General features: G+C 45.3%; 2 protein-coding genes and 2 long non-coding RNA genes across 4 annotated transcripts; 3 read left to right on the forward strand and 1 right to left on the reverse strand.

Annotated features, from left to right (window-relative positions):
• Positions 1-216: 216 nt before the first annotated feature.
• LOC127542484 (uncharacterized) lies at positions 217-2368 on the reverse strand. Its single transcript, XR_007948684.1, has 2 exons — positions 2305-2368; positions 217-1200 (listed from the first exon to the last, which is right to left on the reverse strand). It is a non-coding gene; the product is annotated as an uncharacterized LOC127542484 (long non-coding RNA).
• Positions 2369-8617: 6249 nt separating this feature from the next.
• LOC127542479 (zinc finger protein OZF-like) lies at positions 8618-18811 on the forward strand. Its single transcript, XM_051968120.1, has 3 exons — positions 8618-8918; positions 11599-11715; positions 13573-18811. Exons 2-3 carry the CDS (start codon positions 11634-11636, stop codon positions 14904-14906), a joined length of 1416 nt encoding a protein of 471 aa, XP_051824080.1. The 5' UTR covers positions 8618-8918; positions 11599-11633; the 3' UTR covers positions 14907-18811.
• Positions 18812-18888: 77 nt separating this feature from the next.
• Positions 18889-34789, forward strand: LOC127542478 (zinc finger protein 501-like). Its single transcript, XM_051968119.1, has 3 exons — positions 18889-19126; positions 29958-30171; positions 32310-34789. Exon 3 carries the CDS (start codon positions 32357-32359, stop codon positions 33926-33928), a length of 1572 nt encoding a protein of 523 aa, XP_051824079.1. The 5' UTR covers positions 18889-19126; positions 29958-30171; positions 32310-32356; the 3' UTR covers positions 33929-34789.
• Positions 34790-36974: 2185 nt separating this feature from the next.
• LOC127542485 (uncharacterized) lies at positions 36975-39791 on the forward strand. The gene is made up of 2 exons (XR_007948685.1): positions 36975-38562; positions 38615-39791. It is a non-coding gene; the product is annotated as an uncharacterized LOC127542485 (long non-coding RNA).
• Positions 39792-70894: the final 31103 nt, after the last annotated feature.

Here is a 70894-nt window from a genome sequence, read left to right on the forward strand (position 1 = left end):
AGGATACTGAGGTAATCAGATCAAAGGGAGATAGACACATAGGGTGAGATAGGGAGATAGACACAGATCGCTTGGGTGGATGTAGCAAAGGCATCCTCTCAGCCTGGAGGTCTCCTACCTCCCCCCAAGGTAGAGATCGTTTCCCTGCCTATCAGTTCTACTTTCACTTGGAGCCTCAGAAATAAGAGAGATCACAGAGTTATAAAGTTAACAGTATTTTTTTTTGGAATGCAGGTTTAATTTAGAATTTTTTAGCCAAATTTGCCCAATGCAAATTTCCGTAGAGCGAGAAGTGTCCATCAAGTTTCAGTCAGTCATCACCTCTTATTCATGTGGCAGTTCACACTCCTCAAAAAAAGCAAAGAAGGCATTACAACCGGACTTGTAGCATGATTATGTGGATGAGGGATTGGATTAATAATTAAGAAATAGGGGTGATGGTAGCAGGAAATCAGATTTCCATTGGATATAAGGAAAACCCTTTGAACACTTCCCAGAACAAGCTGGCTCAGGAAGCTAAATGTCCTCTTTTCAGAATTGCCTGGGGATTCTTTACCTGGCATATTTTGATAACTGTATTCCAGTAAAATTGTTTTCTTTTGTACACCTATGTATTTTATTGTATTCTTTTAAAAGTAGTCTTCTGTGAAGGGTCCCAGTGGCTTCCCCAGATACCAAAAGGACCCAAGACACAAAGGCAAAGTGCCCTATTGCAGAGGGAATTTTTCCTTTGCTGCAGACTCCACCTAGGTCTATTCCAACTTGGGGGTTCTATGACCTCCTCTAAAGGGACATCCAATGCCTCAGAGGGGTGTAGAGCTGGCTAGACCCAAGAAGTAAGAGACCCAGCAGATCTAACTTAGCGAGGGTTATGTGTATTGTCCCAGAGGTGGAGTAGCTAAGCCTGTCTCCAGAGGGTTAACCACCCATCCAGTATGCTGTGTGAAGGTACTGGGAAATGCTCTGATTGAAGAAGGGCCCCCAATAATGACATCTACAGACTCCGGTAAGGGATGCAAAGTGCTTTACAAACATTATTTCATTTGTTCCTCACAACAACCCTGTGAGGTAGGTCCTGAAAATAGCATTCTCGGTTCATACATTGAGGTTATGTCATAAAGGGAATAAGTGCCAGTGCCAGTGCCAGGATTTGAACTCAGTAACGCCAACTTCTCCTAGAGACCATGCTCCTTTACAATGCTGAAAGTGCAAATCATAATTACTTCAGGATTTTAAAGGAAGATATATTTCACCACAGAAATCTGCTAGGGACTTGCACTTGAAAGGCACTAAGCTAGTTGGTTAGACTCTATCCTCATCAAGACCATCTCTTCACATCCCACAATGCTTTGCCTTTTCACAAAAATCACTGAACAAGGCCATTTCTTTGCACAATTCACTTAGAAGAACGGCCATGGTCTCAACTCTTAGAAATCACCAATCTCAACCCTTCATTTTGGAAAGTAGGTGAGGTTCCGAGGGGAGATGAGGATTATAAAACCATGAGGAGCTAGCATTACTCCCCAAGATAGACTATTTGGGGCCCTTAAGGGCCGCTGGGGCTCACCAATTGCCACAGAGCTAGTAACTCTCACCTTCAGCTTCACAACTGTCCGTAATAAAAGTGAAAGGGTGGTCTAAACCCCTTCTGGGGAGTGGCGGGGAGACTGAAGGAGGCAGGAGAGTCAAGCACTATTTGCAGCATCCAATCCTGTCGCTCAAAAGCCACGGGCTACCCTAAATGTGGCAGTCCCCAGCCCCCCTCCCCAAGATGTCCAAAAGCAACATGAAATGAAGATCCGGGCCCGAGCTCCCATTTTTACAGATGGGGAAAGAGAACCCCGGGGAGAACCACTTGCCCAGGATCGGCCCCCAAGAGTGTGCCGGCTTCGAGCGGGTGGGGGAGTGGGAGAGCTCCGTTACCCTTGCGAGTTGGCTCTCGAGTCTCGGTTCTCCCCAGAGGCTGCCTTACACACAGTAGGCGCTTAATAATGACTCGCGGACTGGCTGCGTGCCCCGTGTCTCGGCTTCCACTGTTGGGCAGGGGAGGGGCAGGTCCGGGCCAGCTCGCACCCCAGCCCGGGAGGGCCGGGGCCACTACTGCGCATGTGCGGGCCGTAAGTGGGTGGGGAGGGAAGGAAGGCGAGGAGAAGACTGCCATGGGGAGGGCGCCGACCTCCCCCCGCCACGCGGTTGGCCGGCCGGCCCTCCCCGACGCGGGCGGACGGAGACGGGGGCTGAACAGAAGGGAGAGCCCTAGCACCCAGGGCCCACCGCCCGCCCCTAGGCCCCTAGTACACTTACCCGAGCACCGGGTAGCGCAAAATGGCACCGCCGGAAGTCCGTCCTCCTCCCCCTGGCAGCTTCCATCTCACCTCCCAGGACCATTTCCGGTGCCGCTCTAGGACGCCGCGGAGGCCTTCTCCTTGGTTCCTGGTTCAAGCCTGTCCCCTAGAGGCCCTTGGCCTTCACTGCAGATTCAACCTCTCTGGCACCCAGAGGAAACTGAGGCCCGAGTCCGGCCCAGGGGCACCCGCCTTAGTTCATAGATCATTCCTAGAGGAGAAGTGTGAGTGTGACTATCCATAGTCTCGTCCTAGCACAGTGCTGGCACACAGTAGGCACTATATCAATGCGTATTCCTTTCCCTTCCCCTGCTAAAGAAAGAATTCAGAGATAGCTCCCTTAAAGCTCCTTGCACAGGTGGAGGAGCTTGGTTTGGGTCTTTGCAAAATAGAAAGTGGATTGGAGGGTTTGTGTGAGCTGTTTTTGAGCTTCCAGTGAGAACTAATTCATCAGCTAAAGCATGTGGTTATGTTGCTTTAAAAAATAACAGGGAATTGTCTTTTGTATCTTGATCAGAGAGTTCCTCCCTGACCTCTACCCTTGGCATTTCTTTCAATGGGGATGCCTCTCCCTCCTGCCAGAGAGCAGAGTGCTAGTTTTGCATTTTTCTTTTTATGAATCGGTCCTTCCCCCTTTGTCTCTACTCTGCCCCCCATGGAGCCAATCAAAGGGGAAAAAACCCTTCATCATAAAACCCTTAGTACAAAGCTGCACAGTCCAGTCAAGAGCTGCTCTCTTTGGCCCTGTCTGAAAATGGCTAGCTCATTCTGCACTGTCAGTTCATCACCTTTCTGGCAGGAGTGGGGGGGGGGTGACATGATTCACCTTCAAACTTCTGGAATCATTTATCACTGCATTAATCAGAGTTCTAAGAATTTCAAAATTGTTTTTTTTTATAATATTATTATTGTTCTAATTCTGGTCATTTTGCATTCGTTCTTAAAGGCCTTCCATTTACCTCCTAAACTATTAATTTCATTCATTAATTAACATATTAGCATAGCATGGACTCTCACTCTCACTCTCTGGAGGTCAGGCCTTGATCTTATGGCCATATAATAATTTCTAATTCATTATCAGATGTGTTTAATTTTTTTTTGGCTGAAGCAATTGGGGTTAAGTGACTTGGCCAGGCTCTCACAGCTTGGAAGTGTCAAGTGTCTGAGATCACATTTGAATTCAGGTCCTCCTGACTTCAGGGCTAGTGCTCTATCTACTGCACGCCCTAGCTGCCCCTTAATTTTATTTTTAATTAATCCGGCTCTTCTTCTACTTCCCTTATAGAGAAAATTTTAAAAATCTCAATTCATGTCTACATAGTCGAGCAAAACAAATCTGCACATTAGCCATGTCTGAAAATGTATGGTTTTGAATTGTAAGTTCAGCACTTCTGTTGGGAAATGAAGTGAACATTTGAACTTCATTCTTTTGGACTTGTGCTTTATTTCATTGATCAGAGTTCTAAAATCTTTCAAAGTTGCTTTTCTTTACAAAGATATTATTATGTAAAGTATCTAGTGCAAACTTCATTGAATACAAATATAAAGGTCTTTGTGGTTTCCTTGGAGTACTAGCTAAGATAATAGTGACTGAGGCTGAGAACTTTGCTTCACTCTGCCTCACTTCAATTCAATTCATGAGCAAGTCAAGACATCATCTGTGATGCAATTAGTCGCCTTCTAAAATGAAGGACAAACAACAAGAGTAATAATAGCTAGAATTTATATAGTACTTAAAGGTTTGCAAAATGCTTTACACATATTCATTGTCTTATTTGATCCTTACAACTACCCCCCCCAGGTAGATACATTTTACCCCTTTTTTGGCAGATGAGGAAACTGAGGTAAAATGAGGTCAAATAACATAACATGTTCAAGGTCATCGAGCTAGTATTTGAGGCAGCACTGGAACTCATCTTTATGACTCCAATCCAGTCCTCTAACCATTGTCACTCATCATCCTCTGAATTTCTCCATTTCATCATTTATTATAACACGATAATATTCCATTACATTCATATAGCATAGATTGTTTCGCCATTCCCCAACAGGAGCACACTTCCTTTTTCTTTTTTTTAAATAACTTTTTATTGCTAGAACCCACGCCACGGTAATTTTTTACAGCATTATCCCTTGCACTCACTTCTGTTCCAGTTTTTTCCCTCCCTCCCTCCACCCCCTCCCCCAGATAGCAAGCAGTCCTATACATGTTAAATAGGTTACAGTATATCCTAAATACAATCTATGTGTGCAGAACCGAACAGTTCTCTTGTTGCATAGGGAGAATTGGATTCAGAAGGTAGAAATAACCCGGGAAGAAAAACAAAAATGCAAGCAGTTTATATTCATTCCCCAGTGTTCTTTCTTTGGGTATAGCTGCTTCTGTCCATCCTTGATCAATTGAAACTGAATTAGCTCTCTTTATTGAAGAGATCCACTTCCATCAATATATCCTCAAACAGTATCGTTGTTGAGGTATATAATGATCTCCTGGTTCTGCTCATTTCACTCAGCATCAGTTCCTGTAAGTCTCGCCAGTCCTCTCTGTATTCATCCCGCTGGTCATTCCTTACAGAACAATAATATTCCATAACGTTCATATACCACAATTTATTCAACCATTCTCCAATTGATGGGGCACACTTCCTTAATTTCCAATTTGTCGCCTCTACAAAATGAGCTGCTACAGATATTTTTGTATATATAAATCCTTGTCTTCTTTCTTTGATTTCACAGCTCCACCAACAATGTACCTGTATCCTGTTTCAATCAAAAACATTTATTAAGCACCCACTATATGTCAGGTACAATGCCTCCATCATCTGTCGTTTTCCTCTTTTGTTTAGTTTTTGCCAGCCTGATGAGAGGGTAGAGGCATCTCAAAGTTCCCTTCATTTGCACTAATGATTAGAACTTTTTTCCAATGGCATTCTTCATGCTTTGGATTCTTTCCTTAGAAAATTGCCTGTTCATATTATTTAACCACTTATCTATTGAACTGTGGCTCATACTCATACTTATATCCTTATCAGAGAAACTTGCTGCCAAGATTTTCCCCAGTTACTTACTTCCCACATAAGTTTAACTGCACTAGAGATTTGTGTAAAATTGTGCTAAATTTTACAGAATCAGAATTGTCCCTTTTATTCTGTATGATCCTCTCCATCGCTGGTTCCACTGCAAACTCTTCCCTGTCTGTAGATTGGAACAGTCCTCTCTTCCTTGCTCCGCGAATTTGTTATGAGTGATTTTTAATATCTAAGTAATGGATCCTTTTGAAACTTACATTAGTATTAGGTGTGAGGTGCTAGTCTATCCCTGATTTCTATCAGACTGCCTGCTAGTCTTCCAGGTGGATTCTGACAAATAGAGAGTCCTTTCTCTACTATCCAAGTTCTTTAGGTTTATCAAATATAGTTTTCTGTACTACTGTGTGTGTTTGCTTCCACATATGTTTGCCTTTAATCTTCTGACTATATTTTGGAGAGCTCCCACAAGGCAAGTACTCACACAGAGATCAGAAGGTATAAGGATGCTCTTAAGATGTCTCTTGTAAAGTCCTGGCTAGCTCCCTGGAGTCAGGATAAATTAAAATCCTCGGTCTTTAGGGGGAGAAATGAAGGAGACAGACAAAACTGCCCCGAGGCTCCTGGATTCTCAAATCCAAAGTCACCAACCTCTCTCCTCCTCTTCCTTGGGCCAAGTAAAGCCACAAATGAGTTATGTCAAATCAATGTAAAGTTTGTCTTGTTTCACCCCACCCTCTAATCTTTGCCTACGATTATCTGTATACAACAAACATTGAGTAAGCACCAATGGTGAGAAGAGTCATTTTCCCCAAACATTTGCTAATAGAGTCATTGTGGAATAGGTAATTAGCCTTAAGTGCTCAGTTGTCTGATTCAAACACACCTTTTAAGAATTTCAGCCCTTTACAATCTCTGAAGAATTTTGGAATGGATTATGAGACAGGGGAGACCCTGGTACAGCATGGCATGTTCACATCAGAGAAGGTGCTGTGCTCTATGAGCAAAGCAGACTTGCAGTAGCACAAAAGAAACAGGAGATGCACAAATTTAGAGACATTTTCCTTCTCGTGGTAGTCATACTATTTATGCCCAATCCCTGGCAGATCCTTCCAGGCTCAGAGTAGTCCGATCAGCCACTGTCAGACAGATACACTGTACCTGGAAGACAGTGATGGCATTTTGGTTCTCTTCCAGCACACAAAGGACAAGCAACAGCTCGCTACTCTGCTTTACTGATTGACTTACCTTTTTTTTTAAACAATGCCAAATCATTTGTAGTACACATTGAGATCTGATACTTATAAGCCCTGGGCTAAATTTTGAGCCTATATGCACACCCAGACATTGAGATGGTATATGAGGAAATTATACCCTAGATACAGTAGCAGGAAATGTTTGCATGTTTGTTCTGGCTGTCTTTGAGATAAATAAAGCTGATCGATGTTAAGTGGTTATATGAAACTGGGTTCCTTATAACAATGAGGAACAGTTCATGGATGCTGAAGTCACTACTGGTAATAGAAGAAAAAGTAGTGTGTCACACCCCTCGGAAACCTTAAGTGGATATTTAGCTTTCCTGTCCTTGAGAGAGTGAGATATGTTCTCAGCCTGGCTCTCTTCAACACTGAGATGATTCAGACCAGTTCCAGTGGTCTTGTGATCAAAAGAGCCATCTACACCCAGAGAGAGGATTGTGGGAACTAAGTGGGGATCGTAACATAGCATTTCCACTCTTTTTGTCGTTGTCTGCTTGCATTTTATTTTCTCCATCATTTTCTTTTCTGGTTTGATTTGATTTTTCTTGTACAGCAAGATAATTGTATAACTATGTATGCATATATTGAATTTAACATATATTTCTACCATGTTTAACATACATTGGATTACTTGCCTTCTAGGGGAGAGAGGTGGGAGAAGGCAAGGGGGGGGCTGAAAACTGGAACACAAGGTTTTGCAAGGGCTAATGTAGAATTATCCATGTATGTTTTGAAAAGTAAAAAGCTTTAATAAAAAAAAGAAACTTGTTCTCAGCAATACTATGATCCAAGACAATTCCAAAAGATTCATGATGAAAAATGCTATCTATGTTCAGAAAAAGAAAGATGTAGTCTGAATGCAGATCAGAGCTTATTATTTCTACTTTTTCTTGGTATTTCTTTCTCAGTTTTCCCCTTTTGTTCTGATTCTTGTTGCACAACATGACTGATGAGGAAATATATTTAATGATCGTACTTGCATAACCTATATCAGATTGCTTGCCATCTTGGGAGCAGGGAGGAGGGAGGGAGAAAAAAAAATTTGGAACTCAAAATCTTATAAAAGTGAATGTTGAAAAACTATCTTTATATGTAGTTGGAAAAAATAAAGTCCTACAAAAAGGGCGGGGGGGAGGGAGGGAACGAGAAAGAGAGTGAGACAGGAGAAGGTCTCCCACTTTGTTTACGTAGTTTATTAAGTTATTAAAGCTGAAAATACACTAAAACTTTTGGGATACTCTGTAAAATCTTAGAAATAACACCCTCATCGGAGAAACTTGCTGCAAATATATATATTTTTGTTTCCCTTCTACTTAACTACATCGGTTTTGTTTGTGCAAAAACTTTTGATTTTTAAGAAATTCAATTTCTAAATTTTATCTGTGTTCTTATTCTGTCCAATTTGTTCAGTTATTCTGTTGTTTTAATAATTAAATTCTATTCATTCAGTTATTACATATTTATTTACTCTCACTGGAAAAAAGAACCTTGAAAAAAAAAAGCCCTAATCTCCCGCAAAAAAATATGCAGAGCCAAGCAAAACAATTTCTCCTATTCCCAAGTGTGCGTTGCTATAGCACATCTGGAGCTCCTCCTTAGCTAGCCCCGGAGCTGGCCCCTTTCCTCTCCAGGCCAATGGGAAGCTTCCAGCGGAGCACCGAGATGCCGGACCTCCGAAGCGTCCTAGAGGGGCACCGGAAGTGCCTCCTACCGGCAGGAGGAGCCGGCGGTGCCGGCACGTCTCGGTGGTTCTCACGGCGAGAAGGGGACTTGCGGGACGCCCAGAGTCAGGACTCCGGTGAGTCTGGGGTTCCGGGAATCTGGGAGAGAGGGCGGCTTCGGCCCGGTCGCAGCGGAACCGTTAGGACCCCAGAGTTCGGGGGGCCGGGGGCGGCGGGCCCACCTCTTCCGCTTTTGAGATCCCGCCCCTTCCGCTTCCTCGACCCCGCCTCTCCAAACTTGGGGCCGCCCCTGCCCCACGTCTCCTCTCCCCTCACTCCTTGGACACGTAGGCTGGAGTGTGGGCTGGGCCTTGGGCCCCGCGGCTCTGCCCATGGCCAGACCTAAATGAGGCCGCCCCGGGCCTCACGGGGCTCATCTTGTGGCGCGGGGGGCCGGGGCGGAGCGGCGCCTTGCGGGGGCCGGGATAGGGAAGGCAGCCGTCCTCATGGAGCTGAACCTTTGGGGAGCACACCCCAAAGCTGAAGAGTTCCAGACCTGGGCAAAGGCGCCGAGGTTGGAAGGGGGATGTGTGCGAGGAACAGCTGGTAGGCCAGTGTGGCTGGAATGTAAGTAGCGTGGGTGGGGGCAGTCGTGGGAGTTCAGGCTGGGAAGGTGGACTGGGGCCCTAGGGGGAAGCAGCCTGGGGGAGCTGTCCCCCCGGGGCTGGACCGGGGACGTGGCAACTGTGTGTAGGGGGGAGGGGAGAGGGAAGACTCCGGGAACCGGCGGACCAGGTGGAGGCTGTTGCACGACGCAGTTGGGTACCCGTTGTACTAATAACATAACAATATACTAATAACACTCCTAAGCAGTGTACGTAGTGGTAGAGCGCTGACCTGATTGTCAATGCCCCTAGTAACTTTTTGGGCCCGTAAAGGTGCAGGGGGGTGGGGCGCGGTAGGCGTGATTCCTCAGCAAGAGCTCCTTACAGGAGTTTGGAAAAAAGAAAACTTGTGGTTATTGGAACGTGCCCGAGGCTGTACTATGCCAGGCTAATGATCAGACCGATTTCGGATTAGAGGTGGGGGAGAGGAAGAGGAATAAGGGTCTTGGGGATAGATTTGTTCACAAATTAAGACTATATCCAGAGCCTCCCTGTGCTTGGTAATCAAGGATCTGTCAATTTGTTGGGGCCTGCCTTCTCGCAGCTCCCTAAATGGTAGCTTCTTTCTGCCTCAATGTACGCCAGAATCTGAGACTTGTAAGGACCTTAATTGACCATCGAATCCAAGACCTCCCTAAAAGTTTTCCCTCTTATAACTAACGTTGTTGATCAGACGTTTTTGACTTGGGTGAGTTGCTGAAGCCAAAAATTGAATTCCCTTCTGACCACCATGGTGGTGAGCCTCTCCAAATTGAGTTCAGCTGGAGTTCTGACAGGAGTCAGGAAATCATCAATCTGGGCATACTTGAAACTTCTCCATTTTGAGAAGTTCTGCTGGAGCTCGTTCTCTCCTAGCAGAGCCTTGAAGAACTCAGGCTCACCTCTATTCCCCAATGAGTCATCAAGAGAACTTTCCTCATTTTCTCCTTAATAAATCTGCTTTCCAGTTGTCTTCTGTGACTTTTCTGAAACCTTTCTTTTGTTATTTATTAAGTAAACATTTACTAAAAGTGATGGGAATTGAGAAACAATGTGGCAGAGGAGTATATAGTCAGTAAACATTTACTAAAGTTGATAATTGAGACACAATGTGGCAGAGGAGTATTTAGTCAGTAAACATTTACTAAAGTTGATAATAATTGAGACACAAGGTGACAGAGGAGTATTTAGTCAGTAAACATTTACTATAGTTTATAATAATTGAGACACAATGTGGCAGAGGAGTGTTTAGTCAGTAAACATTTACTAAAGTTGATAATAATTGAGATGTATTGTGACATTGTGATGTGGCAGAGGAATAAAAGAATAACCTTAAAGTTAGCAAGATCTGACTTCAAGTCCTACTGTTGGCACATATTAGCTCTTTGTCCTTTTCCGGGCCTGTTAATCACTGTTCTCTCCATGTTTAAGACTAAGTCACAGTGCTCGATCCACAGCAGTGAAAGGAGTTTCCAGACCAACTCATAAGTTTGGGTCCCCTCCCCCAAAACAACAGCTGGTCACCTTTCTCTAACGGTTCTTGAAAGTTTACAGAGTACTTCTTCATTACAACCTTATGAGGTGGATACTACAAATACTGTAGTTGGCATCAGGGCTACATGCAGCTGAAAGGGAGGAGGAGATATAGGTACCGGTGTGGGGGAGCCACCTCAGGCCAGGTGGCTAGTGAGAGGAGTGTGCAAGAATTAAATTATTCTGCTCCAGCAGCCAGACCAGGAAACAGGATGGAGGAATTGTAAAGAAATGGTGTTTCTCTTCTTCCCCAGAAGGCCAGGAGACAGGTGGAGGAGGGATTAGATGTTTATGATGGAAGGCCATCTCTCTCTTTCCAATGCAGGGAACACAATAGAACTATTGAAACAAAAACAATCTCCATTTTCAATGTGTTCTCTCTAATTGTAGTATTTTGGGCTATGGGGGTGTCTATGAGGGGGAAAAAAGAGGACTCTCTCTCTACTGCAGCTGGGCTTTGGCCTCAGACCAGCTGATGGTCAACGCTGGGATGAACACATGGGTCATATTACAGAGACATATATAACTTGTGATTGAAACTTTGCCACCCAGGATAGGACTGATACTTTATCCAGGTCTGGATACTGCCCATCTATAGACAGCCACCTGTTGGCTAGAAGTTGACGCAGGGAATTGAAAATCTGTCATATTCCCTGAAAAACCCTCAGACATCTTTTGCTTACTAAAATTTTCCCTAGAAGGAGAGTGCATAACAACTACAAATGAAAGGAGGAGTCATTTCAGGCCCATGAAGAGTATAGATATGTAGAGATCAGAAAGAAGGCATTGATTAATAGGTGAAATCTGCATGTTCCTTTTTGTAGATCTTTTCTGGCTCTGAAACCAGGACTAGAATAGAAATGGTTTCTGTGAGAAATCAGAAATTGAGTTGGCTTCTGAAGGGGAGGGGGCACTCAGGAAGATCAGAATTAACAAAGGATTTAGTCTGACTTCTTGAGTATCCACTGCTTCTCCCTTCGTGTCACCTAAATGTCGCATCTCTGGACAGTTGCTCCTTGCCATATTTGTCCCTAGCCTTCCCTGAAAAATGTCCCTGTGTTCTGGAACTACTCTGCCCAAAAGAGTGCTCAGTCTGAATTTCTTTCTACTGTTTATTTTCTCCTGAACAGGATTTCCAGTTCCTGAGCCACACACCATTTTTCAAATGGAGGAAGAAGAAAAACTGCAGATTGTGGAGCCAGAGGAGGTTGATGATGGAGACTTCCAGAAGGGAAGAGCCTGCCCAGGTAAGGGGTTGGGGGAAACTGTGGACAGTGGGCAGTGGTGAGCCTAGATGAGGGTAGGTAGAGATGTTGTGATGGCTGCTTGGGCAGTTTTGATATGGATGCAGCTCCTCAGTGACTCTCTACTCTGCCTTACTAGGAGGAGCCATAAAAGAAAAAAACATCCTTTCCTTTTTTCCTTGCTGTCTCTTCTGTAATTCTGAACTTTATAAAGCCAGCCCTTGTGTTCTCTGCTTCTTTTCATCATCCTTCCCTAGTAGCTCACTGCCTGCCAGTATTCACCTTCTCCATTCTTGTCCCTTAACTCTATTTCTTCTGCTCCTGTACCTTTGTCCTGGTGATTTCATTCACCTCTCTTGGTGGGTTCTTTCATGTTCTATGCTTTCCTTGCTCTTTGTACCAGCCACTGGTGATTACTCCCCTCCTTCGTCCATCTCTGGCGAAAAAAAAAAGGTTCAGACCCCCCGTTTTCATTTTAAATTACGTGGCTGCCACCACCGAGCTTGGAGTTCGAGAAGGGCTTCTTAAAAGCAGTACTCTTTAAAAAAAAAAAAAAAAAAAAAAGCAGTACTCTTGGCAATATTTGTTTAGGTACCTCTTGCATGCAAGCACCGTCCTAGGGGTTGGGGCACAAAGATAAAAAAAAAAATCATTGAGATTCTATTTCAGTCAGCAGTCTGATGGGGGATTATGACACATCCATAATTTAGCATGATATACAAAGTTGAGTGTAACAAAGTCAAAGGAGAGATCCTTTTTAGCAGAATAGAGGAAGTGGCTCCCAAATACAGCCTACATGAAAGGTTTCAGTGCAAGATCAGCTTGGAGAGGTAGATCAGAGCCACATTGAAAGGTTGAAAATGCTGGGCTGAAGATTTTGTGCTTTAGGGGCATTGCTGGAAACTGATATGGTCAGACCTCTTCATTGGGAAGATTTATGTTGTTGACCACATGTAGGATAATTGGAGAGGGGAAAGAGACTGGAGTTGCGAAAACCACCTAGGAGTCTATTAAAATGGTCTAAGTGATGATCACTGGGTTTAAGCTAGGGTGATGATAGTGAGGGAAAACTAGAAAAATTTGAATTTTTGTCTATCCCCCTACTCCAACCCCTTCATCAGAAGAAATCAGTAGCTTTCTTGACATATAGAGAAAGTTATTTTAATACAGGTCTGAAAATTTGTTAGGAGGGCTGAGGGCTAGTATGGAATCCAGCTAAGAACAGCTTCAGAAAGAAATCTGTCTTTAGATACTCTTTCAGTTCTCAAGGCCAGCCCTGCTACTCCATTATTCCTGGAATACTTCTTCCACATGCCGGGCCTTTGTAGGGGGTTAGTCAAGCCCAATTTCTTCAGTCGTCCCTCGTATGGAATGATTTGTTGGGACCCATCATCAGGGTTGCCCTTCCATAAACACATTCTCCTATATGTTACATGATCCATTTTACATGTGGTGTCCAGAAATGAATACAGTGTTCCAGATGTAGGCTGTCCAGCGTGAAGGGACCCTCATCTTGTGTCAGGAAACCATTGCTTGGGACATAAGAGGAAAAGATTTTTTGGCCTTCTTAATTTTCATTATGGACTTTTGCCTTCCTGATGCTATTGTTCCACTTTTAAGAGAACTTGGATAAGAGAGGCAGTGGTTAAGGGGATAGAACAAAGAGTGAGTGATAGAATGGGAAGGGGAAGCCCCAGCGCCCTTGTTTGGATAGCCGTGAACCACAGTTGTCCTGTATCCTTCCCAACTTGTCTTCATCATTGGCCCTTGTTACATTTCTGTGATACCACTTCTGAAATTTCTAATCAGTGGGTCCCTTTCACACAGTGTAGATTTGCATTTTTCTTTTTATCATTTCAGAATCTAAGAATGAAACCGAAAATGAAAAAACAGAAGAAGAGCCTGTTTCAAAACAGGAAGTTTCCAAAGTAGAATCTCCAGGCAAGTCATTGGTAGGTGACCAGGAGGCCGTTTCCCAGGACTCCAAATCTGGAGAAACTTTGGGAACGGGGGACAGGTCAGAAGTACAACAGGAAAAGCCAGAAGGGAAAATACCGGAAGGCTCACCTAACCAAGAGAGCGACTTTGATAATGGGACCACCTCCGCAAGTGTGCCGCCGGAAGAAAAGGAATGTGGCAAAAGCTCAAATCCCGATCCACCCGAGACAGTCCCTGCAGGAGAGAGACCCCCGAGATGTGAGCTGCACAAACATGGCTGCAGGCTGACTTCGGATTACACGAGTAAGTCCAAACCCCACAGTGCAGACAAACCTCATAAGTGTGATCAGTGTGGCAAAGCCTTCAGGAGGAGCTCCAACCTTATTCAGCATCAGAAAATTCATAGTGGAGAGAAGCCCTACAAGTGTAATGAATGTGGCAAAGCCTTCAGTCGTAGCACAACCCTCATTCACCATCAGACGATCCACAGCGGAGAGAAACCTTATGAATGTAACGAATGCGGCAAGGCCTTCATGGCGAGTTCTGCCCTTGTCCGCCACCAGACAATTCACAGCGGAGAGCGACCCTACGAATGTAACGAGTGCGGCAAAGCCTTCAGCCGCAATTCCATCCTTATCGAGCATAAGAGGATTCACAGCGGAGAGAAACCTTACGAATGTAATGAATGTGGAAAGGCCTGCCGGGGGAGTTCCAAACTTATTGAGCACCAGAGAATTCACACTGGAGTGAAACCCTATGAATGTAATGACTGTGGAAAGACTTTCAGTCAGAACTCACACCTCACTCAGCATCAAAGAATCCACACTGGAGTAAAGCCCTATCAGTGCAGTGAGTGTGGCAGGGCCTTCAGGCAGATCGCCACTTTTATCAACCATCAGCGAATTCACAGTGGAGAGAAGCCCTACGAATGCAATGTGTGTGGGAAAGTCTTCAGGGTGAGGTCCGATCTCATTCGCCACCAGAGAATTCATAGTGGAGAGAGACGCTACGAATGTAACGAGTGTGAGAAAACCTTCAGTCAGAGCTCATGCCTTATCCAACACAGGAGGACTCACAGTGGGGAGAAACTCTACGAATGTAATGAGTGCGGCAAGAATTTTAGTCGCAGTTCAAACCTCATTCAACATCAGCGAATTCACAGTGGAGAGAAGCCCTATGAATGTAGTGAATGTGGCAGAGCCTTCAGCAGGAGCTCCAACCTGATTCAGCATCAGATGATGCACACGAGAGTATAAAGAAGGCTTGTTGGGGATGGAGAGAAAGATGAAGGACCTGGCAGGTCACCAGACCTTCGTGGCCTCGCCTCGAACCTCTGTAAAATAAGACTTGGCCTAGGTCATCGCCGAGCTCTCTTTCTTCTCTGCAGCCTGTCCCCCTCAGCGTGAATATTCACATCGCGGCCTCCTGCGCTCTGTCCCACTGCCGGCTCAGTGACTTGCCAGCCAGGATAGCACCGTGGGAAAGAGGGTCTTATCTGGAGGTGGAAGACTCAGCACCTCCTTTGAGCCTGTTCTCTTCATTGAGATGGGGAGAATAACACTTGTTACCTACCTCACAGGGTTGTTGTGAGGAAAGCCCTTCGGAATCCTTAGAGGACTATAGTGTCGAGGGCCACTGGTACTCCACTTGAGCACAGTGGCTCTGTGGGAATAAGCTAATAAGGGTCTCTTCTCTTCAAAGTGTTGACTTGGGGGAAACCCTCTGTGGCAGTACTGCCAAAGATACTCTATTCGTGGACAAAAGGGAAGGTACAATCCCAATTGGAGAGGCAGTGTGGTCTGGTGGAAAAAGCACCCGTCACATCTGCCAGCCTGGGATGCCTGGGAACTCAGGCTTTTACACTCACCTTTGTGACCACGGGCAAATCCCCTCCCCTCCCCTCCTTGAGCCTCAGTTCCCTTCTCTGTAAGCTGGAGATGTTAGTACTTGAACCAATTGCCTCCTCTGGGTTATTGTGAGGAAAGTGCTTTGTAAGTCTTCATCTACCAGAGAGGAGAACTCCCTGTATTGATAATTAGGAGGGCTGGGATTCAAACCCTTGACTCCAAATCTGGGGTGCTTTCCACTGTACCATTCTGCTGGAAGGCTTTAACTGCCAGTTGAGTTTGGCAGATTTGGAACCACTGAAGCTCCCTGTTCAAGGAGGGGGAGAGGAGGGGTGTCTCATGGTCAGACCTGCACTTTAGGAAGATCGCTTTGGCAGCTGAGTGGAGGATGGACTGGAGTGGGGAAAGGCTAGAGGCAGGCAGAACCCCCCAGCAGGTATTGCCATGGTCTTGGTGAGAGGGGACTGAGGGGTGTGGTCTTAGGTATAGAAGGTGAGAGCTGCTGCAGAAGCAGGAGAACTTGGGCACCGAGGGAGTATTGGGGTGGGCTGAGGTGGGGGAGGAGGATGTCAGTTTGTAAACCAGAAATGGTGAAAGGAGACCTGCTACCCCAGACAGAATTGGGAGGGAAATCAGGAAATGGAAAAAGGGGGAGCAGGGAGGTAGTGAGCTCCATTTTGGACACATCAAGTTTGAGGGATGCCCATGGCTTTCCAATAGAAATAAGATTGTTGATAGTAAACATTTATTAAACATCTGCTGTGTGCCCGGCACTGTGCTAAGTGCTGAGACTACAGACAGAAGGAAAGACAGTCTTTGTCCTCAAGGAGTTGACAGTCAAAGAGAGAAGGATAATATACAAGAGCAAACTGAAAGGGGCCACCAGAGGGTACCTGGCAGGATGGGTCCCGGGGGACGTGCTGTTCGTGGGAGTCAAAACCAGGCAGAGCAGGAAATAAGTTTGAGGCGAGAGCACCCTGTCTTTGGAATGGAAAGCGCACTGGACCGTGACGCAGAAAACTTGAAACTGATTGTGTTACTCTGGGAGCCTCAGTGTCTCATCTATAAAACTAGGACAGTGATACTGTTCTCAAGGAGCTCCCCTTTGCACAGGTGTTCTCCGAGAGGGAGGGAGAAGACTAGGAAAGGCACTTTACAGAAAGGGACATTGAGCCAAGTCTTGAAGGAAGCCATGGAGAAGGGAAAGCAGAGGCGAGGAGGGAGCTGCAGCCAGGGCTCCAGTGAAAAAGGCAGCATTTGGGAGATAGAGTGTTTCTGTGTGTGTGGAAGGGAAGAAAGTGGCTTGGGTGTGAAGGGCTCTTAATCACAAACAAAATTTGCATTTGATCCCCAAGGGAATAGGGAGACACTAGAGTTTGAGGAGGGGAGTGACCTGGGCAGACCTGTACTTTGGGGAAATCCTCTTGGTAGCTATATGAAAGATAGTTTGAAGTGGGGAGAGACTTGAGGCAGGGACGCCCACCTAGGAGGGAGCAGATGCTTTCAGGTTTTTCAGTGAAATAGGAGATGAGGTCCTCAGTTGAGGGGTTTGGAGAATGAGAAGCTTGAGGAGGAATGGAAAGGAGGGCCTGCTGTAGTGAGCAGGAGAGCCAGTGGTTCAGTGAGCCATCAGGATTCCCTTGCTTGTGGAGCTCCAAGTCGGGTGGGGAGAGAAGGATCACCCGGAGCTGGCTGTGACCCCCCAGCATCACCAAAGTACAGCACAGAGTTCATTTGAGCACAACTGCCGTGTTGTGGAGACAGTGCAGCTCTTTTTACTTCTGTGTACCTGTCTCATCCTCCAAATCTGGGCTGGAAGACACCTTCATGTCAAGTGCAATGTAAACTTGAGCCAGACTCTCCTCACCAGCCTCCCCCAGGAGAGGGGTACAGAGAAACTGCTCTAGGCCTCCATTACCTCGCTTAGACTAGCTGATCTCTTGGGTCCCCTGGGTCTTGAAGTCCCTAAGCCTCCAACTGCCCATACCCCTTGTCGCCACCTTGACTTTCTCTTTTCAGTGTCAGTAGCAGAGTTAGCAATTGCTCCAAAGGTCTTGAATGTAAATATCAAGAAAGCACTAGGAGTGATGTCCCAGGAGGGTTAGCAGCCGTTGCTTCCTGGGGGAGAGTACTGGGGTCGGACTTTAGAAGCACAGAATGGGTCCATACATGTGGCTGTTCATGTTTGAGGACTTCCTTAGGTTCTGCAAGTAATGGACCTGTGATTCTCGAGCTGGAAGAAAGCTTAGGGATCAGCCAGGCCAGTCCCCAGAGGCTGAAACTTGGTTCTAGCACAGAAATAGCACTTAGCCAAAGCCGCACCAGTGAACTTGTAGGTTTAGAACCTGTTAGCAGCTGGAAGGGAGTTGAAACCCGGCACGACGTGGCACAGCCCGAGTCGGGCCTTCCAGCTCCGAGGCTAATATGCCCTGCACTAACCCTTGCTGCTCGCTCAGATGTTTCTAGAGCGACTCGAGGAAGGGAGAAGGAGCCCACCGGTCCTGTCTCAGCCAAGAATGCCGGAGGCAGGCTGACTTCACAGGGCCCGGGTGATGGCATATGACACAGCTGTGTGACGGCCAGCACTGCAGAGTGAGCCGTGGACTTTTTGGACATGGCCGATAAGAAATTGTTTTGTTGCTTGACTGTGTATTTGTTATGAGGGTCTTGTTTTTCTTTTTTAAGGGGGGGGGATAGAAAAATTTTGTTAAGTGGGGAAAAAAAAGATAGAAAAATAATACTTGGGGAGTCAGGAGAGCGGGGTTTGAATCCTGACTTAAAAGTCTTGCCTTTTTCCCTTCTTGGGCGTGAGGCCTGTGGCTGCCTTTCTCGGATCCTCAGTTACTAATGGTGCTGTGCAAAGAGAGGGTGTTTAGTACGTGTCTGTTGGTGGTTGGGTAGGTGAGTGCTGGCCTTAGCCTCAGGAAAACCCAGCATTGATTAGCCTTGGACACTACTAGCAGTGTGACCCTAAGCAAGTCACTTAATCTAAGCCTTAGTTTCCTCATCTGTAAAATGGGGATAATAGTTTCGAGGATCAACTGCGATAATATATGTAAAGTGCTTTATATAACGTTTCTGTTATTGCTATATTATTATGTTATTGTTATTATTATTATTATTATTATTGAATGGACTCCGGATGGACGAGCGGCTTCATCTCTGAGCCTCAGACACTCTGGATAATGCCTGTAGAACCTACCTCAGGTTTGTTACGAGACTCCAATGAGAAAGCGTCCGATTAAGCACCTTGATGCCTTAAACTATCATACAAATGTAAGCTATTCTTATTTTAATAAATATTATTGATGTTTCTTGGGTTTTGCCCCGTTCTCATTTCCCAACATCCCCACCCACCCGGCGGAGAACCGCACGTGGAGTGGGACGCGACGGATGTTGGGGCTTGTGTCCCCTCACTTTCCCCCACCCCCAAGCGCGGTCTGGAACCCTCGGCCCCAGCAGAGGAGGAGGGCGGGGGCGAGGGCGAGCGTGAGCGTGAGCACGGCCGGCACCATCGAGATGCTCGGTCCTCCGCGCATCCTAGAGCGGCGGCGGAAGCTCCCCCGCTAAGGGCCGGAGGCTGCTCGCTCCTCCGGCGCCATCGCGTCCTCTCCCGGGGCCCGGCTCGGGTGAGTGCCTGCGCCCGGGGGGGCTGCGGGGCATGGTGGGGCGCGCGGGGCTGGGTCTCGGGCGCGCGGATTGCTCGACCTCTAGGGCCGTTCTCCCTGGCCCGGCATCGCGGGGCGGCTTCCTCCGTGTCGGCCCCTCCCCTCCCCCCCGCGGGTGCTGATACGCAGGCGCAAGCGCAGGCGCAAGAGCACGATCCGGGAACTGCGGCCCTCCAGCTTCTGTCGGGAGCGCCCCACCTTTGGGGTGGGGGGCGCGGGGGGGCCCGAGTCGGGTCGACGAATTGAGAGAGGGACCTCGCATCCTCCTTTACACCCACACTGCTGGCTGCCGCTGCGCTCCGCCTCTCCACAGCATCTCCCATACCCCTGCCACCGTCTTCCCCTTTCCTCCCTCTCCCCCCAGTGCAGGCACTACAGGAAACGCGGGGGGTGAGGGTAGGGTGGGGGGCCCTCAAGTCCTTCCCCAGGCCAGGCCATCCTTCAGCCACCTAAGGATTTTTCCCAGAGTGCCATGCGACCACATCCCCCTCCAAGCTCCAGTGACACCATTGCTCCCAGGTTCTCGAACAAGAAGCCCTTCCTGCCCTTAGTCCTCCCTTTCCAGTTTTCGCATACCTTCCAGCCAAACTGACCACTTCCCGGCAGCCAGCTGCCCTGCCTATCATCCTTCCTGACCCCCACTTCAAGGCTCAGTCACGCCTCCCTTGAGGTCTTTTCTGATGGTTCTGCTCCCATCCCCAGCCCTGAACGACTGTGTACAGATTCTGTATTGCCCCATGTCCGGATCAAACAGAAATACCTCGCAGTTAGGAACTTTGGAGGCCTTCGAATTCTTTGACTGCTGCCGACCTATTAGCATGACACTTGACGAGTTCCTAGATGCCTGTTGATTGATTGGAGTCCCACCCTGATGCAGTTTACCGAGGAGGAAACACCAAAGTTTCATCGAAAACCAGGGCAGAACCAAGATTTGACCTCTGTTCCCCCATATCAGCTTAGGGTAGTGGGGAGAATATAGGATTCAGAATGCTAAGATCTGGGGATAAATTGGATAAGGCTCTTAATGTTATTCTTCAGCCATCAGTTTGTTTGTAAAATGTATGGCCCATTCAGCTTTAGATTAGATGACCTCAAGTCTTTTCTAGCTTTAAATCTGTGAATCTTAGAAGGAAATGTGAGCTTAGAGAATCGCAGGCCAGGCAAACACAGCCTGCTCACCTTAGAGAGGAAGAAAACTTGCACCCGAACCTCTGACTCCCAGACCCGGTGAGCGCTACGGTTGGCAAAAACGTCAGAGACAGACTAGCCCCAGTTCTCTTCATTTGAAAGAAGACAGGAGGCTGAGCCCTCAGACCTCAGGACCAGAGCTTGCAGGCAGTTCGGAGGGCTGAGTGGCAGAGGTTTTACACATAGGAAATCTAGACGAGGAAAAGGGTTCAGAGATCACAAAGTGAGGAAACCAGCTTACAGGTGGGAAGGAACTTCAGAATCCCACCTCATGGGCACAGCCAGAATCCTTAAGTTGAGCATCCTCATTTTACTAGTGAGGAAACTTGAGGCTTGAGAAGGGATTTGTTCAAAGTCACCTAGTGCTTTCATCCAAGCCTCTCATTTCACAGAGAAGGAAGTGAGTCAGTTTGCTCAGTCACCTAGGACGTGGACCCCATGGTGTTCACCTTAGAGCTGAAAACAGGCCCAGGGAGGGAAAGAACCTGCTCAAGATGACTCTGAGTGTTTGTCCATCTAGATCTTCATTTTACAACTGGAAAAACAGTTTACAAGTCAAGTCCAGCTTATTTATTTTTCCATTATCTTTAGGAACAAGAGTTATTAAAATGATATTTATGCCATTTTAACCTTACAGCTAAGTGGCAAAGTGAAAAGAGTGTCAGGTGTGACCTAAGTTCAAATCTAACTTCAGTCACTAGCTTGTGATCCTGGGAAAGTCACTTTACTTTGCCTCAGTTTCCTCATCTGTAAAATGAGCTAAAAAAAGGAAATGGCAAACCACCCAGTCCCTTTGCCAAGAAAACCCCAAGTGCAGTCACAGAGAGTCGGACATGACAGTGCCTGCTCCCCTTGATGTCCCTTCTGTTCTCCTTTGTCCACTGTCCCCTCTAATTGTGTCTTTTCTTTCAAGTCCTATTATTTCCCTAGGGATCACAAACATCCTGTAACTTAGTTGATAATCTCATGTGTTGCTGTGACCCAAAGAATTTGTCATCCAGCTTTCTGGTGATGAACCTTCCCAAACTTAGCTGGTGTAAATGGCGCTGTCTGGTTTCAAACTCGGTCCCCACCCTCACCCCCACACACATTCCCCCATTCCCACCCCCCAAAACCATAATAAATTTTACTCTCTGAGTTCCAGTCTCCCTTTCTGTCAAATGGACATTATACCTTTACCACCTAGCTCAGTGGGCTAGTACTAGGCGACAAAGAAAAGCATAAACAGTTCCACCATCTAACAGGGGACACAGCATGCAAACAGCTACGTACATACGAGATACAGATGGGCCAATGGGAGGTCGTCTGAGAGGGAAGGCCTACAAGTCCAGAGGGGCGACAGGGAAAGGCTTTCCACAGAAGACGGGGATTTAAAATGAGATGAATCAAAAACCGTTCAAAATGATAGTGCTCCAACATTGGGAGATATTACTTCCCACTAGGCCTCAACTGGCAAAGGGATTTTTCCCAAAGTATCACAGTGAATGAATGCCAGGGTCAGAAAAAAGGCCTCATGACTTCCTCCAGGCCAGGATTCTTTCCCTGTCAGCTCTGCTATGGCTGATCAGATCCCTTGAGAGAAAGCCACCCAAAGGGCCCCACTTTTTCCTTTTGCAGTGGACTTGTTCCTCGACCTTGTTTGTTGCAGGTTCCATTTGGGCCGGCTTGAGAGAGGGTGTGGGAGATGCAGGAATTTGGGAGAACTCCAAATCCCTACTCTTTCTGTAAAACAGATAAGTTCCCATCAGAAGCTTAGGACACTTAGGGGCAATGGTCTTAGTTCTAACCCCATCTTTGTCCTTAACTTACCGCATTTAACTTGTAATATTTAACTTACTGCATTAACTTTGTCCTTTGTCCTTAACTCATCACATGACCTTTGGGAAGGCTCTTTCCTTCATTTGCTCTCCATTTCCCCTTTCAGTTCAAGTGTTCTGTGATGGCAAAGATTCCAGTCGTTCTCTAGGACCTGAAGTGTTCTTTGCAACTATGTGCAGCTTTCCGATTGTTACAGAGGAGAGGCTACTGGCCTTGTGAGTCGGAGAGCTAGAAAACTCAGGTTCTGGTCCAGGTCCTACCGCCTGGTTGTTTGCCCTTAGTCTCCTTGCTGCCCCCTTCTGTCCACAGCTTCTTTGTCTATAAAGTGAAAGGTCTGGAGTAAATTGCTGAGCCCCTAATATATGTAGAAATCTTCATTTGCCAGCGGGGACACAGAGAAGAAAAAAAGTGTGGCCCCTGCCTGCAGAGGGCTTTCCTTCTGGCCAGAGCTACAATGGGCCCACCTAAGTATGATAGGAGACAGGATGTGGTGGGTGCAGAGGGCAGATGCAAACTGAGCCTGCAGAATTGAGGAAGGAGATGTTGCTTGTAGCTGCTCAAGGCGCGGAGATGATGTCCAAAATTCCTTTTAGGCTCGAGTCTTTGACTATTTCCTCACCAGTTACCATTTTGCTGTCCAAAAGCCTAGCGTGCCCAGGAAGGGACAATCATTACTGGTCTGTGCTGACATAGGTCTATCATCCCTGCTGCTGGTACATAGTTGGAGCTGCAGGAGAGCTACCCTTGATTGGATGGCCTCATTAAAGACTTCTCACTAAATCTGGTACCATTAGATGAGGGCTTGAGATGGTGGTGAGAGGAGCCAGGTTACCTAAGAAAGAGTCAGCTTAAATGCTCAGGATTGGAGCAGATTAAAGCTCCAATGCCAGGTGGCATCGGGGGGTGGGAGGGAGGCCTAAAAGTGACCACTATGCTTCAGGCCTGGGCATCGGGAAGCGCCAGTCTCAAAAGAAGTAATTAACACAGGAGAAAAGCACGTCACCCTCTGGGACCCATGGACTTCGGAACAGTTCACCCAAATGGAACACCCAACGGACTTTTGCTTAGTGATTTCACAGCAGCTAGTGCCTAGGAAGTGTTTTTGGCCAGTCCCCACTGTTGCAGACTTCCTGGATGGGGCTGCACAGGGTCCTTTCCCCTTCCTTAGGGCAGCTGTTCCTTAATAAGAGCACAGGAGAGGTGGAGATGGCAGCATTCATCCTACCACATACGCTGCAGGTGAGCAGGCCGTGAAAGTCGAACTCCTTCTGAGCTTCCGTTGTCACCTCTTAAGGCTGCTCCCTGTTCCACACTCAGAGGCCCCTCTTTAAAGTTGGTCATATGATAGATTTAACCTGTTGTTCTGTCGTTTCCATTGTGTCCAACTCTTCATAACCCATAAGGGCTTTCTCCTGGCAAAGATATAGGAATGTTTGCCATTTTCTTCTATTTTAAAAACATTATTTATTTTTAATAAACATTACTTTATGAGTCATGTTGGGAGAGAAAAATCAGAGCAAAAGGGAAAAACCATGGGAGAGATAAAAAAAAAAAAGACGTGAACATGTGTTGATTTACTACCATTTTCTTCTCCAGTTCATTTTACAGATGAGGAAACTGAGGCAAACAGAGTGAAGGGAATTAACCTGGGTGACACAGCTAGGAAGGAGCTTAAGCCAGATTTGAATCCCCCAAAATGAGCCTGACTGCAGGCCTAGCACTGTATCCACTGGGCCACCTAGCTGCCCGTAGACTCAACTGGTGTGTGATTATTATGATCACTATGAAGAATGATGATGATGATGAGAACTAAAACTTGAATTTAAAAAAAATTTTCAATTGTATTTTATTTTTCCCAATCCACATGAAGATAGTTTTCAACATTCATTTTTGTAAGAGTTTATGTTCCCAATTTTTCTCCCTCCCCAAGACAGTAAGCAGTCTGATAGTTAAACATGTGCAGTTGAATTTCTTTTGTACTCTCGACTTTATAGAGTACCTTCCTCCAGACTCTCAGAAGCAGATATAGCTCCAGTTTTCTGGAGCAAGAAATAAGCTAATTCAGATGACCTGCCTGGTCCCCTAGCCATGAAGGATTAGAAGAGGGATGAGTTTTCTGCCCTCAAAGGCAGTGATTTTTCTTCAAGGGAGTATTTTTAAGTTCATTCCCCCACTCTCTTCCTGTGATTTTGCATAGTTCTAATTTTACCCATCATGCTGGCTCTCCTATAATGGGATTAGCATTGGAACAAGGGAAACCTGTTGTTTTTAGGAATTGGTTTTATTCAACAATGGAAGCATTTATTTCCTGCTTTACCCGGAGTCTCCAAGTGCCTTTGAATGAGATGGTCTCCAATAAGGGTCAGAGAAAGAAGGGACCCGAAGGAGTAGTTGGTGATTTCCCTCTGAGGGATTGCTATTTGATAACTCAACATTAAGAACAGAGAGGTCAGCTTTCTGCCCAGGGAGAGTAACTAGAACCCAGAAATCCTTGTCAGACCTGATGTCTGCTACTTCCCCCTGCTGATTCACATGGCCACAAAAGCTGCTGCTGTAAGGAATATAGCAGACATTGCTAAAGATTATGAAATCTTGGGTAAGAAACTCAAGACTTTAGGGATGCAGGTGATTTTTTTTTTGCTAAGGCAATTGGGGTTAAGTGACTTGTCCAGGTCACACAGCCAGGAAGTATTAAGTATCTGAAGCCATATTTAAACTCAGGTCCTCCTGATGTCAGGACTGGTGCTCTATCCACTGTGCCAGCTAGCTGCCCCCTGGTAATTTTTTTTAAAAACCCACTACTGCCGAGTGAAGGTTATAAGGTCTTCAGACGAATGAGGCAAATTTTGGGAAGTGAAGAGTTGATTGAAAAGATAGTGTCTGTCCAAGGCAATCCCAATAGACTTGGGGCAGAAAATGCCATCTGCATCCCGAAAAAGAACTCAGGAGACTGAATGGACATCAACACATGTTATGTTCACTCCTCTTTTTCCCCTGGCTTTTTCTTTTGGTCTAACTTTTCTCTCCCAACATGATTCATTAAGTAATATGTATTAAAAGTTAAAAAAAAAAAAAAGATAGTTCTGAGAACAGAATTTACGTTTCTAAGCCCCATGTGTGATGGGCTTTTGGTTAATGCTCAGAAGGAGCTAGCAAGTATACTTGTTTCTCATCCTTCATTCTCGAAGGGGACCAAAGACATCAGGAGGGTGATGACTTGACTTGCCCTTGAGTTGAATTTAAGTGAAGGACAGCCTCGCTGTCTCTGCCAGTCGTGGAAGCCCAGTGGCAAGACATAAGTCAAAGGGACCAAGATGACAGAAAAGAGTTGGAGGTCCTTTTTGTAGTTATCTTGGGGGGAAGAAGACAAAAAGGAGGGATAGGAGGAACCAACATATATGATTGCTGAGCCATAGGCAAATAATCTCTGCACGATTTTGGAGAAAAAAGGCTTCCTTCTGAAAAAAATGAGCAATCTGCTCTTTTTCCAAAGGAAAGAAAATTGGGTCTTCAAACCCAATTATCATGATGTTGGTTCCTGGAAAAATCCTAAAACATTTGAAAGGGATTGTAAGTAATCATCTCAGAAAGGAACTGGCACATATAAAGAGCTAACGTGGTTTCAGGATTTTTTTTTCACTCTTACATGGACGTCTTTACTCCATAAAGTATAATCACAAGGCTAGAAACTTACTCCCCAACCCTAGAGAGGGAGACACAATCTTCTTCCCTCTGTACCACCTCTGTGTGTGGGGAAGGGAGGTTGGGTTCATAGATGAGCACAGTCTCAGTTCCAAATCCTAAAACCCCTTCAGGCTTCTCTGGGCTCCCCTGCAGCTACAACATCTCACCTGGAGTCCCGGCTCTTCCACTCCCGTGTCTGGGGTGGGGGTGCTGTGGTGGGGCTCATGACCTACATCTACAATTGAGAAGGACAAAGGAACCCAAACCAGATAGCCCAGGCCCATTTCTCAGAGTTGGGGTAAAATGGAGAGGGAAGGAAGATGTTGCCCCTCCTGGTTCAGTTCATGGCACCCTGTGGGTGCCTCCAGACCCAGAAGCAGAGGACCCCAGCAGCGTGTCTTCATCAAGAATGGATCATAGGAGCCCAGGCTCCATTGCTCCCAAGGTTACTGAACTCATAGACCAGGGAAGTTGGGTAGAGAGGTTTTCCATTGATTTTAGCAGAGCACATGGTAAAGTCACTCATGTCATTTCTATAGACAAAATGGAGAAATGGAGGCTGGCGTATAGTGCGGGCAGCTGCAGTGTTCACTTGGAGGAATTGCTGTAGTGAGAGCACCCCCAAAAGCACTATGGGGCTTTTTTTTTTTTAACATTTTTCTCTGGAACTTAAATTAAGCACAGTCTGCGTGTTTGTCAGATTTGTGTATGATGCAGAACTAGGAGAAATTACCGACATTAGAGATGAAAGAGACTTGATCCAAAGCGGATTTTGATGGGCTTAGGTTTGAGCTGACCAGGTTTGGGTTTTTTTTTTTTTGGTTTGAACATATGATAATCTTGGTATACAGAACTCTGGGTGGGAAAACATCCTTTTCCAGAGCAGGTTGGTGCCTTCTCTGCAGGGGAGTCTTAGAGCCTGAGGAGGAGGTGACTGCCTCCCACAAAGAGGAGGTATCCAGCCTGGCCTTGGACTGGCCATCTGGACTTGGAGGCCAGCCTTCTGTATACTTGGCCTCCCTGATGTGGGATTCTGTAGGGATCAGTAGCAATTCTTGCACAGCCTTCCAGCAGATCTCCTCATTATATACTAGTCTATGTGTCGGGGGACTCTGTATATGAGGGGGGACTTTGTATGTGTCTGTGTGACTCTATTGTGTGTCTGTGTGGTTCTGAGTCTGACTCTGTGTGTGACCTTGTGTGTGTGTGGGCTGCGTGTGTGTTTGGCTTTGGCTGTGGCTGTATATCAGATCATCTGAAAAACATCTGGGAGATTTAGTGAACTCCACCTGGGCGTCACTGCAGGGCTCCAGGGTCACCTCGAGGAGCACATGGTGCAGGACTGGACAGGAGAGAGGGTGAGTATCTCGATAAGCCGGGGAGCACCCAGAGCACCACGGTCAAGTTGACGAAGTGGCTCCGAATCCCAATTAAGAACCTGGGAGTTTGGCTCCAAGTGGAGAGTTGGGGGCAGGGAGACATAATTGTCCTCAGATATTTGCAGGGTTCTCTCAGGAAGGAGGGATTGACCTTGTCCTGGGCCTAGAGGGTAGAGAAGCAATGGGAGTGGGACTGGGGGGGGGAGATGCTTCAAAGCAAATGTCAGGACAAGTTTCCTAACAGTTAGAGCTCCCCAGAAATGAAGGCCCAGCCTCTGGAATCCAGAGTTTGCCCTTCTTGGAGATCTCCAGAAAAATCTTCCACCAGCACTTGTTGGAGATGGAAGTTTTGTTCCCATGTGGGCGTGAGTAGGACCGAGGGAGGGCCGAAAGTGCCCCCTGGGTTCAAGATTTCTCCGGTGCTGTAAGAATTATGGACGTGCAGTCTCACCCAAGCACGTATGTTAAGCACCTACTGCGTGTCGGGACTGGGGATATAAAGGCAGGAGACCAATCCCTTCCCTCACTAAGCTCACAGTCTAATGGGGGAGACAAGAAGCAAACAACTAAGTGCAACTAAGATAAAGACAGGATGAATGGGAGATAATCGTAGAGGAATTGGGGCTGCAGTGCACAGAGAGTTCAAATGCAGCCTCAGACACTTCTTAGCTGTGTGACCCCGGGCAAGTCACTTCATCCTGTCTGCCTCAGTCTCCTCATCTGTCAAGTGAACTGGAGAAGGAAATGGCCGACCAATCCTGTATCGCTGCCAGGAGAACCCCAAGCAGGCTCACAGAGAGTCAGATATGACTGAAAAGCAACCCCCCAACAACAGGGTTGGAGAGAAATCACTAACATTAAAGATTTCTTGCAGAAAAAAGCCAGAGAAGCAGCTGAGGATGAGGAGGGAGCACCTGGGCAGAGGGAAGAGATAGAAAAAGTGTAAAGTTAGAAAGTGAAGGGTCTTGTTCGAGGCACTGAGTCCTAGAGACATGTGGGAGAGTGGAAAGGTGGGAGGGGGCAGAGCATTTTTTCCCTTCAAAAGCCAATCAGAAGACTTGATACTTGATTCTGCAGATACTAGGGAGCCATTGAAGTTTATTGAGCGTGGGGGGAGGTGACATAGACCTGCACTTTGGAAAGATCACTAGTAGCTGAATGGAAGCTGGACAGGAGTGGGATAGACCTGAGGCAGGTACCCCCCCCCCAGTAGCTATTAGCATAAAATGCTGAGGTCCTTAACCAGGGTGCTGAGGGAGGACAGAGTCAGAGAGGAGAAGGAGGGGGTACACCAGAGATGATGCAGAGGGGAGGGCAACAGCTCGGGCCTGGAGGGGAGAGGCTTAGTGAGGATACCAGGATACCTTCTGGGTTTGGAACCTAAGGGGTGGGGGGTGACCTCCACTAAAAAAAATTAGGGAGATTAGGAAGAGGGAAGGCCTTGGGGGAAAGCATGAGTTTGGTTTTGAACACATTGATCCAGAAAGTTCTGAAACAGAAACAAAGCAGCTGACCAGAATAGTTTGAGAGGAAGGGTGCAGTGGGAGGGGAGGGGGTGCGCGGGAAGGGCTTCCTGTAGCAGCTTCTGCTTGAGCTGCATCTCAAGGGGAGAGAGCGGTCCTGGGAGGTGGAGGGAAGGAGGGAGTGCATTCTGAGCACGGGGACGGCCAGGGTAAAGGCACGGAGATGGGAGATGCGGGGCCTTGTGTGAGGGACGGAGAAGGCCAGCTTGGCTGGATCTCAGAGCGCAGGAGGGCGAGGAAGTACTTGCCAAGGAGGCCGGAAGGAGAGCTTGGGGTCAGGTTGTGCAGGTTTTTGTCATCCCAGAGGCAGCGGGAGCCCCGGGGAGGTGACTGAGGGAGGGTATCACACAGTCAGCACAGCTCTTCAGGAACATCACTCTGGCAGCAGCCAGGTATAGGATGGACCAGAATAAGGAGAGGCTGGGACAGGGCACCCACTTAGGAGGCTGCCACCAGAGTGAAAGGCAGGGAGGGCCTGAATTAGGCCGGGGGCTGGGGAAGTGGACAAAAGGGCTCAGATGCGGGAGACCTTGGATGTTTCTTCTGGCCGAGACCCCTTCTTCTCCAAGTTGGTAGAAGGTCCCTAGAGAGGCCGGGGCCCAAGATCCCTACGTTCACTCGATTGCCCGGCATTCATTGAGTGCCTACTGTGTGCCAGGCTCTGTTGTGGCTGCCGGCGATCTGAAGGCCAATTAAAACGATCCCTGCCTTAGAGGGGTGTACTCTGTAGCAGGGGAGACGACGTGGGTAGCACAGCATCCATGCAAGGTGCGGGGAGGCAGGATGGGAGCCCTAAAGAGAGAAGAAAGTAAGGACTGAGCTAAACCCTGAAAGAAGCCATGAGAGCTGAGAGGCCGAAGTGAGGAGGAAGGGCACGTCGGGCATGGGGGACAGCCAGTGCAGAGGCACAGCAAGGGGAAATGGAGGAACAGCCAAGAGGCCAGATTTGGACCTTAGCCAGACAGAACAAAGGAGTGGTGGGAAAGCATGTGGGTCAGTGTCCCCAGGAATGCTGGGAGCAGTCAGTCTCACCCTATCTGGACAATTCTGCACTCCAGAGCACGTAGCCTCATGGGCTCAAGAACCATTGAGAACCATGCTTCTAGCCCAAGATCCAGTGCCAGAGGGATCCCACTTCATCACACTCTCTGCACAGATAGGATCCCACTCTTACCACAGACTTTCTCCCTTTTCCTACAGGAAGCCAGAGCTGTGTCCACACTATGATGCTGCCCTGGGGGACGTTCGTGACGGGACACGGAGTCAGCCCTCCGAAAAACTAAATGCTGTTCTGGTTATGCTCTTCTGTCCACCGCCATAGTAGTGAAATTCCTAGGTTCCCAATGGCACCCGACGCCCCATTTTGGTGTGAGAAGACACGTTTGGGAGAGTGAGAACAAGGGAGTCCTGAGAGGTGAGTAAGAAAAGAAGCCCCTGAAGGTAGAGAAGGTGGGGAGAGCTCCGATGTCTGCAGGGGAGAAGGAATGAATGAACAGGAGCACTTCTTAAGCACTTCATGGGTCCCAGGTACGAGCTGAAGGCTGAGAGGGCAAGTCCAAGCCCTGCCTTCCCAGAGCTTCCTTTCCGAAAGGAGACAATGCCTTTGGGAAGAAAAGGTGCAAAGTCGGGGCTCTGCCTGCGGTGACACGGTCTGGGGAAGGCTGGGAAGCTGTGTAACAGCTTGTTTTGGGGAAAGAGCGTGTAAATGGTCACCAAACAGAGCCCAGAGCTCCATGAGCAGGAAGAAGAAGAGGAAAAGAAAGAGGGCCTGGTGAAGAGGGTATGGTTTGGCCCAAGTCCTCTAGTGGCCTACTTCATTCTGTGGGGGACAAGGTGAAAGATCCCCATCAGAAGTGGTGCTTTAGTCAACAGGCATCAGTTGGTTAACCGCAACTGTGCCAGAAACAGTGATCACCACAGGCAGGGGAAGTGAAGAACTAAGGGCCTTGGGATCCCGTGGCAAAGGGTAGCTCCCAAGGCCTTTCCCCCTTCCCCAAGAAAGATCTGTCCCCCTTGCAGGTGCCCAGAACTCCCCATTTGTGAAGACTAGGGATGCAGGGATAGAAATGAGCATCCAGCATATGAGGACTGGGGGTGGGGGGAAGGGAGGTCACAAGTTCAGTTTTGAACATTTGCTATCTCCAGGACATCCTCTTTGAGGTATCTGGTAGGCAGTTGGAGGTGAGAGACTGGAGGACAGCAGAGAGAGCAGGCATGGAGAAGTAGATGGAAGCCACTGACCCCTCCTCCTTTCCAATCACTCTGGTGCTGCCCATAGCCACCATCCCTTCTCTTCTCTGTGTCTGGGCAGAGGTTGTTTATTCCTTCCATCCAAGGCCATTTTTTATTGCCCCAGTTCTTAGTGCTCTCCCCCACAACCCCTCTGTGCTCACTCATTTGGGCTGATCTCAGAGCCGGAAGGGACCTCAGGGGTTAGTACAATCAGCTGCACCATCCTTGACTCTCATTTAGCCTTCCCTTTGATACCTCCAGTGGTGGAGATCTGCTCCTTGCCTCTAGCTTTTTGCCTGGAGTCATTCAGCAGACATCTTCTGTGTAACAACCCTTCAGAAGCATGGAGGCTGCTCTCAGGCCTCCTGGCTCCCCTTTAGACTAAACATCCTGAGATGCTTCCTCCCAGTGCTCATGAGATAAGGATTCTGGCTCCATTTCCATCCTAGATACCACAATATTATAGGTGGCAAACTGAAGGAGATCTTGGAAAAGTCATTAGTCCAGCCTTCTCATCTGATAGGGGAGGAAACAGAGGCCTACAGGGCCTTTTCATTGTAGCCATCCGCCTCCCGTGTTGGTCTAAGATGTGGTGCCTTAGAGGCAGCTGTTTTGTTGTGGCTAGCTGTGCTGGGCAACTTAGTCTTTTACAGGACTAGGAGCTCCATGAGGACAGGGTCTGCGTCTCTTCTAAGCTTTGCCTCTTTCCTTGCACAGAGTAGGTGCTTAATAAGTGTTTCTTGAATGAATGAATCAATAATCAGAATAAATCCCTTTTAGTTTAGTCCCCAGAAAGGCAGTGAGGCCCTCCCAAATCTTGCCTGCCCAAATCTTGTTTCTCTGTAACAGCAACAGCTAAAGTCAATATAGCACCTACTGTGTGCCAGGCACTATGCTAACAATGATCTCATTTGTTCCTCACAACAGCTCTGGGAAGGAAGGGCTCTTATTGTTTTTACAGGTAAGGAAACTGAGGCAAACAGGGTGAAGTGGCTTGCTCAAGGTCACATAGCTAGCAATGTCTGGGGCCACATTTGAACCCAGATTTTGATTCAGGCCCAGTTCTGCATCAGCGTCAGAGATCTTTCACTTTCTCATTCCTTCTATTTCTTGGCAGTTTTTGCAAAGGGCTGTGGGGATCAGAGGAGAGGGCCATTCTCTTCAGTTGAGACGATGAGAAAGGGCTTCATGGGCTGGGAGGACCAAGAGGGGAATTCACACTAGAAAGATCCAGATGGGATCCAGATCTTCTCACTTCGAGGGACCTGGCTCCTTGATTCTCCTAACCAAATGGAGGTGATTTTTTCTTTTACATTTCAGGTGACGGCACTGAGACAGATGACCAGGAGTTTGTGGCAAAGCGCAAGATGTGTGCAGGATTTGACGCCCAAACAACTATGTGGGCGGGTCTTCCGAGAGCCATTCCCCAGGCCCCTGACTTGGGAGAAGCCTCTACATATGAGGGCAGCCCGAAAGAAGGCCCAGCAGGCACAAACATAGAAGACAGAGGGGGTGGTCAGAAAGCCTGGGAGGGCGCCAGCGATCCGGGATTAAAAACCGAGCCGATGTTTCAGAGAGAGACCTTCGAAGAGAAAGCCCATCCTTGTGATCAGCGTGGTCCAAGTCCCAAACAGAATTCAGAACTTCGGAAAAACCCGAGACCCCCGAGCGTGAAGAAATCCTATGAATGTCCGGAGTGTGGGAAGCCCTTCAAAGGGAGATCCAGCCTTATTGACCATCTGAGAATTCACAGTGGAGAGAAACCCTACGTATGCCTCGAATGCGGGAAAGCCTTCATGCAAAACTCAAGCTTCGTTAACCATCGGAGAATCCACACTGGAGAGAGGCCCTATCAGTGTAGCGAGTGTGGCAAGGCCTTCCGGCAGAGATCCAGTTTTATCAACCATAAGAGAATTCACAGCGGAGAGAAACCCTACGAGTGTAACGAATGCGGGAAGACCTTCAGGGGAAGCTCAGACCTTATTAAGCATCGGAGAATTCATAGCGGGGAGAAGCCCTACGAATGCAGCGAGTGCGGCAAGGCCTTCCGTGGGAGCTCAGCCCTTCTGGAACATCAGCGGATCCACAGAGGGGAAAAGCCCTACAAGTGTCACGAATGTGGCAAAGATTTCAGGTGGAGTTCATACCTTATTCAGCATCAGAGAATTCACAGTGGCGAGAAACCCTATAAGTGCTTCGAATGTGGGAAAGACTTCAGGGGGCGATCTCACCTGATTCGCCACCAGAGAATTCACACGGGAGAAAAGCCCTATGGATGCAATGAATGCGAGAAAGCCTTCAGGGCTAGTTCCGATCTAATTCAACATCAGAGAATCCACAGTGGGGAGAAACCTTATGAGTGCCATGAATGTGGAAAAGCCTTCAGATTGATTTCAACCTTTATCAACCATCAGAGAATACATAGTGGAGAAAAGCCCTACGAGTGTATCAAATGTGGGAAGGCTTTCAGAAGGAACGCGTATCTTATTCGGCATCAGAGAATCCATACAGAAGGAAAACCTTACGGTTGTCACGAATGTGGACGAGCTTTCAGAGGGAGCTCAGCCCTGATCGAACACGAAAGGATTCACAGGGGAGAGAAACCCCACGAGTGTCCCGATTGTGGCAAGGCCTTCAGAGCCAGCTCGGTCCTTATTGACCATCAGCGAATCCACAGCGGGGAGAAACCCTACGAATGTCATGAATGCGGCAAGGCCTTTAGGTGGAGTTCAGATCTCATTCAACATCAGAGAATCCACAGTGGGGAGAAACCCTATAAGTGTAACGAATGTGAGAAAGCCTTCAGGAGGAGCTCTGACCTCATTAAGCATCAGAGAATTCATAGTGGAGAAAAGCCTTTTGAATGTAATGCCTGCGGAAAAGCTTTTAGTGGGAGTTCCAATCTTATTAGACATCAAAGAATTCATATTCGAGAATAATCCCATCAATTTAATGAATAGTGCTTCGGATTTCAGTGCCATAGGGAACTCCCAGATGAGTCAGTTCCCTTCTCTGCAATTTACTTAATTCTACAGAGTTGCCTAAATCACTAAAAAAGAGATGAATTGATTTACCTGAGGTCACAGCTAGGATGGTGGCGAAGGACTTAAATCCAGGTCTGCCAATTCTCTCTATAACTATCTGTTATGAGTTATTCAATCAGATATGTGGCTTTTTCACATTTGGCAGCGGGAAGTCACATTGAAATCCTGCCTTCCTAGCTCTGTGGCCCTGGGCAAGGCATCTCACGCCTGTCAGCCTCAGTTTCCCCATCTGCAAAATGAGGGGGTTAGATACAATGGCCTCCAAACCTAGATGTATTAGAGGCCATTCATTAATCAAACATTTGCTAAGCACCTAACATATATGGAACAGTTTTGGGCATGAAAAATTCTCAGTTAGGATGTGATACTTACACGTTAATAGGGAGATATGGTATATAACACAGAGAACTGTTACCCGTAATGACCGTTTGGAAAGGGTTAGCCACCGAGAATCGAGAGCGTGTGTTTATGTGTGTGTGTGACTAGCAGCTCGTTAAACCTACTAAGGTAGGGGAGGGTCACGTATCCGTCAGAGGTGGACAAGGAAAATGGCACCAGGAATGCTTGGGCTGTTGAAGTTGCAGTAGGTAGGAGGGGGATGAAGCGAGCATGGCCTCCCATTGTGATGAGCTGGCCTCTGAGCCTTGAGAGAGCTCAAAATGCTCTTTGGGTGCTAGACCAATGTCTTTGTAACCTTCCTGTACGTCTCTTAACTGTATAAGAAAAGAGCACTTAATAAAATGTTGAGTTTCCCCATTCCCGCTGTTGCCTGGTCCCGTAAACTCCGTCACGATTCCTTGGACTCTTTTCCCAAGTCGGCTGTGTTCAGGGACTTGGTGAACAATCTGACTCTGAAGTCTTTTCTCTGTCTGACAAGGGTACGGGATGGGTGGATCGGGTCCCCCCAACATCTCTCTCTCTCTGCAGAGTACTGACCTTGGTGACATTTCAAGATTTATGCGCAGGAAGCCGGTGGCCACATAAACAGCTGGATTTAGAGTGATCTCATCACAGTCGTGTATTAGCTGTGTGATCTTCGGTAAGACATCACTCTGAGCCTTAATTTCCCCCTCTGTAAACTGGGGGTGATACCTATTTCATAAGTTGCTATAAGGCACTAGTGAAGTAACCTGTCAATATTTTGCAGGCTTTAGACTAAGGCCCAGAGGGTGTGGATGTGCAACGAGCTCTTTTCGTGACATTTCTGGCCGTTCCTGGGTTGTTCCTTGGCAGCGGTAGGGTACCAATCAACAAGGATTTGTGAAACACCTACTGTGGGGGAATAGGTGCGGGAGGGAAGCGAGGGATCAGGAGGGTTTGGCCCTTTGGGGAGCTGGGGCCTCTGCCTGCCTCCCTCTGGTGGGCCTTCCAGTTTCCTAATCTGAACAAAGAGATCTTGATCTTAGGCACAGCTGCTCCTGAGGGACTGCCAGCTTACTGGAAATATCCCGCTGCGCTCTCAGGATGCTTCTGATACTGCGAAGGCCTGGTGGGCGGGGCCCCATGTGGCTCTTAAGGGTGATGGACTGCTCGCCCTGCTTACAGCTTGGGAACCATGAAAATGGGGTCCTAGATGGAGAGCAGGGAGGGATTGTGGAGCCCATGTAGTTCTGCGCCATTCCCATCCCCCCAGCTCCCTTTTTTGAACTGAGAAAACTGAGGAAGAGGATGGAGTGGGCAGAGCCTTGAGGCAGGCTGATCCTCCAGGAACTACTGCAATGGTCCAGGCATGAGGGGATGAGAGTCAGTCCCACTATAAGTCTAGGGCAGGGAGATTGGAACCCAGGCCTCTGTACTTTTGGTCCACACTCCTTTGCCTGGTCCCCTCTCATGGATTGTGCCATCAGTAGCAATACTTTGGAGTGTCAAAGCTAGTTTTCCCCCTTGATTTTACAGAAGAAGAACTGAGGCTGAAGACAAAAAGGGCTGTTGTTATGTCTGACTCCATGACCCAGATGCTTGGAAGGGTTTAGTTGAATTAATTTAATTCCTTGGAGTTAGTTGATAGCACAGTGGATGGAATACTTAATCCATCATCAGAAAAGCCTGAGTTCTAAACCACCCTTGCACACTTACTAGCTTGGTGACTCTATATGAGTCACTTAATCTGTTTGCCTCAGTTTTCTCATTTGCAAAATGGGAATTATAAAAGCATCTAATGGGGAGCGGGGAGACAGCTAGATGGTAAAGTAGATAAAGCATTGGTCCTGGAATCAGAAGACTTTGAGTTCAAATATAGCCTCAAACACTAATTGTGTGATCCTAGGCAAGTCACATCACCCCATTACCTCCAAAGAACAATAGCACCTATGCCTAGAGTAATTTTGTGTGTGGATCAAATGAAATAATTAGGTAGCCTGAAGTCTAAAAGCCATAAATTCTTTTCATGACATGGCTGGCTGGGGAGCAAGGGGAAACCCTGACAAATATGGCGCACCCTAGTTCTACATTCATAGGGCTCCTCTCCCCTGTGTACTCTGCCACACAGCAAGAGCTGATCCCTCACTGAAAGATCTGCCGCATCCATTGTGTCTCAAAGGCTTCTGGCCATCAGTATTTACTTCAGATTCCCAATTCTGGCTGAGGCTGTCATCATCTGAGTCACACTGCCCCCCCCCCAACTTCTTTCCATCTCTTTGCCATTGGGTCTCCCATATGTCACTCAAAGCTGTCCTCATGTTCAGATTTCTCAGGCAGGTTGGCAGATAATTACTCTGGGAATCTGTGCCCACGGCCTTACCTAGAATCCAAGTCCCAAAAGTTTTTATATTTGTTTTTATTCTTACTTTCATTTGAATTTGAAAAATAAAAAGTGTCCCATTCAATTTAATAAGCATTTATTAAATTCCTACTATGTGTTGGGCAAGGGAACCTTTCCTACCCTTAAGGAGCTTACATTCTACTCCATATGGACCCAATGCCAGGGAAAAGCTAAATTACCGGCACCAAAAAGAAAGGGATCGGGGATCAGGTGGATCATATCAACAAATCCTTAGCATCTACTGTGTGCTAGGCACTAAGCATGGATACCAAGATGACAAAGCTGGTCCACTCCCTCAAGGAGTTTACAGCACAAAATGGTAATACAAATGTTTACAAATACATCCCATACAAGGGAGAATGATCATGATGTAGGCAAAGATGAGATGCAGAGGGAGCCAGGAAGAGCTGAGGAGCCTAAGTTCAACTGAGGAAAGGGAGCACTCAGAAGATGCTTTTTAAGAGACTCAGTTTGAAAGGGAAAAAAAATTTCAATAAGCAGAGATAACAGGATAAACTGGGGCTTGTTCAGAAGATGTGAGCCCATGGCCTCTGGACCAAGCCATGTAAGGATCAGTTGAAGGAATGGGAAGGCTTAGTTTGCTCGCTTAGTCCTGTGGGAGACACACGAGCAGGCTTGGAGAAGCCCTAGTAGGCAAAAACAGGAGCGGTGGTGGGAAATTACCAAGGAGATTCAGGCTAGAGATCTCCAAAAACTTCCCAGTATGAAATGGCTTATCTCAGGAGCAGGAATCCAGCCCCTCACTCAAGCAGAGACTAAATCCAAGGTCACTTTCCACTCTAATTCTATGGTCGCACAGCGAAGAAGTGTCGAAGTCAGGATTCTGACCTCCCAGCTCTCCCCGCTCCAGTTGTCCTCTGCTGCTAATCTAGGAGATCAGCTAAGGGCACAAATGATGAGGTTGGGGAAGATTGTTCTGTGCTGGGCCTCAGGCAGCTGGATTGACTCAGGGCCAGTGAGAAGACCCAGCCAATATCCTCTTCCAACAAAAGCTTCCCCTCCAATCAGAGGCAGTTGCTTCCCTCTGAATTTTATATATATTTATATTCCCGCACTCCCAGAAGCAGGGGCCTCTCTTGGCTCCTGGACTCTCAATTTCCTGCAGATCTTGGATCCTCAGCATATTCTCTTACTCCAGCTGGGAGGCCAAGTCCAATTTGGGCAAATGAAGAAAGTGTCATTTTTATTCACTCACTCAAAAAAAATGAACATTTTTGATGCAGGACCACACAAAGAGACAGGCACAGATTGAAATGGACTTTTTAAAAAAACTTTATTTTTCTTGAGGGTTTTTTGGAGGGGGAGATCTATGTTTTCTTTCACAGCATGACTTTTATGGAAATGTTTTATACGGTTTCACATGTGCCTTCTTAGCGGGGTAGGGGGACCGGGAGAAAGGGAGAGGACTCCCAATGTTGGAACTCAAAGTTTTAAAAACAATATAAAAATTGTTCTACATGTTACCGGGAAAAATAAACATTAAATCAATAGAGACATAGTCGATAAACTCAGTATCTATCCTCAGGAGTCTCCAGGGGGAGGAGTGATACAAATGAGATTTTTTTTTGGGGGGTGCAGAGCTGGTACTTTACTGATAGAGGAAACTGCCAATGAGGAGAACCCCTTTATCAGTGGAAATTCGCAAAGGCTCTGAAACTTAGATTGGAGGTTGCCTGGGGTGATTTTACATCAACTAAGTTATGTGATTACCAAGGGTCATATAATCAGTAAGGGAATAAGAAGGCAGGTTTCCTAGCCATACCAAGGGTCATATAATCGGTAAGGGAATAAGAAGGCAGGTTTCCTAGCCATACCAAGGGTCATATAATCGGTAAGGGAATAAGAAGGCAGGTTTCCTAGTCATAAGGTCAGCTTCCTATAACCCCCTGCCTTTAAAAAGGAATAGAGATCTTATCAACCACCTTGGACTGGGCTACACTGTGGTCAACGATGAACAAGGTGAGGGCTATGTACCCAGAAGTCTTGTGCTCATGGCTGGGGGAAAGTCGAGGACTGCAGAGCTCCATGTCCCTAAACACCAGAATCTCATCTATAAAATGGGGGGATAATATTCTCCCTATTGTGCTCGGACAGTTCTGTTTAATTCAACAAACACTGAGTAAGCAAAGCCAGAGGCTTTGGGGAAAGTGACAAGTAACATCTAGAATTCATGAAGCTTGAAGTTTGGGGGCAGGTGGGGCTAAGACACACACACAAACAGGTAACTGTGAGCCACAGCTTCTCTGAGGGAAGGATGTCAAAGATCATGATGAGGCCCATATGGTGTGTGAGAAATCATGGTAAGTCTCAACCACGTCCTTGGAGCCTTTTCTGTGGCTTTAAGGAATCTCTCTGAATGTCCGCCATGTCCTTTTGTATAACCTTGTACCGAGAACATAAGAACGTGCTTGCAATTATCTGATGAGATATACTGGGAGGACAGGAAGAGCCAGTCACTTTTTCTTGTGCTTGATTTAAGATCTTCCTTTGAGCCTTGGCTTGTGTTTCACCCTGGAAACCTGGCCAGTTCCCTGAGTGGAACCAGCTGGCTTAAGGGAATAAATAAACTATTCCCCTTGGTGGAAGCCCCCATATCTGAGGAGCTTTTCTGTCCAATGGGTCGTATATCAAATAATAAACTGGGCGTAGTGCCTTCTTTGTTCTCAGTGTCTAAAAACCCAGTACAGGGAGGGGACCGTTGGAACCTCATCCAAGGAAGGGATGGCTTTGCCTGGAATTTCTCCCTCTTTGGGGTACACTCTGATTGGCTAGCCAGCGTGATTTGGGGCTCCCCCAGCCTGAAGAGTCAGTAGTTGATGTTTTCCAAATTGGTGATGATATCTCTGTTTGTCTGACTGTCTGACTTTGTTATTACTGTGATACTGGCGCCCATTAAGTTGTATATTATTTTTTCCACTCCGAGACTTTTTACCCTTATTTCTTGTTTCCATCAGCAATAAACTTCAATCCCCCTTTTTAGTTTGTACCTGTTGAATGTGAAATCCAAACCTAGATTAGCTTTATATGGGGGAGACCCTACATATCTGCTTAACCCCATTTCCCCGAGCTCCAGAAATGACTTGACGTCTTGTCACTCTGAGGACTTCGGGATCAGCTCCACTGGAACTTGAACTGGACCCTCTACACAATACCACCCAGCTCTGCCTTGAGACACATGCGTGGGGTGGGGCGAGTCCAAGGATGCTAGATTTGAGTTTATGGAAATAAACAAACCAATTCGAGTTTCACAAGATTGAGTGGGACTTTCAAGATCATTACAAGGGAAAAAGGCAATTAGCAAATTGGCACTATTTGGAACTCTTCCAGCAGGATCCATGAGATCTCTCTAGGTCCCCAACCATCAGAATACACTAAAGTATAATGTCGGCCTTGTGGCCAAGCCCTTGCAAGGCTGGCCAGACCCCCTGTCCTCTCAGAGCCTTTGTCTAGGAAGACCTTCAAGCTTCCCTTTAACATCCCACAAAAGACTTTTGAGAGCTGGAAGGACCCTCCAAGCCCCGACAGACCCACTCGGTTCATTTTACAGTTACAGAGAGGAAGGTCCCACGAACAATAACCAAGCATCAGGAGTGAGATTTGAATCCAGGTCCTATAACTCCAGAGCCAGTAATCTTTCTCTAAGAGGGTTGGATTTGGATTGGGGAACTTGGGTTCAAATGACACCTGCTTCAGACACTTAAAACCTCTGTGATTTTGGGCAAGTCACTTGGTTGTGGGCCTCAAGGATCACATATAGGAGATTGGAGAGCGGAATTAGATGGGGCCAAATTATATGAGCCTGTTGAGATGTCACAGGAAGGATACACTGACAGGAGACTTCATGGAGAAGGCCTTTATGGTGGATAGGCAAGTGCAACTTGGGAACTCCTAACCTCTGGGAACTGTGAAGTTATTGCAAAGAACCCTTGAATCCAGTTTGGTCAGGTCTGAAGTCAGCTTCGCACACTCACTGGCTGTGTGACACTAAGTCACTTCACCTGCTCTGCCTCGGTATCCTCATCTGTAAAATGAGGATTATAACACCTACCTTACAGGGTTGTCATGAGGAACAAAAGAGATAATTGTAAAACACTTAGAACTAGGCCTGGCACATAATGAGGGGTTATACAAACGTTAGGGTTTTTTTTTTTTTTAAATATCTGCACCAAGCAATTCCAGTTTAATAACTTACCTTTCTTTAGGCAATTGTTGAGGTTGGGAAGGGACCTTTTGGTCGAGGGTCACAGACCGATGTCGCTAGGAGTCTCAAAAGAATTTGCAGGATTGAACCCATTCCGAGTCAAGGGGCAAAGTTTTTTGTAACTAATGCCAACTGGAGTGGGCTGAAGTCCAAGACAATGTAGCACAGCAACAGAAGCAAAGAGCCACATTTAGCTAGCTCTTCATGTTAAAGAGTTGCTTATTTTATGAGTAGGACCAAGGAGAGGTCTCTGCACTTTGGTTATCACTGACAAGACAGTAAAGTTGTTGACAGCTTGTGGTTCTTAGATTGGGTGTGGGAGTTCCCTGAGGCAACCTCCAAAGCCAGAAGATTTAGAATCACTGACTTATTGTAAGAACAGAAGCCCCCTAAGTTCAGGGGACCCCAAAATCATTGCTGTCTCCCCTAAAAGTTATATTACATCTAAAATGCTGAACTTGGGAGTCAGAAAACCAAGCTCAAGGTCTGCCTCAGACACGAGCTATGACTCTTGGATAGCCATAGTAAAGGCAATTGACTGTCCCAGGATTATATAGCAAGTAATTGGAAGTAACAATAGCACTCATCTCCCAAGGTTGTTGGGATAACAGGTAAAGTGTTTTGCAAATCTTGAAGTGCTATAAAAATGTCCGCTTGTATTTATTATCAGCACAGAAATCCCACTTTAAAGGTGAGGAAACCGAGGCCTCAGGAGCTTAAGTGATTTGCCCAAAGGCTGCTTTTTTTGGCATTTAAAAAGATGTCCACAAGGAAGGGAATCACTGGTGGTGTAACGGGCTGCCTGACATTCATTCGTTCATTTCTGTGACCGTGAATCTGGCTGGGCTCCTTTGCCCCTCTGCAGAAAGTGATCCCCAAGGCTCCCCTGGACACTTGGCTAGTCTTCAATCTCCCTGACGCCCCTCGGGCACTGTTATCTCTGAAACGGGGCCCGGACTCTAGGGTCCTTTCCAGCTTTGACCTTCTTTGGCTCTGCGTGTCCCAGATTCTACCACTCTAACTGGTTCATTTTACAGACGCCTAAACTGAGGCCCACAGAGGGACGAAACTACTGCCGTGAGGGAGGGAGGAGTTCGAGGAGAGCCAGAAGTCAGCCCACCGGGACGCTGGGAAGAGTGGGGCGGGAGGGGCAAGCAGGGCGGCTCCGAGGTGCAGGTCCTCACCGGCCCGCTCGGGCTCCAGACGCAGGCCCGGCCGGACCTGCAAAAGGATCGGACCGCCCGGGACACGCCTCGTACAGGCGGGCGCGCGCTCCCAGAGAGAACAGGAACGCGATGCCACGTACTTCCGGCCGGAAAGAGAGGTGCACTTCCGGCGGGGCCTTTCTAGGCTTGCGGGGAGAAGCGCGTCTCGCTGGTAGGCGCTCGCGCGGCCGTGCATGGATGGGGCCGTCACGGCTGCTCAGAGGCAGCTTCCCTGTGGGAAGGCATCGACTGGGGTTCGAGAGCCGCTTCCGACTCCGGTATTAGGCCGAGAGTGGCCACGCTGCACTCTTCCCTCCCGTCAGGAAAAGGGCCGGGCTGAGGAGGCGGGACTTCCGGTGCCTCGGCCGACTGCGGAGCGGTATTAGCTCCATTCGAGCTTCCGTTTCCTTCAAGCCTGCCTCCCCGCAAAGATACCGGAAGCTGCCGCCTCCCTCCACCCCCATCCTCCGCCCTCTTGGTTTTCCGTTATTTGCAAGTGTGGCCCAAAGGACAAACCTTTAACGTCCCATCGCGAGCCGGTGTTGTAGTCCCATTAACTTCACTTGGCCCAATAATTAAACCCCAGCTCCTTGGGAGAGAGCTTATGTCCCCTTTCCTCTGAACCCTTCCTTTGGGGGGGGGGGGTGCCTCTCTACTTCCTCAGGGCATAAATGCTTTCTCAAAACTCTGGGGCACATCCTGTGTCAGGGGGATCAGGGACCACAGCACAGACCTTTCACCAGGGAGTAGCTGACACTGGCTATGGGGCCCAAAGTCCTCAAATGGGTAGGGGACGCCTAATTCCTCTCTATCCAAACTTGGCCAGCATTTCAAATAGTTAATCATGACAGAGTCAGGCAGGTGAGATTTAGAGTTGGAATTGCCCTGATCAAACAGTTTATCCGAGCCACTTCCGGGGCTAATAAGGCCTAATGTGACGCCCGAACCCAGGGCCAGGATTAGGATGCAGACTTGATTTTCCACTGGGGTGCTTCAGGGTTCTAGGCCAGTCACTGTGCTGAGCACTGTCCATGCGAGATCTCATTGGACTCTGACTCTAAATCTAGCAGACACTCTGCCTCAATCTATTTAATTCAATAACTGGTTTACAGTTACTACAAATTAGACAAAAAAGGATAAAGAGACAAGGGAGGGAGTCTTGTTTTGAAGGTACTTATATATTAACGAAGGGTGGAGACAATATGTAAACTATAAATGCAAGACGATTTGAGAATCTACTCAGGAAATGCTTTTCATGGATAGCAACCTAGCTGAAACAAATAGTGCTAATAATAATAATAGCTAATATTTTCCATAGCACCTTTGTCTCCAGATCCTATGCTGTTTTACAATTATTAAATTTGATTCTCACTACAACCTTGGGAGGTAGGTGATATTATTTTACACAAAAGGAAAACAGGGGCTAAGTGACTTGTCTAAAGTCATACAGCTAGTATGTGTCTGAAAACAGTTTTGAACTTAGGTGTTTCTGACTTAAGTTCTTAGCACTCTATCCACAGTGCTACTCTAAGGGCCCAAGGGTCTAAGAGGTAGAAATGAGGAGGAAATGCATTCCAGGCACAAGGGAGAGTCTGGAAAAACACATGGAGGTGGGAACTTGAACTCTGAATTCATGGAACAATTGGTCAGTTGGCCTGCAAACATTTATTTAGCAACTGCTGTTTGCCAGACATACTAAGCTTCAGGGATAAAAAGGGAGGCAAAAAACCGGCCCTGCCTTCAAAGAGCTCACAATTTAATGGGAGACACAACAAGCAAAGAATCAAATACAAGATAAGTAAGAAATAATGGAGAATAAAGGCACCAGAGATAAGAAGAGCTGTAAGAAAAGCTTCCTTACAGAAAATGGGAGTTTAGCTAGGACTTTAAGAAAGCCAGGGAAGGCAAGAGACAGTAGGGACACTGTTCCATTCATGGGTGACAGCCAGAGAGGATGCCTGGAGCCAAGAGATGGAGCATTTTATTTATGGAACAGCCAGAAAGCCAGTGTCACTGGATCAAACAAAGCATATTCTATTTGCTCTTGGAGGAAATAGGGAGCGAGTGAACTTTATTGAGTAGGGGAGTAATATAGTCAGACCTGAACTTTAGGAAGGTCACTTTGGTAGCTGAATGGAGAATGAATTGGAATGGGGAGAGTAGAAGCAGGTAGTCCAGATGTTGAAGTTGAGAAGGGACCTCAAAAGTTTGGGGTCACAGACCAGTGTCTTGAGGTGTCTCAAAAGTATTTGTAGGCTTGAACCCATTTCCAAATCAAGGGCTCAAAGTTTATTGTAATTGTAAGGCCAACTGAAGTGGGCCAAAGTCCAGAAGATTTAGCAAAGAGACACATTTATCTAGTTCTTCATGTTATAGATATGTAGATATGCTAATTTTGTGGCCTCGGGGCAGAACCAAGGAGTGGGCTCAAGAATATAGTTATCACTGACCAAGAGACAGTAATGTTGGTAGGACTATTTTAAGGCCAGAAGAATTGAAATCACTGACAGATTATTAGAATAATAGTTTCAGGATCACTAATATATCTTCCCTAAAGTCTAAGGGAAGAAATATTATATTCCTAGGCCAGAAGACTTTTATAATCATTGACAGAACAATAGCATTCTTAGATCAGAGGGCCTCAGGATCACAGATTCTAAAGTCGGAAGATTTAAAATCACTGAGAGATTGTTAGAACAGAAGTCCCCTAAGGTCAGGGGACCTTAGCTTAATATAGCTTAATCACAGGTATGAGATAAGGAAAGCCTGTACCTCGATAGAAGCAGTGTCAGAAAAGAGAAGGGGAGATTCTCAGGCCTTGGTCATAGCTTGGCTATGGAGGAGTGACAGTGAGGAGTTCACTCGGAGGGTGACTGCCTGAGAGGAGGATGATGGGGAGATAAGGGTTGGGGGCAAGAGAATGAGTTTGGACCAGCTGGCTCAAGTGTGGAGTACCTGAAGGGGAATGATGTTCGGTCAGCCTGGATACTGAGGAGCCTGAAATGCCAAATTGAAGATTCTGTAATTTTTAAATAAAGACTTTATTTTAAAAATTTGTCTTAATCCCTTTTGGTGTTACATTTATAGTCTTCCTCCCTTTTGAATCTTCCTTTGTAGTCATAAAAAGAATAAAGCAAAATCAGCCAACAGCTTTTTTTTAATTATAGCTTTTTATTGACAAAACATATGTATGGGTAATTTTTCAACATTGACCCTTGCAAAAACTTCTGTTCCAACTTTTTCCCTCCTTCCTTCCACCTCCTCCCCTAGATGGCAGGTAGTCCCATACATGTTAAATATGTTAAAGTATATGTTAAATACAGTATATGTATACATAGTTATACAGTTATCTTGCTGCATAAGAAAAATTGGATTTAGAAAGAAGGTAAAAATAACCTGAGAAGAAAAACAAAAATCCAAGCAAACAACAACAGAAAGAGTATAAATGCTATGTTGTGCTCCACACTCATTTCCCAGTGTTCTTTCACTGGGTGTAGCTGGTTCTGTTCATTATTGATCAATTCAGCCAACAGTTTTGACAGTGTTCTGAACCCATGGGCCTCCTCCCTTCCTACAGATAAATAGACCTGCTAATCATCTGACTAGACTCATGGGAGCTGAGCTTTGTCCCATTTCCCTGATGGGGCCTGGAGAGGCCTGGAAAGAGGAAGTGACTTTGAATCAGAACTTGACAGAAATAGAAGGGAAATATATGGAAATTTGGGGAGGGGACATTCTATTGGAATAGAGTGTTCATTAAGCTCAGAATTTAATAATAAAATCATTTAAAGAGTAGTAGGGACATTAAAGAAAATTAAGTCCAGCTCCTTCATTTAACAGTTGAGGAAACTGAGACTCTGTGAAGGGATGGGATCAGTCTAAGATCACATAGCTAGTATTGCCTCACTGCCACATATACCTAACCTACATCTGCTTTAATTCCCAGGACCCACTTCAGATCTGTTGGAGACAACTTTGATGATTGGGTTGATGATGATAACCCTTTCCTTAAAATGTAATTTTATCCATTACAATTTTGAACAAGATTTGTTTATGCATTGCTTGTGTGCTTTCTGACAGGCCCAGAAAGTTCTCATCTCCAGGTTCAAAAAAGGTGGGTCCACTTTATATGCCCTTCATATTTTTTTAGATTTATTTTAAATTTCAACATTGACCCTTGCAAAATCTTCTATAAAAAGAAAATAAATTTATTTTATTAAAAAAAAAAAGAATAAGAAAAAAAAAACAGAAAAGGAAAACCAAAACAAAAGAGAACATTGTCATGTGTCCATCAGAATATCAGGTCCTTTATATATTTTCTATTTTTCTATTTTTTTTTTTTTATGACTTGGTTGGCGGAATCTAAAGGGCTGTTCTGGGCCCCAGTGAGCAGAGTGAGGATGAACAAGAGAGGCTGCAGATAGGCAGCTTGTAATCTAAGGTAAGAACACATTTTCAAATCTGTTACATCTTGCTTTTATCTGTCATTCTGTTAAATTTCAACTTTTTCCTGATCACAGGAAAGTCACAAGAGTCATTCCACCTTCGCCTCAGTGTCTCCCAGTCTCCACCAATCAGGAACAAGGTGGCTCAACTCCTACATCTTTCTTTACCCTTTTAACTCAAAATTAACTATGTAAAAAGCAAGGTTGTAAGTCCTTTTGCAGACTGTAGAGAAACTCTATCTTTACAAAGAATGGGGAAAATTTCACCTTTAGTCAGAGTTCAAACCTTAAACATCAGACAATCTACAGTAAAGAAAAGCCCTCCACCTGTCTTGAGTAGAAGGCTTCTGGATAATAAAACCTGCAGACCCTATTAATCCATCACTAAATAAACTGCTGTCCTGACAAAGTCAATAAACCATGGAACAATAGATTAGAAAATGAACATTTCCTCCTAAATAAGCACCCTCCAAAATAATTTCAGATGATCACTGACCAGACTTAGGATCATCCCCCTCTCTGTTTCCTCAGGGGAAAAGGAAATCTCCATTGTCCCATTTCTCACAGCATTTTACCTGGACCTCTTCTTCATACTTGACTTTTAATTATTCATATAAATAAAGAAGGGTGTAGGCAACAGCGGCAAGAGGGATGAGTACTGAGAACAGGCTATGATAGCTGGAGGGCCCCCAGTGGTGAAAGCCATAAAGATTTCAGGGGTGATATATGGGGTTCCTATTGAGGTAAAACCCATAGCGAGGTAGAGATGAGAGGTTAAAGTCAGAACAAGGACACTGTGTTCAGCCAATAACCTTGTGTGTATCTCAAACTGACCAGTACATGACCTTTAATGTCTCAAAATCTAATATCTGCCCTGGCCTTGCAGACAAGTTTTGGAACCGGGCCCATTACTGAGCAGTAAATCAAAACTTTAGCCAAAATGCATTAATGTATGCATGATACCCTATAACTCCTTCTCTGTTTGATTTTTATAGTTATCCTCAATCTTTTTTTTTGGAGAGGAGGGGATGCCACTGTATAATCTGGCTGCCACCTCAGATCGTGTGACAGGGATCAGAGGATCCAATGAATTGTGTGGTAGCTGCCCCAGCCAGCCCCTATGTATATAACCCAGATGATTATTAAAGGACTTCTATACTTATACCAGTTTCTTTCTTCAGTATCAATGTGCTCCTTGCTCAGGAGGGAGGAAGCTAAGAGTTCTTTTGTTTGGGGGTACTCCGGGCCCTGCATAGTGAATGCTTTTGTTGGCATTATTTCTGACTGAGATTCAATTCAGGGCCTTAGATGGAGAAGCTTTTATCCTGTGAGAAAATTATCTTTGGCCAAGAAGGAAATATATTTTTATAAGAATATAAGTGTGTACAGCAACAACAAGATTATATGAAGATCAATTCTGACGGATGTGGCTCTTTTCTGCAATGAGACAATTCAGGCCAGTTTCAATGATCTTGTGATGAAGACAGCCATCTGAGAGGATTATGGGAACTGAGCATGGTTCACAACAGCATTTTCACTCTTTTTGTCACTGTTTTCTTGCTTTTTGTTTTCTTTCTCATTTTACTTTTTGATCTGATTTTTCATGTGCAGCAAGATTATTGTATAAATATGTATGTATATATTGGATTTAACATATATTTTTAATATGTTTAACAAATACTGGATTACTCACCATCTGGCGGGGTAGAGGGAAGGCGGGGGGAAATTTGGAACACAAGGTTTTGCAGGGATTGATGCTGAAAAATTATCCAGGCATATGTTTTGAAAATAAACAGCTTTAATAAGAAAAATAAAATAAATAAAATATAAGCGTGTGGCTTTGATTTGGGTTGTTGGAGAGAAGGAAGAGATTTGAGAAGGGAAGGACGAGAACTAGGAAAAATACAAAGGGAAAAGGGAAGGGAGGGAGGGTAAAAGAGAACAGAGATAAGAATATGAGAGAAAGAAAAGAGGGGAGAGAGGAGGAGAGAAAGCAAGAAAGAGAAAGATTGGGAGGGGAATAAGAAGATGTTAGAGGGAGGGGAGAATACCATCTTTTATAAAGGGCAAGCTAAACTGGAGATTATGTCATATACACATACACACACATATCCATTTGAAGAAAGGAGAAGTGTTTAGCCCATAGGAGATAATGGCTGTTATATAGAAGGATTAGCCTTGTCTTACTTTGGCCCAGAAGACAGACCTAAATTGCAGAGAGGTCAATTTAATGTCATTTTTGTCAGTACAATGACAAAATGGAGATCCTGTTGCTTCTCATTCTGCCTTGTCAAAGGAATAGAATATTAGTAGATAAAAGTTTCATTTAAACTGGAAGGGACAAAGTGGGCTGCTTTGATGGGAAATCATGAGTGAGGCCCGAACCAGACACAAATGTAGTTGGAAAAGAGTCAACAAAATAAAATAAAAATACAATAGAACATTTGTTTCAAACCCAACTCTTTTACTTATGGTGTGTATGACTTTTGACCATGTCTAGCTCATTCTGGGCTTATTTCCTCAACCAGAAGAAATGAACTCTAACTCTAAGCTTTTATGAACTCACTCCTCTGGTCTTATGTCTCATCTCCTTCATCTCCAAATTTCCATTTGATTTCCCACTTTTTAGAGACATGACTAGTATCCTCAAAGATACTTCAGCAAGAATCCTTTTTTCTTTTCACTGATACTTGTTCTCTCTCCTGTTGCTGGGCTGAATCTGTGGGCATTGAACCCCCCCCCCCCAAAGCCAAATCAATTCCCAGGAGGAAAATCCATCATAGGGCTATTCCTGCTATGACTTTCACACAGGAACCCAAGAAGACCTCTTTGAACTGACAATGGAGGGAGCAGACCCAGAACAATGTATTAGTGATTTCTCCTAGGTTCACATCAGCTGCAAATCTAAAAAATAATTAAAAGTCTAGACTTCTGATCGATGCAATTCCAGATAGTAGATGAAGTCCACTACTTATGTCCTGAGAGAGACTGTCTATTTGAAGTACAGAATGAACCATACATTTCTCCATAAAGCTGATGTGTCCATGTATTTGCATACAGGAAGATTTTCTTTTGGTTCAATTGAGAAGAAAAGGGAAAGTGCTTTTTAATTGAAAAAATAATAAATGAAAACACAAAATACATTGGATATTACCTCAAGAAGACCTGCATTTTAATCCCAATCCCAATGACTGGGACCCATAGCAAGTTCTTTCTAAGATCCAATTTCCTTCTCTATGATTTGGGGATAGTGTAATGCCAGAGAAACTGAGGCAAAACACAGATTGATTTTTAATCTTTTAATTGTGGAGAGTTTAGGTTAGCTGACTGGGATGGGACTGAAGCAGGGAACCTTTAGAGCTAACTAGGGTTTGCCAACAGAATAACTTGAGTATACAATCTTACAGGGGAAACAAAGGCAGATAAAGGAGTGAGGACACTGGGTGAGCGGACAAGCCATAATTCCAGAAGAGTAGCATAACTTTGTCCTGACAGGATAAGAGTCAAGATAAGAAGGTTGAGAGCAGGAGACAGCAAGGCCAGGGGCAATACTCAAATGAAGGGGGAATTAGCCCAGCAAGGATAAAGATAATGCACCTGGATTTTATGATACAATGGAATGTAAAGTGGACAGAGCTTCAAGGTTTTTCCTGACTCAACTCTCCCAGTCCTAATGGCAAGGAAAAAAGGGGTGGAGATATAAGAATTTTATTCAGGACACAACAATAGTAATATTCGTATGGTCCTTCCTCACAGGGGGCATTGTGAAGAAAAACTTTGTAAACCTGGGAATTACTGTCATGATTAAAGAGAGGGATATATGCACAGCAGGAGGAAGATGTTCCATACATTCTCATTTCATTGATAGATATGATCTTGTGGAAAGAATTTTTAACCTTTGATTTCCTTTTATAATTTTTATTGTTTGGGGCTCAAGGCCATTTCTCCTGCAACTGCTGCTTAACTAAAAATCGGTCTTTTGTTAATATTAACCTCACCTGACCAAGACATGACTTATGGAATAGTAGTAAGGGAAGATGTTTGACATCCTGAGATGAGAAACCCAATGAAAGGAAGATGGGAACATGGCATCAATAAAACTTTCCCCTCAATTTTTATTTTATGGAAGAAGTTCCTTGATGCCAAGTTTCTGACATGTAAAATCTCTTCCTCCTAATTAGCCCATCATGATTTCTTTGAAATGTAGCCTTGTAATTTTGTAAATTAGGATTTTGCACACGTGGTGTTTCATCCGTACCTCTAGTCCGTTAACTAGGTTTGTTTCTTTAGCGGATGTATGAAATGATGACCTTGCCTTACTAGATTTATTCGGTTTTCAAAACACTGAATGAAATATGGAATTATGACACGTATCATTTCTGTAGCTTTTATGAGTTAAGAAGAATAACAAGATTGCAATTTGTAAAAGAATTACTTCCGTCACCGATATAATGTATCTATATAACAGGTTTTAGAAGAATCCTAATCGGCATTCGCTTTTTTTGAGATCAAATCTGTGAGTAAGCCACAACAAGACCTAGGTTTTTACCTCTAGAATTTCTGCATTGTCATAGATCTATTCTGGCAGGTATTACCTGCCTTGTTTCTCATATAACAACTTTGGCAACTATTAGAGGAGGGTGGGAAAGTTGAAAAGTTGAGATGTTCTCCTTGTTGTACAAGAGTAAATTTACCTTAGAGATTATGGAGAGAAGCAAGTTCAGTTATAAAGACCACGGTCCCAAATGGCAGAAAGCCAGGTAAGTCTGTCTCCTGGGTGTGTCCTGTGTATTTCTATGTATTCGTCTATATTTCTAGGTTTTGTCTAGCATTTGAATAATCAGTCTGTTAAAATTGGGGGGGATTTCCATATGGTAGCTTCCCAGATATCCTGATGAACACGGTACTGTGATTCAGGTGTCTGAAGCAAGGCCTGGAGAGAAAAACTCTGGATTTTAACAAGCATTGTGCTGTGTTTGCCTAATTTTTCTGTGGGTAAATAACCAAGAGACTGGATTCTGTATCGTGGCCACTGTCTCTGGTTGGCACCGTGGTTCTGACCACTGGTTAAGTGGTCCTGGTTCAGTGGCTCTGATGTAATATAAAGGACTGCGGTTGGATATTCAGAGATCCCCTTTTTGGTCTGGTTCGAGTTCTGTTTCCTCAGTGGTTAAGTCCTCCTGGTAAGAATGCACATCTGGCATATACCTTTGTGTCATATGGGTCAAAAGTCATCTGGGAAGCTTTCTTTCTGTTTCCTGTCCCAATTATGTATTTTACAGCATGTTGCCACAAGCGACAAAGCTTTGGATTGACATAAACATTTATTTTGAGGGGTTTGCTTCAGTGAGTTCATTGTAGTGAATTGGTTTTTAATCTGGTTGAATAATTTGGATCCAAAATAATTCTTTTGGGTCTGCTCAGATTCTGGCTTAAATATTTCTAGTAAATTTTTTTTATTTTAAATTATAGGATATAGTTAGTATGTTTTTAAAGACCATGGATTGTCTCCTGATGAAATGGGAAAAGATTTCTTTCAAAGAATCCAAATGATCAAAAGTGTAGTTTCAATATTTTCCATGAAAAAGTTTGGACACGATTAATGTAAATGGGTAGACTTCCTTGGCTCTGAGAAGAATCCTTTGATTTTAACACCCCTAGTGGGTTTACAGTGACTATAGAAAACGAATACCTTTTTATTAGTATAATAATATACTAATTATTAGTATATTTGGGAATATTTGAGAATTTGGGAAGATCCCAAGAATCAAAAATTCTGCCCTAAAATTGAAAAACAATTGGTTTTGATCCCCATCACTGCTGGTGTGTCTCTAGGATTTGATAATCAGATAATTCTTATGCATGTGGGAAGCTTGGGTCCTGGTCCCACTCCAGGCACAAAATATACTCTCCTAACTGTTCTCCAGAAAAGGGGAGGAGCAATAAGCTTATGCTGATGCTATTCATTTGGGGATGCCTTCTTCTAAGTGGCCTGCATCACAAGAGATGGTCATTTAAAAAAATTAAAATCTTGCATGAGTTAATTAATTTGTTTTCTACCTAGTACTCTGGCTCAGTGGGTAGAACACAAGGTCTGGTGTCAGGTTCAAATCTGGCCTCAGACATTTCCTCTGTGTGAGCCTGGGCAGGTCATTTCACCCTATTTGCCTTCATAATCTACCAGATAACCCTAAATGGCAAACCATTCCAGAATCTTTGCCAGGAAAACCCCAGGGACAATAAGGTCTGGGGGTCATGAAGAGCTGGACCACAAATAAAAGGTTGAACAATATACCTAAAATAGCTTACCGTGTTCTCTGTGATGTTCTACAGTTCTGATGCTAAGTCTCCTTCTTAATAACCAGGGACTTACTTCTGCTGACCCATCAGACTTTAAGAGGAGATAGGGAAAACTGCAAGATGGTCTCTTCTAGGTTTTCTCAATCCTGGTCAGTTTGAGGTAGCAGAGAACAAAAAGAAATATGTTCCCCAGTTTGCAGAAGTTTATGCTATTGTAAAATAGAGACTAACTTTGCAACTGAAATGTTAATATCTGTATTGCAAATTTCCAAATCATGGCTTCGATGATAGAGTAAATGCTAAAATATATCAGTGGACTTTTTTGGAGGGGTAGAGGAGGAGGTTCGAAGCTTTCTAAGACTAAGATCACATGCGAACAGCAATTAAGACTTTTTTCTTTTGGAGAGCCTAAGAAAACCTTAAAGCAAAGGAAAAATGTTTTCTGCAAGGAGCCTTTAGGCCTTATTAGGTGAAAATTGAATCTTAGAAAAATCTTTTATCTTACCACTGTCTTTTCTTCTGTGAATGATCCAACAGAATCTAGGTGTTCAGATAAATCAGAGGCAAAGTCACCTAAAAGAAACAAATAGAATATACAACTTAAAATGTACAACTTTTGCAATTAATTGGTACAATGTAAGAAAGGAAAGATTCAGTGGAGTGTGAGACTGGGATCAGCTTGGAATATGAAGATAAGATGGAAATAAAGCAAAGTGTGAAGGTAAAGTGTGATATTGAATTAGAGGGTCACTAAAAAAGGGGCAATTTTGGAGACAATTTACTCAAAGTCCAATGTAAGGAGGAGAAGGGAGAAGGTTTAAGCAAGTCTGGATGGGAATTTAAAGAAAGGTGGAGTTCCTTTGAAGCAACACAGTGTTGGAGTTCAAGGAACCCCCCAAAACATTGGGGTTCAAGGGACCCCCAAAATGTTGGTGCTCCAGACCAGTATAGTGAGTGTCTCAAGAGAATTTGCAGGCTCAGACTCATCTCCAAGTCAAGGGGCAAGATTTATCATAATTGTAACACTAAATAAAATGAGCTAAAAATTCCAAGAGGAAGATAGCAAAGAACAAAGAAAATGCAGGTAAATTTATTGGGAAAAGTAAGAGAAACCCGGGGTTTCATGTCATTGATAGGTTAACTTTATGGCTTAGAGGCAGAGTTGAGGAATGGCCAGGTTGTTATTCTAATCCAGGGGTCCTCAAACTACAGCCTGCAGGCCAGATGCGGCAGCTGAGGACGTTTATCCCCCTTACCCAGGGCTAGGAAGTTTATTTAAAGACCCACAAAACAAAGTGTTTGTTTTTATGATAGTCCAGCCCTCCAACATCTGAGGGACAGTGAACTGGCCCCCTAGTTCAACAACGATATTGTATGAGGATGTATTCTGATGGAAGTGGATTTCTTTGACAAAGAGACCTAACTCAGTTTCAATAGATAAATGATGGACAGAAGCAGCTACATCCAAAGAAAGAACACCGGGAAATGAATGTGAACTATTTGCATTTTTGTTTTTTTTCCGGGTTATTTTTACCTTCTGAATCCAATTCTCCCTGTGCAACAAGAGAACTGTTCGGTTCTGCAAACATATATTGTATCTAGGATATACTGCAACATATCTAACATATATAGAACTGCTTGCCATCTGGGGGAGGGGGTGGAGGGAGGGAAGGGAAAAATCGAAACAGAAGCGAGTGCAAGGGATAATGTAAAAAATTTACCCTGGCATGGATTCTGTCAATATAAAGTTATTATAAAATAAAATTATATATATATATATATATATATATATATATATACATATATATATATATTTAAAAAAAAGTTTGAGGACCCCTGCGAATCCATAGTTCCCCTGGTGGAATTGGGGAAGAAACTCTTCTGGAGGTGTTAACTCTGTACCTAATTATTGATGTGTCTTAGTTTCAGAAACCCCTTATCACTGCCCAGCAGGCTGTTATCTGACAGCCAACCACCTTTTGGACTCAGAATCCTGTTTTTATAAAACTAAGGCAAGAGAGCTCAAGGGAAGAAATACTTCTCAGGGGAAGTATTCCCTAGGCTGGGGATTATTACCACATCATTCCTAAAAGCTGCACTACATTGACAGTGTGAATAGAGGGTTTGGAAGTCAAGGGTTTGGAATTTGGGGAAAAACAGATTTGAGGTTTTTTTGTTTTGTTTTTTAAATCTCATTGAAAAAAAGTAATGGGAAACTTTTTGGAGACATGACTGTTAGTCATTTGAAACTGACAATATTCAATCAAGTTACAAAATTTGCTAAATTATAGTACCAAGAATTTATAATACTAACTCTGCAGCATGTATTTATTTGAGTAAAGGACATTAAAATTCTGTCCTTGTAGAAAGGTATCTTCCAATGTTTATATGAGGGGGGACATATTCACAATATTATTATAATGTTCATATTTTAGGAGAGCCTCACGAGGAAATTGAGAATGTAAGACAAACCTCATAAATCTCTGGAGCTGAGCTCAACGGAAGCAGTGGGCCCAATAATTATACTAGGTGGTATAGTGATAGAGCACAAGCCCTGAAGTCAGGAGGAACTGAGTTCAAATGTGGCCTCAGTCAATGTCCTGGCTGTGTGACCCTGGGCAAATCATTTAACCCCAATTGCCTCAGCAAAAAAAAAAAAAAAAAAAAAAAAAGGGAAAAAAAAGGAAAGAAATTGAAATTTTGGGGGGATGATACTATTTGTGACACTCAATTGAGATTGGATTTGAGACAAGTTTGACGTTATGCAAATTTGAAACAAATTATACAAATACAAAATGAGAATGTGGTCTCATTTAAAGTGAGATGTAGTATTCTGTTATGTCTGCCCCTCTATCAGTTATTTTTATGGAGAACTCACACAGGGCAGGTGTTCACAAGATGCTCTGAAAAATCGATACAAGGGCACTCCCAAGATGTCTCTGAAGCTGACTGCGTGACGTGGGAGACCCTGGCACGGGACCGCCCAGCATGGCGTGCCCTCCTCAGAGAAGGTGCTGTGCTCTGTGCGCAAAGCAGAATTGAATTAGCCCAGAAAAGACATGAGAAGTCTCCCTAAATGTTCGTAGGGACTACTTGTGCCCGACCCGTGGCGGAGCATCTCGAGCTGCTACTGGTCTGATCAGCCAGTCCGAAATACTGCAGCTCCACTCTAAAGTGGTGACGTCATGTAGGCCCTCTTCAGAATGAAGGACGATAACCTCCTCTATAGGTAGATTGCACCTTAACGTTTGTCATTAAAGTGATAAACTTCTATGTCGTTTAACAAGTCTGAGGCATAATAATTTCTGGGCCATCCATCATTTCATTCATTCATTCATTTCATTATTATATTTAATATTTGTTATATTAATTGTTTTAATTGTATATCATACATATTAATTATTTTAACTAATTTAATTAACCAGAGGTCCAAAGACAGCCCCCTACACGAAATTCGCTGAATGCTCATATGCCCTTAAAAGAGGGAAGGTTCTGAGGGAAGCAACAGACTCTGATTGGTTAACAAGTAATGAGAGAAAATGAATGACAGGCGAGGCTATTCTAATGAGAAGCCGGGGGACGACTTGGATCGCGGTTTTGGCTTCCAAACCACCCCAGTCTTGGGCAATCTGATCCAAGAACTTATCCTTCCACAAAGGGCTTCCCGACTTGGAAGGGAAAGTTCATCCGGTCTCTTTATCAACAGCGACTCTTAGCTTGGCTTAGTAGGGGGCACTAGTTACATTTGAATCTAGGACCTCTGCCTCGAAATGCAGAGTTCCTTTCGCTGTACCTGGCCGCCTCACACGAGGAAACAGCACCCTCCGAGAGAGAAAGTAAAAAGTCTAGATGGAGAACCAGGGACACAGCAATACAGGGAAAAGAGAGGAGCAGACGGGGAGCTACGTACCCAAGCCGGAAGGAAGCTAGTTGACGGGGTGGGGGGGTGGGGCAGCCAGGTGGCAGGACGCATGCGCACCGCCCGGCCCGCCATAGGCTCTCCCTGCCTTTATGACGCGGAGCTGCTTCTTAGCTCAGCGGTTTCTAGAACGCCGCAATTCTCCGCCTACCGTCGAAAGATGAACACACCCTCTGGGGCGGCCCTCGGGATTTGGGCGGCACCGGGCGGAGTCTGCTTCTCCCAGCGCTCTAACTCAGTTTCACCGAGTTCCGACCCGTAGTTCCGGTCCCTCCTTCCCTCCCAGAAGGTCGCGCGGGCGCTTTCGCAGCCACTCTAGGACGCTGGAGGTATCTTACGTCTCTGTAGTTTCCTGGCGTAGAATTGGCGCCTGGTTATCCGGCAACCAAGGGCCCGGTGTTGGGAGGGCGTTCGGAGCTGGAGATACCCCGGGCGTACAGTCTATCTAAATCACCTGTCGTACACATGGGGAAACTGAGGCCCTAGGATCGCAAAATGACTAATAGGGATTGAAAGAAACAGTAATTCCAGCCTCCTCAGTTTATGAAGGAAGAAACGGGCCTGGAATAGGAAAGGGATATTTGGGTTTCGGGTTCAAAGGTCCCCCAGGGGTCCTCAAACTACGGCCCGCGGGCCAGATGCGGCAGCTGAGGACGTTTCTCCCCCTCACCCAGGGCTATGAAGTTTCTTTATGTAAAGGCCCACAAAACAAAGGTTTGGTTTTTACTCTAGTCCGGCCCTCCAACAGTCTGAGGGACAGTGAAGTGGCCCCCTATTAAAAAGTTTGAGGACAATGGAAGGGGCAACACGGAGAAAGGTGGAATATTAGAGCAGGGCGAGGCTTGCCGAACAAGTGCAAAGGCATCAGTTGGGTGAAGGGAGGGGGCGGGGCAGGGGAGCGCAGGTGCTTGCCCATATTCCTGTCGTGCTGACGTGACTCCTTGAGGGCACGGCATAACCTCCGTGGTTCCCCCCCTTCTCATGTAAGGACCTATAGTCCCCCTCCTACCACGAGGGTCCTTTAGAGACAGCTGGCAGCACCGTGGCCATACCAATGGATCTGGAGTTGGGAAGATCTCACTTACAGCGTGCAAGTCATTGAACCTGTTTGCCTCAGTTTTCTCATCTGTCAAATGGAGATCAAAATAACAAATCACTCCCAGGGTTATGAGGATCACATAAGATATTTGTAAAGTGCTTAGTACAGTACCTGTCATAATAATACATTAGTAGATATTCGTTGTGAATTCCATTTCCTCCCCTCCCTTCTGAATCATGGATGGAAGTAGGGGGAGGAGAGAAAGGAGTGGGGGTGATAGGCCCTTTTGGCAAACCTATGGACCTCTTCTCAGTGTGTTTTGGAATGTGTTCATTAAACATAGGCTTACAAATGAGACTAATGTTTGGTGAAAAATACACATGGCCTTTTTTCCCTATTCAAGTTCCCACTTCCCCCGAACTGAAATCAGTCCACAGTTGGGAGTCTAACCCTCAAGGTAAAAATCCTGGCCTACTGAGGAAAAATGCCTTTTCTCACATACCCAGTAATGGGTGGGGTAGACTTCTGGAAAGTAAAAGCTCAAGGTCAGGTGCTTTTTGGTTTTGTCTCTGTAGCTGCTTAATAAATACTTGTCCAGAATGGAATTGGAAAGATAATGAAATGTACTGGAAAGAGTCCTGGCTGTGAAGTCAGAGAGTTTGAGTTAGATCTCCTGGCTCTGTTACCAATTACACTGCAAGATGCTTTTCTGGACCCATTTGGTTCTAAGTAAAATTGTATGGTTAAGATGAGTGGGAGAGGAAATTTGGGGTGATAATCCATTTCTTAGGCCCTCTCCAGCTGTCTATCTTGTGATCCTACGAACCAAATCTCAGAACACATGAACAAAAGTCTGGTAGGTCCATTGATCACGTGTGTAGCCCTCAGAGAAAGGTGCCTGGGATGAGAATTGCAGACATGACAAAGAGGGATGAGGTGCAGAAAATGGAGAGGAAGGCTTAGGAGGACTGTGACTACTGCCTTCATATATATGAGGAAATAGCGTGCACAGGGAAGAACTAAGGATAAGGGGAAGAAGTTATGGTGCAGCTGATCTCAAAGGGAAGATCTTGTGCCACCTATAAATGGAATTGGCTAGATCCATCTCAGAGTTGGAAGGGACTTCCAAGGTCACTTAGGAAAGGATTTCATTTGTTATGGGGATATATTCAGTAAAAAGGAAGATACAAGGTGCCAGGATGGGATAAGGGTTTGGGGGCTGGTAATAATGTCCAAGACCACTTTCAGAAATGTGACCAGAGGCCAGAAACTGGGACCATGCAGACATCATGGAGGCAGTGTGCTAAGAGATGGGATTTGACCATCTGGGCTCTAAGCCCCAGTTTTCTTATTTACTATATGACTGAACCCAAGTGGCTACCCTCCTCTGGGGTTCAGTTTCATCATCTGTGAAATGGGGACCACACTTCCATTATGCATCTTACAAAATGATGCAAAAACAAGAGCTCATTGGCCAGGGGAAGAAGGGGGAGAGAGACAAAGGAGAGAGTGAAAGAGATAATTAATAATAAATGGTTCCCATCAAATTCTATCAATGGAGAGTGTCCACAGCAATAGTCAGAATTGTTTTACCCAGCACATGATAGATTTTTTTTCTATTGTGTATTTTTATTCATTTAAAAATGTCTTAATTACATTTTAATCTGATTCAGTCCACCATGAGGAGTTTTGTAGGCAGACAGATCTCAAGTCTGTTACCTAGGATAAAGGTAAAATATCTTTGTACTGACAATACAAATTGACAATAATAATAATAAGAAGAAAAGGTTTAGCGGAAGAGATGATTAATTTAATGTACTTGTTGCATTTGTGATTCCTATGGAAGAACAAGGTAAAGATGTCAAACAGGCAGTCCACCTGATAGATGTTTAAGAAATCCTTGTTAAGAGAACTGTTCCGTTCTGCACACATATATTGTATCTAGGATATACTGTGACATATTTAACATAGGCTGCTTGCCATCTGGGGGTGGGGGTGGAGGGAGGGAGGGGAAAAATCGGAACAGAAGTGAATGCAAGGGATAATGTAAAAAATTACCCAAGCAAGGGTTCTGTCAATAAAAAGTTATTTTAAAAAAAAAGAAATTCTTCTTAATCAGTTGTTACTTGGAGTCTAATAGTAACAGTAGTCATGGTTAACATGAATATAGCACTTTAAGGGTTACAAATCACTTTACATATATTACTTCTCTTAATTCTTCCATGGATCTGCTAAGTATTGTTAGCCCCATCTGACAGATGACAAACCTGAGGCTCAAAGAGATTAGCACCCAGCTAATAAATGATAGATTCAGGATCTGAACCCATTTCTCCTAACTCTGAGAACACAATTCTTTCTACTGTACAAATCAAGTTAGTTTTTTTTTTATTATATAGCTTTTAATTTACAAGATATATGCATGGATAATTTTTCAGCATTGACAGTTGCAAAACCTTTGTTCCAACTTTTTCCCCTTCTTCCCCTCACCCCCTCCCCTGGATGGCAGGTAGACCAATACATGTTAAATATGTTAAAGTATAAGTTAAATACAATATATGTATACATGTCCAAGCCGTTATTTTGCTGTACAAAAAGAATCAGACTCTGAAATAGTGTATAATTAGCCTGTGAAGGAAATCCAAAATGCAGGGGGACAAAAATAGAGGGATTGGGAATTCTATGTAGTGGTTCATAGTCATCTCCAGAGTGCTTTCACTGGGTGTAGCTGGTTCAGTTCATTACTGGAACTGACAAATCGAATTAGTTAAAATGAATCAATTTGGCTTTTTAAAAAAGTATCGACAAGCATTGATCCTTGAGTCCTGCCATTAAAGCATTTCACAATTTCATTTGAATCTTTCAAAGGGAACATATTTATAAGTTAGCTTCCCTCCATTTATTATGCTTAGAGAATTACTTTCAAGTGTGAATTTTCTGATGCTGAATAAGATTCAAGTTCTGGCTAAAGACCTTTTCACAAATCTGACACTCATAGGGTTTCTCTCCACTGTGAATTTGCTGATGCTGGACAAGGGTCACGCTCTACCTGAATCCCTTCCAACACTCTTCACTATGAACTTTCTGATGTCCCCTGAAAGGCTTTGCCACATTCACCACACAATTAGGTTTCTCCATACTATGGTCTTTCTGGTGCTGAATGAGGTCTGGGTTTCCTCTAAAAGCCTTCCTACAATCGTTAGATTCAAAGGGTTTCTCTCCACTGTGAATTCACTGATGCTGGACAAAGGCCACGCTTATACCTGAACCCCTTCCCACGCTCTCCACTGTGAACTTTCTGACGCTAGCTGACGTCCGATGTCCCCTAAGGTTTCTCCCCACTGTGGCCTTTCTGGTATTGAATGAGGTCCGAGCTTCCTCCAAAGGCCTTCCTACATTCATTACATTCAAAGGGGTTCTCTCCACTGTGAATTCTCTTATCTTTTATGAAGAAAAAACTCAAAACCTTTAGCACATGTGCTGCATTCATAGGATTTCTCTCCACTGTGAATTCACTGATGGTCAGTAAGAAGTGAGCTACAATTAAGGCCTCCCCACATTCATTGCAATCGTAAGGTTTTCTCTCCGCTGTGTGTTCTCTGATGGTTAATGAGACTGGAACTCTTATCAAAAGCTTTCCCACACTTTTCTCCCACAAGAATCCTATGATTTGGAAGAAACTCTGAACACTTTTTGACACTAAAAATCTGTTATTTGTGTCTCTGGAGTCTCTGTCCCATAAATTCTTTCTCGGGTTATTAGGTTTGAAGTTCTCTTATACAACACTTTTTTGGGAGGTCTTCCTGTGCTGTGTACTGTCCTGAGGTCATTTGTCCCCAGGGCCACTGTCCCATGATGGAAACTTCTCTTCTGGGAAGGGGGGAGCCTTAATTTCTCTTGGGAAGCTTTTTCTGCTGTAAATCTATATTTGTATGTTTGTACTCAAAAGTTTCTCCTAAACTGGGGAGAATAGACCCTGAAAGTCCTATCCATAACCTATCCTATAACCTATATCCTATAACCACAGAGCCTTTCTTATGAGGCTACTTCTTCAGAAATGTCTGCTTCAGAAAAGACCATCTTCTTGCAGTTTTGTCACCTGAAATGACAAAGAAAGAAATCCCACGTCCGTCTGCCTTCCCTCACTGAGGAACCACAATAATGGGTCACATTCATACAATGCATTCATGTTTCTAAAGCCGATTACTTGGAACACATAGGTAGTGTAAGGATTAACATCTAAACTCAGGCCAGCAAAACTCTCCTGCCTCCACTGTGCTGTACAACTCTCCCCAGGTCCCCATTGCATATACTGTCAGACATAGTTCAAGTTGCTTAACAGTTTTTCACTTAAAGGGAAGAGAGGGAAGAGGAGAGGGAGGGAGGAAGGAAAGAAGGAAGAAAATGGGCAAGAAACAAAAAAGAACCTTGACCATAGAAAGTTGCTATGATGACAGGGACAAAACACCTCCATGCGAAACCTCAAAGGGGGATGTGAGCTGGTCTTGAGCCCAGAGGGCCTTCTTGGAAGAGCTCAAAAAGGATTTTAAGAGACAAAAGATGTAGAATACCATTGGCTTTCTCAGGATAGCTCCTTTCAGTGGCAAGGAGGAAATAAAAGGAGGATGGGCAGATGACCACAGAGGAAGAGGCATCAGCCCAGGGTCACTTCTGGGGAAAGCTTGGGCTTGGCCCCAGAAGGCAGAACAGAACAATGGGTGCAAGTTATTGGGAGGCAGATTCCCCATCTCCACAAATTGGACAACTTCCCTTAAGTCTTAGTGCAGCCTCAGCTGTTTACCCAACATGGAAATCCTTCACTTGAGGCTGGAGGAACACCCCTGCCCAAGGCTTTGAGCTTCCTTTCCACTCTGAGGTTCCATGATTAATAGCAAGTCCCTTCCTCTACTGGGCCTCAGTTTTGTCCTCTATAACAACGCAGGGTTCTCTGCGTTTCCTAATCAAAGATGGTGGTGCTCGTTTTTTGATAAATGATTTGCTAACCAAACATGGAGAAGAAGGGGAAGCATTAGACTAGAGAGCCAGAGACGGGTGACCCTGGGAAAATCCCCCAACCCATTTGAGTCTGTGTTTTATAAGTAATGGCGGGGGCCATGACTCCCACACTGGGCTCTTGGGAGAACAGCTCTGTGTCAAATGTGCACGTAGCCTAGAGATGGGAGTAGCGCTTCTGCTGCTGCTTCCTCTGAGGCTCAGCTTCTCATTTCTATCTGCAACAAGTTAGTTGCCACAGGCCGACACTCATCTTTCATTTCTGGGCTTTTTTCCCTGACTTCCGCCTCCTGTTGCACTTTCCCGAGGACATTCTTCCCATCTCTGCCCCTTTGCTCAAGTCACCTTCTCCACAATCACATCTGGCCCCAACATAGCTGACTGAAGAGCTTAGCTGATGCTCTCAGCTCCAAGGGATTTCCTCCTCATTTGATTTCAGGCCAGAACTTCGGAGAAATTCCATGCCGGGAATTTCCATACCAACTTGTACCCTGCTGGGAAGTCCTGCTTTTCCTTCTGTACTCAGGGCTTATGCAGCCCCTCCTTGGGGGCTGGTACCCTGTGATGGCAAGTACATTCCCTGGCCTTCATCACCACTGAGCACTGTCATCCTAGCTGTTCTCTCTGAGCCTCATCTACCTGGGTGTCTCTTTCTTTTACCCACTTGAGAGGGCATTTCTTTTGCTGGTCTCAGGTCCAGCCAGGGGAGTCAGAAGCCATAGCTTTTTCCTTTGTTCCAGCCAGTAAATCAACTCTGCTTTGAAGAATAAGGCCTCCTGAATGGAAATGGAAGTAGAGATCATCACCTGGGATTGGAACACAGAGCTATTCTGAGCCCCTGGGGGTGGGAACAAAGAGAAGGGGGAGCATCGTTCCAGAAGGTACATTAGAGAGGCTCAGGATGGACTCAGGGACTCTCAGGTATGCTGCCATTAACTAGGTTATAGCAAGAGGATTAATGATCAGAGTGTGAAAGGACAACCAGGGAGTAGAAAGAAAACAAAGCAATGGATTTGGGTTCGGGGACCCCAGTTTGAATCCCAGCACTGTTATGAACTACCTGTGTGACCTTGGACAAATGTCTTTCTTTCCCTCAGTTTTCTCATCAATAGGACTAAGAGGCTGGCCTGGGTGATTCCGAAGGCCCTCTCTCTGGCTCTAGGTCCAATGTACCTTCCCAGGCCTATCTATTCCATTCAAGCATGGGGGAAGGAAGGTGGAGCAACAGCACAGGGCAATGCTGTCAAACTCAAAGAGACAGAGGATCCCTGTGGGCTGCCCAAATACTGACTCACAAAACCACAGATTAACATCAATGAGTCAACCTTTTTTAAGCACTTACTATGTGCCGGGCACTGGGCTAAGAACTGGGGATAACAGAAGAGGCAAAAGGTGGTCCCTGCCCTCAAGGGGCTAACAATCTAAAAGGGGAGACCACACACAAACCTAGATATCCACATTGAGCTCTGGACAGGAGAAATAGGAAATAATGGAACAGAGAGAAGGCTCCGGGAATGAAGCAGGGTGGGGGAGGCTTCCTGGAGAAAGGGGCATTTTTAGTTGTGACTTATAGGGAGCCAGGGAGGTCAGTGGGCAGAGTGGAGAAGAGAGAGTAGAGTACTCCACACATGAAGGACAGGCAGGGAGAATGCTCAGAGCTGATAGATGGAGTCATGTTATATTTTTATTTATTCTACTAAACTTTTGCATTTTAATCTGCTTCACCCCGGCTGCTTTGGCAAATGAGTTTGACACGCCTGCTGCAGTGTATCAGCCGCCAGAGGATGTGAGCAGACAGTTCTCAGAAGTAGAATCATAAACTAGAAAGAGCCACATGAAACACTGCTCCAAGTCACCACTCAGTTAAACAAAAAAGGGTCCAGAAACTGACTGGATCATCTTATTCTTTTGTATAAGCATGGCAGAACATCAGAGCTGAGAGGGACCTGAGAGAGTATTACACTCCAAGCAATTGACACTTAGGGATAAAGCATCTGTTCAAGGCCACACCCATCAGAAGCAAGAGGGCAGCTTGGGAGTCCCAGCCTCCCTGCCTGCCAGCATTCTGCAGTCTGGGCCCAATGTTCTCACTACATCAGGTCCTTCTCTGCGCTGTGCTCAATGCTCTACGCATTGCCTGCAGCTGCTTCCACAAAGAGAAGGCACGGACAGATCTGTGCAGAGCATGATCTGAGAACGAGCTCTTATCTCAGAGCCAGCCTCCCTAAAGTCTGGAAGGTCCATCACTTTGCTGCTTTGTTATCCAGTTAACTAAAACCTACCTACCTTATTAGATTGTAAACTATTGATGGATAAGAATTTGATTTTATTTAGAGTTTTATTCCTGGATCTTTTGAAGACCTGGTAAACAATTCACAGATCAAGAAACATTTTCAACAGTCCTTGATTTGGGAACGCCAGGAAATAATGATAATGACAATAATCTTTCTGCACTATGCTTCTTATAGTGGGGAGATGAACCTGGGTTCTCAGTGGACTGCAAACTTTGTCAAGTTTCACCAGTTTGATGTGATTTTTCTTGGAGGGCCAGCGTAGTTGACTGTGCAGAGGCTCATTACTAGATGAATTTTTCAGCCATGACAACTCACAAGGTCATTTAAGGCAGGCAGGAGGCAATACACGGAAGAGATCGATTTCCTTTTTTAAAACATTAGTTATAATTTTATTTTATTTTAAACTAATAGCTCTTTATTTTCCAAATCCATGCAAAGATAGTTTTCAACATTCACCTTTGCAAAACCTTGCATTCCAAATATTTTCCCTTTTCTCCTCTTACCCGGTCCCATAGACAACAATCAATCTGATAGAGATTAAACATGTGCAATTCTTCTAAACACATTTCTAAATGTATTTCTATATCCACATGCTGTGCAAGAAAAAATCAGATCAAAAGGTAAAAGAAAAAAAACAAGCAAACAACAACAACAGTGAAAATACTATGCTTTGATCCACATTCAGTTCCCACAATCCTCTCTCCGGGTGACTCTCTCCATCCCCTCTATTGGAATTGGCCTGAATCACCTCATTGTTGAAAAGAGCCACAGCCATCACAATTGATCATCATACAATCTTGTTGATACTTTGTACCATATTCTCTTGGTTCTGCTCACTTCACTCAGCATCAGTTCATGTAAATCTTTCCAGGCCTTTCTGAAATCATCCTGCTCGTCATTTTTTATAGAAATTCTTATTGCTTTACATTTATATACTGTAGCATCCACTCAGCTTCCGGTTCCTTGCCACTACAAAGAGGACATGCTACAAACATGTGGGTCTTCCCCCCTTTTATATGAAGATCTTCAATTTCTTAAATTTACTACTTAGTTTTGTTCTTACATTCATTACCATTACCAAATGAGGAAGCTAAGACATAGCGCGTGGATTGCTGGAGGCAGGCTTCCCTTTACCAGGAAGAAGTAATTCTCCAGCAACATCTCTGCATAGAGGGCCCTCTGAGTGGACCAGCTGCTTCCATTCTTCTGGGGAAAGATGCACAGCCACATTTGTAAATGTCACTGAGCCTTGAAACAAGAGCCCTTAACTGCCCTGTGGATAATCCCTTGGATCTATCTTGGGTCACTGGCTCCGCTGGGCTGTGGTTCTCTGGAATGATTCCATCTGGTGCACTAAAGGAAAAGGAGCCATGAATGAGATCAAGTTTTTTGTTTGACTGCTCCAGGAAGTGGACTCCCTCTCATACTAAGCAATGGTGGAATGCAAAAAGAGTCAACATACTCCTATTTTTGGAAGCGATGATCCAACTGGGGTCTGTGGGAATGGGCCTATTTTTTGCTAGGCACACCCCTGGGGAGCAGCTATGGACTCCAGATGAAAGGGAACTTTGAACTGTAGAAGGTGAGGGTCTCCTCACTCAGGTAGGGGTTAGGCACACTTGCATCAGGACCATATCCTCCCTGATCAGGGGCTCAATAAGATACCCTGATTTCTAGTGGTATCTCATCAGGGCCCTGCAGGAGGCAGGGTGTTCTCTGCACTAATCAGCTCAGTGGCTCCCTAGAGCTCCCGGGCAACTCAATTCTCTTCCATGAGAAGGGAATTTCCCCATCTGAAAAATGGCTCCTATGTTCCTTTAAGTCCCAGACTCCTTCCAAGTAAAGTTCACACTCATTTTCATGGCAGTCTCTGTCCCCTTCCACCTTCTCCAGCACATTGCTCCCTCAATCACTATCTCTTCACAAATCTTGAACCTATCACTATCTGCTGCTTCCTTCCTTTCTGCTTTCAAATATGTCCATCTCCTTTACCTTTAAAAACCCTTCAGTCAAAGTGATGAGGTGAAGTCTAGTTTTGGGGGTTCTCTTTTAGGGAACCAAAAATATGATGAGGTTTGGGATTCCCTTTTGTAGGGAACCAAATGATAAGGTCTAGATTTAGGGAACCAAAATGATATTAGGGTTTCTGGTGGTCAGGGAGTTAAATGATAAGGACTAGTGGCAGGTTTGGGGTTCAGGGAACCAAATGGAGAAATTTGGCTCCCCTGCACCCCCTTGGAATTTGGCAAAAGGGTAGGGGGTTTTGAGGAACCCTCTTATAGGAATTTACAAACCTGAAAACCTAGATTGATAAAAGAGGTTTATTATAGGGATTGGGAAGTAAGATTAGAAATCCTGACAGAGAGGCATAAAGTCTCGTTAGGGAAATAGGGAGGCTAAAGAGAGGGTAGCACTGGAAAAGAATATTATTCCAATGGGCAGAGGCTTCCTTAGCATAGCATGGCATGTTTAGAACCTCTGCAAAGAGAAGATTTTAGATTGGCTCTTTTATAATAGCTTTGGCTCCAAACTGAAGGGGGCTAGTGGGTGGAGTCCCAAGTTCTCTCATCCACTAGCTGGGTTTCAGCTTGTGCTGAATTTGAATAGAATTGAATGAATTTCTTTAATTCAATAGAATTGGAATTCTTTTACTCTGGACTGAACCAACCCCACCTAGATAACAGAATGAAGCTGTTTCTCTTGTTTCCCACGGTCAGAGTCCCTCACTGAGGCAGAGTTGAAGGAGATTTTCGAGTTTTGGGGTCCCTTCTTTCAAAAGCAGTTTTTTCATAGTTAACAATAATCTCTTAATTATCAACTCTTTTTTTTTTTACTTCAGTCTTCTTTATCTTCTTCAACCTCTTTGTTGCACCAATATTTGGTGCTGTTGACTCCTTCTCTCCCTAGATAAACTGTCTGCTCACATGTGAATGGAAGATCATGTCAGAGGGAAGGCACCAGCAGGTAGGGGGTAGGGCAGGAAAGACCTCCTAAGGCAAGTAGGATTTGAATTATCTTGTTTTTAAAGCAGCTTTAAAAACAATTCTCTTTAATACAAAACATCCCCTCCTTTTGTTCTTTTACACAATTTAGCATTGAGGTCACAGATATTTGAGCTGAGACTAGAAGATGGTAGATGGGAGAAGAGGGGAGAAAATGTTCCAGCCAGGAGAAACAGCCAAAGGTGCAGAGACTGGAATTGGAGTATCATATGTAAAGAACAGGATGTGAGTTAATATAAGGGAATTATAGAGTTTGCAGTGCAAAGTGTAAAAAAAAAAAAAAAAAGCAAAAAACTGAAAAGGTAGGAAGGAGTCAAGTTGTGAGAGATTTAAAATACCAAAAGTAACTTTTTAAAAAAAATTTGGGGGTAACAGGGAGCTAGTGGAGCTTAAGAGGATGGAGGGGAGCCATGTAGACCCCTGGAGTGGAGAGTGGATTGATGTGGGGGAAGAGCTTTGAGGCAGGAGAAGAGCATTGAGCCAATGGGATGGCTAAGATGCCATGGACATTTAAAGCTCTTGGGCAGCTGACCAGCAGGAACGAGGCTCTCAGGCTGTCTTGGCCTCAGTTTCCCTTTCTATAAATGGGGGGACGGGCAAGCTTTGGGGCAATGAGCATAGAGGAGGCACGGATGCTCATTTATGATTAACGGGCAAGCTCGGGGCCTAGAGGCTGCCTGGCACCCGCTGCGGCCCAGCCCTCCACTTAGAGGGTGTCGGAGGACTCGCCGGCTAGCGCAGGTAAATGCCCGGGGAGGCGGCCCAGAACGCATCTGCGCAGGTGCGGCTGGGAAGTGCTACGGAGCCTCAGAGGGGATAGGAAAGAATGAAGGAAGGAAGGGGAGCGAGAGGGAAGCCCGAGTCAGACCCTGGAGAGCTCCAGGCATCCAGCCCTGCCACCACAGGAGCTTCAGACTCCTGGGGCGAGTGAGGCGGGGAGGAGTGAAACCTGCCCCAGTGCTTCATACGTTTACACTCACAGGCCCGGGAAAGCACCACCGCTACCGGAAGTACTCCCAAATCCATCCCTGCTCTGAACCGGCTTTCCTGCCTTCCTAGGGGAACTTCCGTGCCGCTCTAGGCAGCCACGGCAGCCTAGCGTCTCGGTGGTGCGCCCCGGCCTCTCCCCGCCCGGCTAGCTTTAGAGGGGGCGGAGCGTCCCCCTCGCCTCCCGTCGCTTTGGAAACTGCTCTGCACCAATGGCAAAGGTGACAGAGGACCAAAATTGTCGGTGCTGTCGCTCAGCCGTGTCAGCTTCGCTGTGATCCCGTTTGGGGTTTTCTTGGTAGAGATATCAGTGTGGTTTGCCATTTCCTTCTCCGTCTCATTTTGCAGATGGGGAAACTGAGACAAGCAGGGTGATGTGAGGGTCTTTGGGCAGACAGGCCCATGGTTGCAATGCTGGGGGAGCTGTGACAGTTCTCACGCCATTCTGGAGAACAATTTGGAGTCTGGGATCCAAAATAACAATCTAGCTAGCCTTATTTCCTTGGGCTTCAGCGTTTGTGAAGCATTTTGCAAACCACCTCACCATCACCTTACAAAGTAGGTGCTTATAGTCCCTATTTTACCGACGAGGCTGCCTGACTTGCCCAGGGTCATACAGCTTGCAAGACTCTAAGACTGAATTTGTCTCTCCTGACTGCAGATGGGACACTCCAACCCTTATCCCCTGCTTCTTAAACTGTGGCTCATGACTCCATATGGGGTCTCATAACTAAATGTGGAAGTTGAGAAACTCGGGTTTATTATTGTAAATGTTTTGTTTGTATACCTGTTTTATATACCTATAAACCCATGTAAAAATTTCTCAGGCGCAAAGGGATCACCAGTAAAAAAAAAAAAAAAAAAAAAAAAAAGAACCCCCACCCTGTTCTCCTGCTAGTTACCAAACTGCACATCCTTTGTTGACTCAGGGATACCGTCACTAGACTTATGTCCCAAAGAACACAAAGAGGAAAGGAACCCATCTGTACAAAGACACTTACAGCAGCTCTTTTTTTGTTATGGCAAAGAATAAGAAACTGAGGGGGTGCCTGAGAATTAGAAAATAGTTGAGTAATTGTGCTTTAGGAATGTGATTCTGTCAGGGATGATGGAGAAAGGAGCCGTGGATAAGATCAAGCTTTTTCTCTTTAACTTCTCCTGGAAGTGGGCTGTCTCGTGTTAAATGATGGGGGGAAACAGAAAAAGCCATCATACTATTTTGAAAGAAATGATCCAACTGGGGTCTGTGGGAATGGGCCTATTTTTTGCTAGGCACACACCTGGGGAGCAGCTATGGGCTCCAGATGAAAGGGAACCTTGAACTGCGGAAGGTGAGGGCCTCCTCACTCAGGTAGGGAATAGGCACACTTGCATCGGGACCATATCCCCCCTGATCAGGGGCTCAACAAGATACCCTGATTTCTAGGGGTATCTCATCAAGGCCCTGCAGGAGGCAGCCAAGGCAAATTTTCTGAATGGAAAAACAGGGATTTCTCTTCCTTATGCATCCATCTGATTTTTTGAGTTTTCTGCTCTAATGGATCCTTAGAGCTCCTGAGCAAGTCAGGCCCTTTTAATAGGCCTCCATTTCCCCATCTGAAAAATAAAGGATTTGGACTAAGTGATTTCTAAGCATTAATACTGTACTATTAGTATATTGTGGGAAGTGAAAAAGGA

Source organism: Antechinus flavipes, chromosome X (assembly GCF_016432865.1).
Source record: "Antechinus flavipes isolate AdamAnt ecotype Samford, QLD, Australia chromosome X, AdamAnt_v2, whole genome shotgun sequence".
In the NCBI taxonomy this organism is placed as follows: domain Eukaryota; kingdom Metazoa; phylum Chordata; class Mammalia; order Dasyuromorphia; family Dasyuridae; genus Antechinus; species Antechinus flavipes.

Coding starts and splice junctions, on each gene's coding strand:
- LOC127542478 (XM_051968119.1), top strand. CDS start 32,357: ATGTGTGCAGGATTTGACGCCCAAACAACTATGTGGGCGGGTCTTCCG.
- LOC127542479 (XM_051968120.1), top strand. CDS start 11,634: ATGGAGGAAGAAGAAAAACTGCAGATTGTGGAGCCAGAGGAGGTTGAT. Junction 11,716..13,572: donor GAAGGGAAGAGCCTGCCCAG/GTAAGGGGTTGG, acceptor TTATCATTTCAG/AATCTAAGAATGAAACCGAA.